This window comes from Triticum aestivum, chromosome 1B, assembly GCF_018294505.1.
Source record: "Triticum aestivum cultivar Chinese Spring chromosome 1B, IWGSC CS RefSeq v2.1, whole genome shotgun sequence".
NCBI classification, from domain to species: domain Eukaryota; kingdom Viridiplantae; phylum Streptophyta; class Magnoliopsida; order Poales; family Poaceae; genus Triticum; species Triticum aestivum.
This window is the reverse complement of record NC_057795.1, coordinates 165,685,764-165,757,852: the sequence shown is the minus strand read 5'-3', so window position 1 is coordinate 165,757,852 and position 72,089 is coordinate 165,685,764. Positions and strand designations below refer to the sequence as shown.

Here is a 72,089-nt window from a genome sequence, read left to right as displayed (position 1 = left end):
CCCAGCTCCGGCCCCCTCCCCTCCCCGCTCGACCGACCTACTCCCACCTCCCTCGCCTCCCCCCGCCTCCCCCTCCCCCGTCGCGGCTCCCCATGCCGCGCGACTGGGAAGATGGGGCGACCCGCTCCAAGCGCAAGGCCGATAACCTCCACCGCGGCAGTTCCCGCCCATCTCCGGACGCCCTCCGGCGCGAGGAGGAGCTCCGGCGGGAGCTTCGCGAGATCAGGGAAGGCCGCCGCTCGCCCGAGCGCGGGGAGGGTAGGGGTCGGTCTCGGTCACCTCGGCCGGCCGCCTCGGGGGACTGGCGGTCGCGCCGGAGGTCCCCTTCCCCGCCCCCTCGTCGTGGGCGCTCTCCCTCTCCCCCCGGTCGTCGTGACCCATCTCGCCCTGGGCCCGGGACAAGATCCTCCGGACCCCGGCTCCCCGACGCTATGTGCCTCCACATGACGCCGCCCCATGGCCTCGACTTCGGCTCCTGCCTCTGGTGGTGGCACCGCTCGTGTCCGTGCTGGGCCGGCCAAGAAGAAGAAGCGTCGGGGTGCTCACGGCGCTCCGCCCGTGCCCCCTCGACAGCCCCGGGATCTTCCATCACACCCGGGCCCGTCTCTGGTCTCCCTCGCCCCCCCTGTTTCAACTGCGGGGTGGGGGACATTCGCAAGTCAACTGTGTCAATCCCCAGTATTGCTACCTCTGCAAGGATCTGGGCTACCCCGCTCTCCTATGCCCGGATAGACCGGTGGTGTCGGAGCTCATGATGTACGGGCACGATATCGAGGGGTTGGGCTTCTTCCACCTTGAGGTCCCCGACGTCCCACCGCCTTCTCCCTCCCTCCAGGCGGTCATCGCGGTCGTCAACGGGGTGGCATCCCCGGAGATGATTGAGGCCGAGCTCAACCACCTCTACCGCCGCCAGTGGGACTGGGTGGTCACCCCCACCGCCGGCCACATCTTCACCGTCGTCTTCCCCGACTCCGTCAGCTACGGCTACACGACACATAGTGGCCGGATCACGCTCGCTCTGAACCAGCTGGTTGTCGACATCTCCGAGTCAATCCTCGACGCTCAGGCCGTGGCCGTCCTTGACACCGCTTGGATCCTTGTCTCCGGCCTCCCCGACATTGCGTGGTCTGAGATCGTCATCCGCCAGATGTCCCGACTCTTGGGCAAGGTGGTGATGGTCGATGAGCTCTCTCTGCCCAAGGAGGAGGAGGTCCGGGTCAAGGTCAAGTGCCTCGACTCCTCCAAGCTTCACACCTCTGTCCGCGCTTTCTTCAACGACCAGGGCTTCGACCTCAGGATCGCCCCCGCTCCTTCGACGCTTGCCTCCCCGACGGCAACCCGGGGACCAATGGGGACTTCCACGGACGTCACCATGCGCGCTCCCACCACTCGGATGAGGATGGGGGCTCAGAGGACTCCCGCTCCCTGTCCCATTCGCCCCCTCCTCCTGCCGCGGGGGGCAAGGGCCGCCAGGCCGCGCCCAGCCTGCTCCTTGGCAGTCCCTCGGACTCTGTGGCGACATCCTCCGAGGCGAGCGACATCTCCAGTGTTGGCCTGGTCGTCTGCCCGGCATCGTCCCCGCGCTCTCCCTCCTCGTCTGCTACCGTCGCGCGGGACTCGGCGGCTCCGAGTCCCGAGCTGCTCCCGGCTGCTTCGGTGGCGCCTTCTGTGGGGGATGCGCCCCCTGTGGCGGACCCTCCCCTCCGACTTTGCCTCCCGCCGTCGCCTCCCCCATCCCGCCCGAGGCGCCGCCCCTACCGCCGCTCCCGCGGGCGGTGTCTGCCGCAGGCGGTGCGGTCCCCCTCTTCCGATGCTGCTCCCACCCGCGTCTCCGTCACCAGCTCAACTCCTCCTTGGCTGCTTCGAGCCCGCGCCTCTGGCTTCTCCCGCGGCGACCATGACCATGGATGGGGAGGCTAGGGTTTCCACCCCATGGCTGCCCAGCCCCCCTCCTCGGTCCACCACCTACTCTCATCGTGGTCGGTTGACCTCCTCCCCAGTGATTGCATCGCATCGGAGTGCTCGGCTGGATGCTGTTCACCCCGAGGGCAGTCCGGCTCTGCCCATCCCTGAGCGGGCGGAGCTCCGCGCTGCTGCTCAAAACCTGGAGCCAGGTACGCCTACCATCCCCCTTCGACTTTGTCGTGTTCCTTCTTTGCGCTTGAGTCCATTCCTCTAGGCAACCTCGCTAAGGTTGCCTCTGACTCCGCAATCATTTTTAGGGGGGAAGCTAGTCCCCCTTTAGTCTAGATCGCAGCTATTAGAGCTCGCGAGATTCTTGACGGGAGGCTAGCGGAGGCCCGCGCGGCCTTCCTTCTGCCACTCGTCCCCCCTTCCGCTGGCGAGACCCCTCCCCCGACCGCGCTGCGGCTGACGGCTCCTCCCCCCCCCCATCGGTGGGTGAGGAGATCCATGGTCGCACCCGCTCCCGCACGGCGGCTCTTCATGCGCAAAGCGCCTCTCGTGTCCTGGGGTCAAGCAGCCCCCCAATGGCGCCTTAATGCGTGCTCTATTCTGGAACATCCGCGGTTTCGTCCATGATGGTCGACATCGCCAACTAGTGGAGTACATGCGGGAGGAACACATTGACATAGTTGCCATTCAAGAAACCATGCGTCTTGATTTCTCGCTCCCTGAGCTTGACCGTCTGAGCTCTCACCTATTTGCGTGGCATTGGCTCCCTTCTAGTGGGAGCGCAGGCCACTCAGGTGGCATCCTTTTAGGTGTGAAGGATGCCACCTTTGAGGTGGGTAGCATGGATCGAGGAGAATTCTTCGTGAGCATGGAGCTGTTTGAGAGGTCTCTCAACTTCAAGTGGGAGGTCATCATCGTCTACGGGCCCGCCGACCATAGTAGGTCGGCTACCTTCCTCGAGGAGCTCCATCGAAAGATCTCAGCAGCCTCCCTTCCGCGGGTAGTGGGAGGCGATTTTAACCTCCTGCATGTGGCGGAAGACAAGAGCAATGATAATGTCTGCTTTGCGCGGATGCAAATGTTCAATGACTGCATTGATGACCTCGGTCTCCGCGAGATCGATAGGATTGGTGTCAGGTTCACCTGGACCAATAGGCAAGCCTCTCCGACCCAGTCTATCCTGGACCGGGTCCTAGTGTCCCCAGATTGGGACCTCCGCTGCCCCTTAGCCTCCCTTCGTGCCATCACGAGGATTGGCTCGGATCATGTCCCCCTGCTTCTCTCCTCTGCTGACAAGCGTTCGCCGGTTACCCCTCGATTCTAGTTTGAGACCTTCTGGCTCTCCCGAGCCGGGATTAACGACGCCGTAGACGCTCGATGGATCGAGGCTCGCGCCCATACCCACCCCCGCCCCCTTCGGCCATTGACGTGTGGCACTTCTATGCGAAACGCGGTCGGTAGTTCATGAAGGGATGGGGTGCGAATCTGGGTTGTGACTTACGGGAACGCAAGAAGGCATTGTTATCGGCGATTCAGACCCTTGACTTGTGTGCTGACGCGGTGGGTCTTTCTCCGGATGAGTGGCTCTCCCGCTATGACCTGGAAGACCAGCTCTCCGTGATCTACACCGATGAGGAGGCTTATTGGCACCTCTATGGTGCCCAGAAATGGGTCTTGAAAGGCGATGCGAATACGGCATACTTCCAGGCCATCGCCAACGGCCGCCGTAGACGCAACACCATCCCTCTTTTGTGGGATGGTGAGACTCTCCTTCAAGACCCCCACGACATCCGGTCCCACATCGACGGTTTGTATAGATCCTTATTCTCTGCCGCCCCTAGAAGCGGCATCTCTCTCGCCCTGATTGCTGGTCTGGGTCCCAGTTGGTGTCTGTCTCGGAGAACGCAGCCCTTACGTCCCCCTTCTCCGAGCAGGAGGTCTGGGAGGCCATCAAGGGCATGAACCCCTCCTCTGCGCCGGGACCGGATGGCCTCGCGGTTAAATTCTTCCAGACCTTCTGGAATGTGATTAAACCTGAGGTCATGGCCATCTTCGACGAGTTCTACGTTGGCTCTACCGATCTCGGGTGTCTCAATTATGGGATCATCTCTCTCATCCCCAAGGTCCCTGGGGCGTCCGACATTTGCCAGTTTTGCCCGATCACAGTTATTAATGTGATCTTCTGGATCCTGGCCAAAGGGTACGCCAATAGGGTGACCCTGTTGGCTGACCGTGTGACTCACCCCAACCAGTCGGCCTTCATTAAGGGCCGTTACATCCTGGATGGGGTCCTTGTCCTTCATGAAGTCCTTCATGAGGTGCACGTCAAACGCCTCAAGGCGGTTTTCCTGAAGATTGACTTCCACAAGGCCTACGATACGGTTAGCTGGCCCTTCCTCCGGGAGGTCCTTCTTCGGAAGGGCTTTGACGACCGGTGGATCACTAGAGTCATGCAGATGGTCTCTTGCAGTCGCATGGCCGTGAACATCAACGGTGAGATTGGCCCCTTCTTCCCCACCCTTTGTCGGTTTCGGCAAGGCGACCCCTTCTCCCTGTTCTTGTTCAATATGGTCGTGGATGCGCTTGCCTCCATTCTGGATAAGGCGAAAGCCGCTGGCCATATTCGTGGGATTACTCCCCACCTTGTCGGTGGCTCCGGGATCTCCATCCTCCAGTATGCTGACGACACTATCATCATGGTCGAAGGCTCAGAAACGGACATCTCCAACCTCAAGTTCCTCCTTCTCTGCTTCCAACAGATGTCGGGCCTCAAGATCAACTTCGACAAGAGTGATGCTATGGTGATGGGTTACTCCCCCTCTGAGTCTCTGGCCATCGCCAACAGACTTAATTGTCGCATGGGATCCTTCCCCACTACCTACCTAGGAACACCCATTAGTGACTCCCGACTCACCGTCGCGGACCTGCGCCCCTCCGTGGCCAAGATCCAAACTCGCGTCGAGCCCTGGCAGGGGAGGTGGCTGTCCAAGGTGGCCCAGACTATTCTCATCAACTCCTCCCTCTCGAGCCTCCTCTTGTTCCTCATGAGCTTCTACAGTCTCCACGAGACCCTTCACCAGGAAATCGCCAAGGTCTAGTCCCGCTTTTACTGGGCGGGCGACAATGGCAAGCAGAAGTACCATATGGTCAGCTGGTCTGACATCTGCAAGCCCAGGGAGCAAGGTGGCTTGGGCATCATGTGCTCTAAGCGGATGAACATCGCCCTTCTCTCTCGCTGGCTTTGGCGCATCTCGCAAGGTCTCGGTGGCCTCTGGCTTGACATCATCCAGAACAAATACTTGCGCGGCTAACCCCTCGCCTTCTGCCAGAAGTCTGGCGGATCTCAGTTCTGGTAGTCTATAGTTTAGCTTCTCCCGGTCCTCTGTATCGGGACCTCCATCTCGGTGGGATCCTGAGCATCGACACTGTTCTGGTTCGATCGTTGGGCCGGGGACACTCCCTTTGCGGCTCGCTTTCCCGGCCTCTTCTCTATCTCCGTCGATCCCGTGATTTCTGTTGATAGGGCCCTTCTTGACTTAGGGCGCCTTGCTTTCCGGTGGCCTTTTGGGCCCTTGGAATCCGCCGCCTGGCGTGAGTTGCTTGCGGTGTTGCTCTCCACGAGCCTATGGTGGATGGTGGCCCTGACCTGGTGCGCTGGCGCCTTGAGCCTTCGGGTCAATTCTCCACCAAGTCGCTTTACCTGGCCATCGCCCCTTCCTCTGCTCCCCTCCCTCTTTCGATGGTGTGGTCCATCCGCCTGCCCCTGAAAATCCGCATCTTCATGTGGCAATGGATTCGTGGCCGGGTCCCGTCCGGGTGGAGGTGCGCAAGTGAAATGGCCCGGGTACGGGCGTCTGCCCGCTCTGTGGGGTTCCCGAAGACTCGAACCACATTTCTTCTCCTACATTTTCGCCCAGTTCCTCTGAAGCTGTTTTCGCGACGTGGTCGATGGAGATTGGTGTCACACCAACTTCCCAGACTTATTTGCCGAACTCCAGATGTCCCATGCGACTTCTCGCCACATTAGGTGGCTTGAGATTGGGGTCCTCTCCTGGACCCTCTGGACTGTCCGCAATAAGCTAGTGATTCAGCGCACTCCTCTTCGCCGGGCTACTGACGCTCTTTTCAAACTCTCGGGTTTCTTGCAGCTTTGGCGGCCTCTTAGCCGCCCCCAGGACCGCGACGCCATCTCAGCCTTCATTGTCGACCTCCGATCGATGGCCGTCCGCCTATCGCCGTCGCCCCCGCCGCCTCCGCCGGAGCCAGACTAGGCGATATCTTCGTCCGGCGTGTTCTGTTCTTTTTCTTTTCTGGGCTTGCTGAGCTGTGCCCTCAGCAGAACCTTTGTACCTTATTGTGAGACTTGGGTGTGTGTGTGTGGACTTGATTCTGTATGTGTGCTCTCTGGCGGTTTGCTTTATTTATAAAGCGGGGCGAAAGCCTTTTTCGGTAAGGTGGGGGGTTTTTGTGATTTGACGTCTCACTGGGCATTAATGCAACGCTACGACCGGGGTGAGTCTACCATGCAGTTGTGCACTCTAATTTGGTGCATGGCACGTGGAGCCCATTGTCGGATGCCCCACATATCAGCGAAAGGAAGTAGAAAGGCTAGAGTAACTAGTTACACATAAATATATTTTTGATAGAGAGATACTCCCTTTGTAAAGAAATATAAAAATCTTTTATATCAAAACTTTATACATAAGAAAAATCAAAGGGGATATATATAACATAATATGGGGTTTTAGCTGAGAATATAATACTCAGACAGGCTCACGGTTCTGGACTTTGGGCCGCAGGCCGGTGGGCCTGCATGTTTGGGGGCCCATGCGTTCTACCTCAGCGCATTTCATATTGCAAGCAATCGGTACAACCTTGGTTTTAGATGTTGTCGCAAGGCGAATACAGAAAATTGAATAAAACACGTCAGCTATTAGAATGAAATCGAACGACAGTTCCTAACCAGTAATCAGAGTTGCAATTCTATCAACGATATCCTACGTGATAAATAATACTATCATACTACTTATACACACATGACACTTGTTTCACCATGCCATATTATTACATCAAAATCTCTCGGAGGATAGATTAGTTTGGCAGTTGTGTGCTGCTACTGAAGAATTTCAAAGTTGATTTGGACCAGCTCTCCTTGCCGAGAAAGTTCGATTTTGACATCATCCCCTACTGCAAGATTTGATTTAGATTTGAACCTTGACCATCCTTTAGCATCAATCATCATGTGATTATCCTTTGTACTTACGGTATATTGAGCATGTTCATTCACACCAAGGCTACGCATAGTAAGAGAAACTTGGCCACGATCGCCTGGATTGTTGAACGACTCCCTCGTTGGTACAAGAATTATATGTTTGCAAACAAGAAGACATACACAAACAGTTAGATGCTTACCAAGAAGGTGGAGATGTTAGTTTTTTTAAGGACTTTGGTATATGTTGTGCAAACTGCAGCCCAGTCTGTTGCCTATAAATGCATATAAAACATCCAAGATGGATAATATAATAGCATGAATACTTCATAAACTATAGATATGTTGGAGACGTATCAGCATCCCCAAGCTTAATTCCTGCTCGTCCTCGAGTAGGTAAATGATAGAAGAAATAATTTATGAAGTGTGAATGCTAGCAAGTGCACAAGTTTGATCAATGATAATTTCAATCACTTTTTCTAGCATCATTATATATCATAACAGTAGCTCATATCATAAAGATTCTCATGATCAAGTAATGAGCTATTCACCTATTAAAGCATAGACCATAAACTTTCTTGAAAACTAACAAACTATGTTCTTAGTTATCAAACAATTGCAATTCATCTTATTTTCAGGAAGGGTCTATGTAAGAGCTTTGATTTAGCAAATCCCACATACTCAACTATCATATAGTCTTCCATGATTGCTACCACTCAAAGCATATTTTTAGAACAAATAGCATCCATCGAACACAAAGAAAGATAGGGGCTTGATGTTTCGCCTAGCAACTTACTTATGATATAGATAATTGTCAACAATAATAATTCATGATCAAATATATTTGAATAGCCATATATGCTTAGATCTTTCCCCATCACATGATTCTTGCCAACTAAAGAGTAGGTTGGAATGAGAAGGAATACTATTGACTATTGCATAAAAGTAAAAGATAGGCCCTTCATAGAGGGAAGCAGGGATTTGTAGAGGTGCCAGAGCTCGAAGCTTTTAAAACAGAGATGAAAATAATTTTGTGAGGTATGCTTTCATTGTCAACATAACAACCAAGAGTTCCCAATATCTTCCATACTAGATACATTATAGGAGGTTCCCAAATAGAAAGGTAAAGTTTTTACTCCCCCTCCACCAACAATCACACTCCACGGCTGGTCTGAAACAACGAGTACCGTCCAAATATCAACAATCCATGGGGAGTTTTATTTAATTATTTGCGATTTCGTTTTTGATCTTTTGATCACAGGACTGGGCATCCCAATTACTAGCCATTTTCTCGTGAATGATGAGCGGAGTCCACTCATCGTGAGAATAACCCACCTAGCATGGAAGATACTGACAGCCCCTAGTCGCTACATGAGCGATTCAGGCATACAAAACAGATTATTATTTGAAGGTTTAGAGTTTAGCACATGCAAATTTACTTAGAACGGTAGGTAAATACCGCATATAGGTAGATATGGTGGACACTAATGGAAGAAACTTGGTTCAAGGATTTTGGATGCACAAGCAGTATTCCCGCTTAGTACAGAAATTTAGGCTAGCAAAAAGATTCTAAATAGCAAGCACCACATGTCAGAGGATCTATAACAATATAACTTCTATACAAATATACCCAAACATAACTCATTAAGTTGTCTTCCTCCAACTTCAACTAATTTGCTCAAGTTTGAAAATAATTAATGGGCCTCATAATCATAGAAGATGTCCAAGATAGTATATGTATATGTGAAATCTCTCTTCCTTCAATATTCTTTCATGAATTGTTCAGGTGACCAATACTATGTTTGCTAACTTTCAATAAATTTACCACCTCTACTTCTGATATGTGAAGTCATTACTCCCCATGGGAAAAGCATATGAAACATACAGATTTATGATATTCAATTCATTCAACCATTTAATCATAGGATATATAAGTGAAGCACATGAGTAAATGACAAACTACTCCAAAAAGATATAAGTGAAGATCAATGAGTAGTCGAATAATTATGTAACTATGTGGAGACTCTCTCTCATTTAAAAATTTCAGATCTTAAGTACTTTATTCAAACAACAAGCAAAACAAAATAAAATGACATTGCAAGGATAGCACATATCATGCGAAGAAGCAAAAACTTAGGCTCAACTAAAACTGACCAATAGTTGTTGAAGAAGAAAGGTGGGATGCCAACCGGGGCATCCCCAAGCTTAGATGCTTGAGACTTCTTGAAATATTAATTAGGGATGCCTTGTGAAGGAGATATGCCCTAGAGGCAATAATAAAGTTATTCTTTATTTCCTTAATTCATGATAAATGTTTATTATTCATGCTATAATTGTATTAACCAGAAACTTAGTACATGTGTGAATACATACACAAAATCTATAGTCCCTAGTATGCCTCTACTTGACTAGCTCGTTAATCAAAGATGGTTATGTTTCCAAACCATAGACATGTGTTGTCATTTGATGAACGTGATCACATCATTAGGAGAATGATGTGATGGACATGACCCATCCGTTAGCTTAGCATTATAATCGTGTTAGTTTCATTGCTACTGCTTTCTTCGTGACTTATACAAAGTTCCTCGGACCATGAGATTATGCAACTCCCAAATACCGGAGGAACACTTTGTGTGCTACCAAACGTCACAACATAAAAGGGTGATTATAAAGGTGCTCTACAGGTGTCTCCGAAGGTGTTTGTTGGGTTGTCATAGATCGAGATTAGGATTTGTCACTCCGTGTTTCAAAGAGGTATCTCTAGGCCCTCTCGATAATACTCATCACTATAAGCCTTGCAAGCATCGTGACTAATGAGTTAGTTGCAGGATGAAGTATTACAGAACAAGTAAAGAGACTTGCCGGTAACGAGATTGAACTAGGTATTGAGATACCGACGATCGAATCTCGGGCAAGTAACATACCGATGACAAAGGGAACAATGTATGTTGTTATGTGGTTTGAACGATAAAGATCTTCATAGAATATGTAGGAACCAATATGAGCATCCAGGTTCCGCTATTGGTTATTGACCGGAGACGTGTCTCGGTCATGTCTACATAGTTCTTGAACCCGTAGGGTCCGCACGCTTAACGTTTGATGATGATTGGTATTATGAGTTTATGTGTTTTGATGTACCGAAGGTAGTTCGGAGTTCCGGATATGATCACGGACATGACGAGGAGTCTCGAAATGGTCAAGACATAAAGATTGATATATTGGACGACTATGTTTGGACATCGGAATGGTTCCGGATGAGTTCGGACATTTACCGGGGTACCGGGGGGGAGGGTTACCGGAACCCTCGAGGAGTATGGGCCTTATTGGGCCTTAGTGGGAGAGAGGAGGAGGCGACCAGGTGGAGGGCACCCCCCCCCCAAGCCCAATCCGAATTGGGTGCCCCCCCCCCATTTCCTTCCCTCTCTCTCCCCCTTCCTTCCTCTCCTACTCCAACTTGGGAAGGGGGATCCTACTCCCGCTGGGAGTAGGACTCCCCCCTTGGGTGCACCATAGAGGGTCGGCCCTCCCCTCCTCCACTCCTTTATATACAGGGGAGGGGGCACCCCTTAGACACAAGTTGACAATTTTTTAGCCGTGTGCGGTGCCCCCCTTCACAGTTACATACCTCGGTCATATCGTCGTAGTGCTTAGGCGAAGCCCTGTGCCAGTAATTGCATCATCACCGTCACCATGCCATGGTGCTGAGGAAACTCTCCCTCGGCCTCAAATGGATCAAGAGTACGAGGGACGTCCCCGAGCAGAACGTGTGATGCACGCGGAGGTGCTATACGTTTGGTGCTTGGATCGGTTGGATCGCGAAGACGTTCGACTACATCAACCATGTTAACTAAACGCTTCCGCTTTCGGTCTACAAGGGTATGTAGACACACTCTCCCCTCTCATTGCTATGCATCACATAGATAGATCTTGCGTGATCGTAGGTTTTTTTTTTGAAATTACTGTGTTCCCCAACACCTTGGGCATCTCCAAGCTTGAGCTTTTGTGTCTCCTTAATTCCTTTTATATCACGGTTTCCCTAAATCTCAAACACTTCATACACACAAAACTCAACAAAAACTCGTGAGGTAAGTTAGTATAAATCAACGCAATAACCTTATCATTCTCTACTGTAGCAAATCACTAAAATTATTATTTGATATTGCCTACTAAATGCCTCTGCATATTTTACACTCCTATCCTCAAAAAGAATCATTAAACAAGCAAACATATGTAAACAATACAAACATAACAGCAATCTATCTAAACAGAACAGTCTGTAAAGAATGCAAGAGGAATCATACTTTCCTAACTCCAAAAACAGAACAGTCTGTAGTAATCTGTATCTCTCGAATACTTCTGTAACTCCAAAAATTCTGAGAAATTAGGAAAACCTGAGCAATTTGTGTATTAATCTTTTGCAAAAAGAATAAACTCAAAAGCACTTTTATTTTAAAAATGAGAATTATTTTCGTGAGTGCAAAAGTTTCTATTTTTCAGCAAGATCAAATCAACTATTACCGTAAGCCATCCCAAAGGTCCTACTTGGCACTTATTGAAACAAAAGTTATAAAACATGATTACTACAGCATCCTAATCATGTGAACACACAAAAACAGTAGGGGTAAATATTGGCTTGTCTCCCAACAAGCGCTTTTCTTTATTGCCTTTTAGCTAGGCATGATGATTTCAATGATGCTCACATAAAAGATAAGAATTAAAACACAAAGAGAGCATCATGAAGAATATGACTAGCACATTTAAGTCTAACCCACTTCCTATGCATAGGGATTTTGTGAGCAAACAATTTATGGGAGCAAGAATCAGCTAGCATAGGAAGGCAAAACAAGCATAGCTTCAAGATTCCCATCTCCGCCCTCAGTCGTATCCACATTTTTATCGCAGCCTTTTCATCGACATAAGGATGATCCTCTGTCTCCACCACAAGATAATATGTCATGCCCTCATAAGTCCATGACACAAAATCTGGCACATAGTCCACCTCTAGCACACTGATAAATAGTCTTGCAATACCATGCAAGCATGTCAATGGCATGTCCATCTTCTCTGTTTTTCCTATTAGTGAACCCAGACTCCAAACAATGAGAAAATCATTTCGTGGTGTCTCCGGTGCACCCGAGAGTCTGATACAAACTTTTTTGAGCGGTATTCCCTTCGGCTTAGGTTTTTTGCACTCAACAAACTCAAGAAGGCATTTGCTGCCTGTAACCTTACTGAACCCAAACTTCAGGAGCCGATCAAGATCCTCACTCCTACGAAATTCCATGCGGTATACCTGATCCTCCACTCTGACCGGTACCCAGTGCAAAGAGTCTGAGACAAGCCTCCCGAGTTGCTGAATCACCTGCTCCTCTATCAGTGATCCCTGTGTGACCTTCACCAAACCAATCCTAGAGCACTCCAAACGGGATACCTCTGTATCTGCATGCGGAGTCTCCAAAAACATAAGTTTATTATTGTTGTCTCCGCAAATCGTCACAACAGGTTTAGAAGCCGAGAGAAGCGGACATTCGTCCGAAGGGTGCCATAGTTTTAGATAGTTATCACACAGCTCAGTAGTGCAGTCAATCACAAGGTACCCTGGCAAACCACATATGTAGCAGGACATCCTTTCTTCCTTGCGAGCTGCCTTGTTAGCCCTCACATTATCTCCTTTGTCGCTCCCCTTATCGCTAGCCGTGTCTCTGTCACCCGCCGGTCGAGCAGCGGGTATATGCACCGCCGCCGGGGCTTTAACTTCCGCCGCCGCCACCTCCGACAATGTGGTAGTGCCGAGGCCGGTGCGCTTGTTATCTTAGTCCCCTTGGCGGATGTCCCCACCATTTCAGTGACGGTCGTTGTCGTCGGCACGACTGCCAACAGCCTAGGATCGGACTAATATGCTCAACCCGAGGGGTCAACCTTCAGCAGCCTAGTATTGGTAAGACATTTGGTGAAACTTCTTTATGCCAAACTGACAATTCAAGACATAGTTCATTATTTAGTTGTGAAAGAGTGTAGTTATTTGCTCTAGGTGGATGTTTAACCTTGATATGTCTCCACTGAAAATTGTTGTATATCAAAACAATGTTTGGAATAGAGGTAAACACAATGGGAATTCGAGATCTGGCAGGGGATTGTTGAAATATAGTATGGGCTATAGGCCCATTTAACAATTTTGAAATCGCTAAAGGCCCATGTGGGTTATAGGACAATTGGTGTGGTGGAAAGTTCAGTCTCATACCGCTAATAGAAGAGGATTTGGACCTTCTTATAAGGGATTCCCTTCCACATGCTATTGGAGCTTGAGAAGAGAAGTGGTTCGCCCATGCTCCTCCTCCGCTACCCGCCATGCCATGCCTCGCCTCGCCATGATGCATCGCGGCTTGCGGGAATAAGCCGAACCAAGCTCACACATATGCACTTATAGTCAGGAATGGGGAGTCATTAACCGACGAGCCACGATCTTAGACGTCGGGTCGTGGGTTGTTACCGACTCGGACATGGGTCCAGCCCACGACTCTCCACCCGGTTGTACCTATATATGTGAGGCGTCGGCCAACCCTAATCGCCACGAAGATTAGATCTCATCTGCTCTGTGCCCACTGTTATTCCTTTTGCTGTTGTTGCCGCCGATGATCCCATCCCGTCCGTCTTGCACACGTTGATGGGAGAGCAGGCCCTCGAAACCCCGCCTCTTCAGATCCTGCATGGGAGGGGCACGATTAGGTTTTTGGGAGCGCCTACGCGACTGCTCGCCGTTGTTTGTCTGCTTCCTCTACATGGTCTATATCCACTTCGCTTTCGTCATCACCATGTCTACTGAAGCCGAGAAGGAGGACACGTCGAGTGCCCCTGCTTCGTCATGGCCTACTGGAGGGTATAACTCGTTTATCCCGCTCATGTATATTTATATCTTAGACATACTAGCGTTATATGTAGATGTATCTACTATTAATGTAGTATGTGCTTGCGTGATCAAATATCAGCATGTGTTTAATCTTGGTAACGTCATGTTCATGATTATTTTCTGGATTAAATTAATCGAAAGATTGCTATTATACTCAACACATTTTGGTATGAGTGCAGCGATACGTCAATGACTCACTCTAGCGGCGATAGTGGTGGTTCGATGGTCCAACCTCAATGCAGTTTTTATTTTTTGCGATGCTTTGTATTTTAGGAAAACTTTTATAATAGACCTGAGTCCTTTAAAAAGTATGTGCACACGTCTTTCATAGGTATTAAGATTCAGAAGAGATTCATGGTGGGAAGTGCTTGGTTTCCTGAAGGAAAGTTTGTCGTCCCAAAAAGCTTGGCAGTCTTGGAGTGATAGATCTTTTCAAGCAAGGGATTGCTCTTCGGCTAAGATGGGAGTGGTTGAAAAGAACGGATGTTCTTAGGCCTTGGCAAGATTTGAACTTGACGTCGGACAAGCTAGTGGAGGCGACTTTTGGAAGACTGGTTAAATGGAAAGTAGGGAACGGGTTGAAGACCCTGTTCTGGAAGGATCGATGGGTCAATGGAGCTAATGTGGGGGAAATTGCGCCGATCATAAGAGCTTCAATCAGGACTCGAACGACTAACCGCAGAACAGTCAAAGATGGTATGTGGATGCACTCATGGACTGAGGACATTGTTGGGGAACTGAATACAGAGGGGTTGGTGCAGTTCATCAAACTTTGGCAAATTCTAATGGTCTTTCATCTCATACCAAATGAAGAGGACGCGCCAATCCGGGCGTGGTATGCGGCAGGGATATATACAGCCTCCTCGACCTATAACATGCTCTGTGCGGGAGCCATTGAGATGCAGGCGGCTGGCCCAATTTGGAAAGGCACGGCACCTTTGGCGTGCAAGCTGTTCATATGGCTAGTGGTGCAGTACCGCTGATGGACAGCGGATAGGAGATTGAGGCATGGATTATATGATGATAGGTCACCTTGTTATCTATGCGAGCAAGAGGAAGATACAGTAGATCACATCCTGATGCAATCTGTGTACGCGAGGCAGGTCTGGTTTCTTTGCTTTTCCAGACTGCGGATAAGTCTGACACTCCCACCTTCCAACCAGGACAACTTGGAGGACTAGTGGTGTATGGCGAGGAAGAATTTGGACAAGGCCTCTAGATCTGGCTTTGACTCCATCGTGAAGCTCATCGCTTGGTGCCTTTGGAAACAACGCAACACTAGAGTGTTTGGTAGTGGGTTAGTGAGGAACGAGTTGGGCATGGTTGATTTCATTTTTCAAGAGCTTAGTGTGTGGGGAAAGCCGGAGTTAGCGAAGTTCAACATCTTTGTGAGTAGTCCGTAGTATGAGCGGAGTGAAGGTTGTGTTGGATGTCGTTTGTGGCATCTAACTAACACTTAATCTCTTGTACATATCCTTTCTGCCTTCTATAAAGCTATGGTACACTCTTGACGTCCTCTCGAAAAAATTCAGAAGAAAAGATCACTTTTTGATCGCGATCTTGATCCTGCTGTGCACGTGCACCGACGCACAATCCAAAACTAGCAATTCTTCTTCCCGTCTTTTGTTTCGAAAAAGAAAAATGCTCGATCGCGTGTGCTTTTTGACTCGTGACTCGTGTGGACAGGAGAGGCGCATATGTACATTCCGCTGCGAAGCTTTCAGTGACGAAGAAGTGATCAACGACTCATGCTGTCAGTCATCCACGCTTGCTTTGGATCGGGAGATTTTGCTGCAGATCTCCATAGATGCTTGGTTTTGTAAGTTCTACGCTGCCCTGGGTGAACAGAATCTGCGTCCTTGCTTCGGCCGGCGCTTTCGATCGACATTATACTATCGATGCAGATCCGAAGCAAAATCACCCGATCCAAAAGCAAGCATAGATATTGGATGCCCGACAGCATGAGTCGGTAATCACTTCTTCATCACTCGAAGCTTCACATCGGAACGTAAATATGCGCCTCTCCTGTCCTCATCACGAGTCAAAAAGCACAGGCGGCCGAGCATTTTCTTTTTCGAATGAAAGACGAGAAGAAGAATTTCTAGTTTTTGGATTGTTCGTCGGTGCACGTGCACAGCAGGATCAGGACCGCGATTGGAAGTTGATTTTCTCTGAACATCATCTGAGGTGGGGTCGAAACCTACAGGAACACGACTGTTCGCCCACATCGGCAGTAGAAAAAAGAAACAGGCAGGAGTGAAGAGCCTCATGCGCACAATCAACGGGAAGGGGGCCTGTGTGAAGGCCGCAAAGTGCGTGCGGGTGTGAAAGCAGACGGCGGCTACAGCTCGCTACACGCCAATCCTTCCCCTGTGAGCCACTGTTGGATAGAACCTACTGTTCTTCAATCCATGTGTCGGCTAGCCATACACTCCTCACTTTCCACCATCCTCAACTTTTCTTTTTTGCGAGGGCACCGTCCTCGAGTTGAATGAACAGCACAGGATTAGCTACTCCCGCTGTATCAAAATATAAGATGTTTCTTGACATTATCATAGTGTCAAAAAGCATCTTATATTTTGATACGGAGGGAGTACCACCATAGTAGTATAGTTTTACAAATTAAGACGTTGCGTCTACATCTATACATTTCCTCGGTTTATAGGGCCGGAAGGCAAGCCTACCTGCCTGTAGATTCCTGTCAGCTCCTAGGGGTCGCGAGGTTAGGCTCCTTGTCATGCGTATGCGACAGCGATTGGTGTCAGGTTCTTCATACCAATTTAATGGTTCAACGATGACTATGGCTCCGGCGTGCTAGTCCTTAAGACGCGTGCACAAAAATTCTCCGGTTTCTATTGACAAGGCCAGGCTGACTCTGGCATGAGAGCGACGTCATTGATGCGTAGGTGGCTCATTCTAGCTGCAACAGTGGTCGTTCGGTAGTCCAAGGACCTTATTTTTATTATGTTTGAAGTGCTTTGTACTTTTAGTATATCTTCATAACCAATTTGGATCCTTGGCATACAAATACACAACCAAATCATTTCACCAATAGCTGGCCGTACAAACAACCTAGGCAATCAATCATGTTCTATGTGGGATTTCTCATACCGATCACAGTGTGGCATCCGTAGGCAACTGGCTTCGATCTCTTAGAACAAGTATAATAGGATGATGTAGACGAGCTATAAGAGATATCACATCAAATATTTGCCTAGTTGAAATAGGAAACAGAGGAAAGAGAAGGAAAAAAATCTGGTTGTGAATTTACAGCTGGCTGTAGCACAAGGTTCAACAACCTTTGTGGTAGAAAATGGTAAGCCACATATTGATTTTTTGATGACAATATTAACATATAGTCTAACTATTGTAAGTGAGCTATTACATTGGCTATACCTGAGATGATAACTTCATATAATCTGTTGTTGCGTGCACTATTAACCATGCTCTTAGGCATCGTTTGGATAAACTTTTGGTTGTATACACCAAATCAGGTAGATGGTTGTTGTCGGAAGTTTTCTCGCAAAAAAGGAAGAAAAGATGTCGAAACCAGTTTGTAGGAAGAAGTTGCACGTGTGAATCGGACAGTAAAAATTCAGTGATGACAAGCCGATCTCTGCACTCATGACAGGTCCCAAGATACAAGATGACTGACATAACATGCATGCTGGTCCAAAGAAGCAACCCCTGGTGGGGAACCAGTGTTGAAAAACAACGTCCTTGGGTGGGGGTGGTGATTGTCCTTGTTCAATAATATAAGAAACACATGCACATTATATCATGAGGTGATCCCCTCACTATCGCAGCCATATCCATCCATCCTAGCTAGAAATGAGACAAGCTCTTTTCCTCCTTGCACAGCTGCACTAGTTAGTACACTACCTTTAGGCTTTAGCCACCCCCTCGCTTTGTTCACCACACTCGTTGCTCTTCTCAGTTTCAGGCAGCAGTCCATTGTTCGTTCCATCCATCATTTGTATGTTCCACTGCGATTGAGTGAGTAGAGACTTTGCTTCTCGCATTGGTGAGGAGAAAATGGTGGCCTAGACCAATGGCAACATGCCAGGCTCCCACTAGCGCGCCGGAGTTGTCGTCGTCGTCGGGTAGGAGCGCGACGGAGGTGAGGTCGCTGAAGGTCCATAGCGAGTCGGAGAGGCGGCGCCGGGAGAGGATCAATACCCACCTGGCCACGCTGAGGAGAATGATCCCTGATGCTAACCAGGTCAGACCACTTCTTGTTTTGTTCATACTGAAAAGTCAGCCAGAGATCCGTTTCGAAAAAACAGTTAGGCAGATGACGAAACCAATCCCTCAAACCAAGTTGACAGGGTAGCTGAATTTGCTGCTGAAACAACTTCATTCTTAAAAGAAACACCATTTTCCTGAAAAACTAGAAAATTTGGTAACAACATTGCTAAATAATACTGATATTTATCTTGTATGACCAGATGGACAAGGCCACCTTGTTAGCATGTGTGGTGAACCAAGTGAAGGAACTCAAGAGGAAAGCAACTGAAACCACACGATTGCAAGCAACAGTGCCCATCCCTCCGGAGGCCAACGAGATCACCGTCCAATGCTACACCGCCGCCAGCGACAACCGGACCACGTGCATTCATGCCACCGTCAGCTGCGACGACCGGCCGGGCCTCTTCGTGGGTCTGACCGGAGCATTCCGTGGCCTCGGGTTGAGGGTGCTGAGAACAGAGACGGCCTCTCTGGGAGGCAGGGCGAGCCATTTGTTTGTGTTGTGCAAGGAGGGCCGCGATGTCGGTGCCGGCATGAGGGCCCTGGAGGGGGCGGTCCGGCAGGCGATGGCCGAGGTAGCCTTCCCGGAGATGGTGTGCGGTGGCAGCTCGTGGAGCAAGAGGGAGAGGATTTTAGAGGGGCGCTGCCCGGTCATGTACTCCGTATAGGTCGTTTCCTTCGGGAAGAATATTTTCAGATGGAATGCAATTGCAAATCCACACACGTCGATCGCACCAAAGCGAGCAAGCAGTCGAGCCAGGGTATTGTGATACCTTTTTTTCGAGGGAAGGTATTGCCATACCTTGGGATGTGTTTGGTTTGAGAACCAAAAGGCATGGTATGTCATGGTCTCGTTTCGGAAGAAATGGTTGGTGTCATTCTTGTGTTCGGTTGGAGGTAAAAAATGTCACGGGTTCTTCATTCCTATGTATGGTTTAAGATATAAAATGATAAAAATCTGATTCGACTCACCTTGTGGTAAGATTACCTCGCATATCCATGTCATGTAGTATTAACTAAAATAAATATAACAATTTGCATTAAACAATAACTTCCAGCAACATTTTCATTGTATTTTTGGTTTTAACAATTAGCAATGTACAATGTCAAGCAAAATTCGGCTGAAAGAACGAGCGCGACGAGGTGTGGTCCGGTGGGGTGGGGGGTGAGCGAGCAGTGAGACGGGGTGTTTTCCTTTTTTTTATCCATAGGAGAGGAATAACCAGGTGATTCCTTTGATTTGGTGGAATAGCTTGATGAAGCATATGGAGGGAATATTCCTTCCCCGAGGATTACCTGGTTCCTGTACCATCCTTAACTAAACACTGGAATGGTGGGCTAGAGACAAAGTCAACTCGTCTAGTTCCACTGTATTCTCAAAGCAAACACACCCTTAGAGTGGAGAACAAATATATTTTCTGTGTAAGGAGAAAGGCAGGAGCTCTGCCAAGTTCATTCAAAGATGAATACGAAAATACAGATTGCTCTGCTTACAAGGGAAACAAGGTCGAAAACCACAACATTAGGAAAGGACAATTGTGCAAAGCCCCTCCAAAAGAAGAGAAACAGAAAAAGAAACAACAATGGCCACACCGGCCAACTCGAAACTCCACCACCAACTTGCCCACAATCCGGTGCTTGGCGCGTAGTTGATAATGTTGTCATGCGCCTATCCAACCATTTCAATTGCTTCACGAAGATCAATAAAGAAACAAAAATCTGAAGATGAGCTACACTACCATATGTTTCTTGAGTAATGTTTCCATGTGATTTAGAGTGATGTTGCCATAAATTTGTAGATAGAGACACATAGTTGTTGTTTTTACTAACTAATTCTGGCACGTAGTGTTGGTGAAGAAGTTGGCATGTGTTATAATGTGTTGCAAGGGCGGCGTCGTGTGACTGAACAAAAAATGGCATCCAATGTGTGATGGAGTTGCCAAAAGGTTGACATATGAAGTTGCCATGAGGACATTTGGTGGATAGCCACTTCTTCCCTCTTTAACCCTTCGGTTGATTCAAAATAAAATATAGGAAAAAAATAAGGGATGAGCTAGAGTGCCATATATTTTTAGTTACGTTTGTTGGGGAACGTTGCAGAAAATTAAAAATTTTCCTACGGTTTCACCAAGATCCATCTATGAGTTCATCTAAGCAACGAGTCAAGGGAGAGAGTTTGCATCTACATACCACTTGTAGATCGCGTGCGGAAGCTTGCAAGGTGATGATGTAGTCGTACTCGACGTGATTCGAATCACCGATGACCAAGTGCTGAACGGACAGCACCTCCGCGTTCAACACACGTACGGGACGGGAGACGTCTCCTCCTTCTTGATCCAGCAAGGGGGAAGGAGAGGTTGAGGAAGACAGCTCCACCGGCAGCACGACGGCGTGGTGATGGTGGAGAGGCAGTACTCCGACAGGGCTTCGCCAAGCACACAACGGAGGAGGAGAGGTGTTGGGGAGGGGAGGGCTGCGCCTTGGAGGATGGTCCGGCTGCCCTCCCCTCACCCCTCTATTTATAGGGGGAAGGGAGAAGGGGGCCGGCCCCCTAGAACCCATCTAGGGGGGGTGCGGCGGCCTAGGGGAGAGGGGAGAGGGTGGCTTGCCCCCCAAGCCAAGGGGGCGCCCCCTCTAGGGTTCCCCCCTCAGCCCTAGGGGCATGGGACCAAGGGAGGGGGTGCGGCCAGCCCACCAGGGGCTGGCTCCCTGCCCCACGCAGCCCATGTGGCCCCCCGGGAGGGGTGGCCCCTCCCGGTGGACCCCCGGAACCCTTCCGGTGGCCCCGGTACAATACCGGTATGACCCTGAAGCTTCCCGGTGTCCGTTTGACAACTTCCCATATATAAATCTTTACCTCCGGACCCTTCCGGATCTCCTCGTGACGTCCAAGATCCCATCCGGGACTCCGAACAACATTCGGTAGTCACATACTAGTCTTCCTAATAACCCTAGCGTCACTGAACCTTAAGTGTGTAGACCCTACGGGTTCGGGAGACATGCAGACATGACCGAGGCGCTCTCAGTCAATAACCAACAGCGGGATCTGGATACCCATGATGGCTCCCACATGCTCCTCGATGTTGTCATCGGATGAACCACGATGTCGAGGATTCGATCAAACCCTGTATGCAATTCCCTTTGTCAATCGGTACGTTACTTGCCCGAGACTCGATCGTCGGTATCCCAATACCTTGTTCAGTCTCGTTACCGGCAAGTCACTTTACTCGTACCGTAATGCATGATCTCGTGTCCAACACCTTGGTCACATTGAGCTCATTATGATGATGCATTACCGAGTGGGCCCAGAGATACCTCTCCGTCATACGGAGTGACAAATCCCAGTCTTGATCCGTGTCAACCCAACAGATACTTTCGGAGATACCTGTAATGCACATTTATAGTCACCCAGTTACGTTGTGACGTTTGATACACCCAAGGCACTCTTACGGTATCCGGGAGTTACACGATCTCATGGTCGAAGGAAGAGATACTTGACACTGGCAAAGCTCTAGCAAAACGAACTACACGATCTTTTATGCTATGCTTAGGATTGGGTCTTGTCCATCACATCATTCTCCTAATGATGTGATCCCATTATCAACGACAACCAATGTCCATAGTCAGGAAACCATGACTATCTGTTGATCACAACGAGCTAGTCAACTAGAGGCTCACCAGGGACATATTGTGTCTAAGTATTCACACGTGTATTACGATTTCCGGATAATACAGTTATAGCATGAATAAAAGACATTTATCATGAACATTGAAATATAATAATACTTTTATTATTGCCTCTAGGGCATATTTCCAACAGTCTCCCACTTGCACTAGAGTCACCAATCTAGTTACATTGTGATGAATCGAACACCCATAGAGTTCTGGTGTTGATCATGTTTTGCACGCGAGAGAGGTTTAGTCAGCGGATCTGCGACATTCAGATCCGTGTGCACTTTGCAAATCTCTATGTCTCCATCTTGAACATTTTCACGGATGGAGTTGAAACGACGCTTGATGTGCCTGGTCTTCTTGTGAAACCTGGGCTCCTTTGCGAGGGCAATAGCTCCGGTGTTGTCACAGAAGAGTTTGATCGGCCCCGACGCATTGGGTATGACTCCTAGGTCGGTGATGAACTCCTTCACCCAAATCGCTTCATGCGCTGCCTCCGAGGCTGCCATGTACTCCGCTTCACACGTAGATCCCGCCACGACGCTCTGCTTGCAGCTGCACCAGCTTACTGCTCCACCATTCAACATATACACGTATCCGGTTTGTGACTTAGAGTCATCCAGATCTGAGTCGAAGCTAGCGTCGACGTAACCCTTTACGACGAGCTCTTCGTCTCTTCCATAAACGAGAAACATGTCCTTCGTCCTTTTCAGGTACTTCAGGATATTCTTGACCGCTGTCCAGTGTTCCTTGCCGGGATTACTTTGGTATCTTGCTACCAAACTTACGGCAAGGTTTACATCGGGTCTGGTACACAGCATGGCATACATAATAGATCCTATGGCTGAAGCATAGGGGATGACACTCATCTCTTCTTTATCTTTTGCCGTGGTCGGTGACTGAGCCGAGCTCAATCTCACACCTTGTAACATAGGCAAGAACCCCTTCTTGGACTGATCCATTTTGAACCTCTTCAAAATCTTATCAAGGTATGTGCTTTGTGAAAGACCTATGAGGTGTCTCGATCTATCTCTATAGATCTTGATGCCTAATATATAAGCAGCTTCTCCAAGGTCCTTCATTGAAAAACACTTATTCAAGTAGGCCTTAATGCTGTCCAAAAATTCTATATTATTTCCCATCAAGAGTATGTCATCTACATATAATATGAGAAATGCTACAGAGCTCCCACTCACTTTCTTGTAAACGCAGGCTTCTCCATAAGTCTGCATAAACCCAAACGCTTTGATCATCTCATCAAAGCGAATGTTCCAACTCCGAGATGCTTGCACCAGTCCATAAATGGATCGCTGGAGCTTGCATACTTTGTTAGCGTTCCGAGGATCGACAAAACCTTCCGGCTGCATCATATACAGTTCTTCCTTAAGATGCCCGTTAAGGAATGATGTTTTGACGTCCATCTGCCATATCTCATAATCATAGTATGCGGCAATTGCTAACATGATTCGGACGGACTTTAGCTTCGCTACGGGAGAGAATGTCTCGTCGTAGTCAATCCCTTGAACTTGTCGATAACCCTTAGCGACAAGTCGAGCCTTATAGATTGTAACATTACCATCCGCGTCCGTCTTCTTCTTAAAGATCCATTTGTTTTCTATCGCTCGCCGATCATCGGGCAAGTCTGTCAAAGTCCATACTTTGTTTTCATACATGGATTCTATCTCGGATTTCATGGCTTCAAGCCATTTGTTGGAATCCGGGCCCGCCATCGCTTTTTCATAGTTCGAAGGTTCATTGTTGTCTAACAACATGATTTCCAGGACAGGGTTGCCGTACCACTCTGGTGCGGAACGTGTCCTAGTGGACCTACGAAGTTCAGCGGTAACTTGATCCGAAGTACCTTGATCATCATCATTGTTTTCCTCTTCAGTTGGTGTGGGCATCACAGGAACGGTTTCCTGCGCTGCGCCACTTTCCCGCTCAAGAGGTAGTACTTCATCGAGTTCTACTTTCCTCCCACTTACTTCTTTCGAGAGAAACTCTTTTTCCAGAAAGCATCCGTTCTTGGCAACAAAGATCTTGCCTTCGGATCTTAAGTAGAAGGTATACCCGACAGTTTCCTTAGGGTATCCTATGAATACGCATTTTTCTGACTTGGGTTCGAGCTTTTCAGGTTGAAGTTTCTTGACATAAGCATCGCATCCCCAAACTTTTAGAAACGACAGCTTAGGTTTCTTTCCAAACCATAATTCATACGGTGTCGTCTCAACGGATTTAGACGGTGCCCTATTTAAAGTGAATGTAGCTGTCTCTAGAGCGTATCCCCAAAATGATAGCGGTAAATCGGTAAGAGACATCATAGACCGCACCATATCCAATAGGGTGCGATTACGACGTTCGGACACACCGTTTCGCTGAGGTGTTCCAGGCGGCGTGAGCTGTGAAACGATTCCACATTTCCTTAAGTGTGTACCAAATTCGTGACTTAAGTATTCTCCTCCACGATCTGATCGTAAGAATTTTATCTTTCGGTCACGTTGATTCTCTACCTCATTCTGAAATTCCTTGAACTTTTCAAAGGTCTCAGACTTGTGTTTCATTAAGTAGACATACCCATATCCACTCAAGTCATCAGTGAGAGTGAGAACATAACGATATCCTCCGCGAGCCTCAACGCTCATTGGACCACACACATCGGTATGTATGATTTCCAACAAGTTGGTTGCTCGCTCCATTGTTCCGGAGAACGGAGTCTTGGTCATTTTGCCCAAAAGGCATGGTTCGCACGTGTCAAGCGATTCATAATCAAGAGAGTCTAAAAGTCCATCGGCATGGAGCTTCTTCATGCGCTTGACACCAATGTGACCAAGGCGGCAGTGCCACAAGTATGTGGGACTATCGTTATCAACTTTAAATCTTTTGGCATCTACACTATGAACATGTGTAATATTACGCTCGAGATTCATTAAGAATAAACCATTGACCATCGGAGCATGACCATAAAACATATCTCTCATATAAATCGAACAACCATTATTCTCAGACTTAAATGAGTAGCCATCTCGTATTAAACGAGATCCAGATACAATGTTCATGCTCAAACTTGGCACTAAATAACAATTATTAAGGTTCAAAACTAATCTCGTAGGTAAATGTAGAGGCAGCGTGCCGACGGCGATCACATCGACTCTGGAACCATTCGCGACGCGCATCGTCACCTCGTCCTTCGCCAGTCTCCGTTTATTCCGCAGCTCCTGCTGTGAGTTACAAATATGAGCAACGGCACCGGTATCAAATACCCAGGAGTTACTACGAGTACTGGTAAGGTACACATCAATCACATGTATATCAAATATACCTTTGGTGTTGCCGGCCTTCTTATCCGCTAAGTATTTGGGGCAGTTCCGCTTCCAGTGACCCTTCCCCTTGCAATAAAAGCACTCAGTCTCAGGCTTGGGTCCATTCTTTGACTTCTTCCCGGTAACTGGCTTACCAGGCGCGGCAACATCTTTGCCGTCCTTCTTGAAGCTCTTCTTACCCTTGCCCTTCTTGAACTTAGTGGTCTTATTGACCATCAACACTTGATGTTCTTTCTTGATTTCAGCCTCTGCTGACTTCAGCATCGAGAACACTTCAGGAATGGTCTTTTCCATCCCCTGCATGTTGTAGTTCATCACAAAGCTCTTGTAGCTTGGTGGGAGCGACTGGAGGATTCTGTCAATGACCGCCTCATCTGGGAGGTTAATGTTCAGCTGGGTCATACGGTTGTGCAACCCAGACATCTTCAGGATGTGTTCACTGACAGAACTGTTTTCCTCCATCTTACAACTGTAGAACTTGTCGGAGACATCATATCTCTCGACCCGGACATGAGCTTGAAAAACTAGTTTCAGCTCTTCGAACATCTCATATGCTCCGTGGTGCTCAAAACGCTTTTGGAGCCCCGGTTCTAAGCTGTAAAGCATGCCGCACTGAACGAGGGAGTAATCATCAGCACGAGACTGCCAAGCATTCATAATGTCTTGGTTCTCTGGGACGGGAGCGTCACCTAGCGGTCCTTCTAGGACATATTGTTTCCTGGCAGCTATGAGGATGATCCTCAGGTTCCGGACCCAGTCCGTATAGTTGCTGCCATCATCTTTCAGCTTGGTTTTCTCTAGGAACGCGTTGAAGTTCATGTTGACATTAGCGTTGGCCATTGATCTACAAGACATATTTGCAAAGGTTTTAGACTAAGTTCATGATAATAAAGTTCTAATCAAATTATGAACTCCCACTTAGATTAGACATCCCTCTAGTCATCTAAGTGTTACACGATCCGAGTCGACTAGCCCGTGTCCGATCATCACGTGAGACGGACTAGTCATCGTCGGTGAACATTATCATGTTGATCGTATCTTCCATACGACTCGTGTTCGACCTTTCGGTCTCCGTGTTCCGAGGCCATGTCTGCACATGCTAGGCTCGTCAAGTTAACCCTAAGTGTTTTCGCTGTGTAAAACTGTCTTACACCCATTGTATGTGAACGTAAGAATCCATCACACCCGATCATCACGTGGTGCTTAGAAGCGACGAACTGTAGCAACGGTGCACAGTTAGGGGAGAACACTTCTTGAAATTTTTGTAAGGGATCATCTTATTTACTACCGTCGTCCTAAGTAAACAAGATGCATAAACATAATAAACATCACATGCAATTATATAGTTGTGACATGATATGGCCAATATCATATAGCTCCATTGATCTTCATCTTCGGGGCTCCATGATCATCTTGTCACCGGCTTGACACCATGATCTCCATCATCATGATCTCCATCATCGTGTCTTCATGAAGTTGTCACGCCAACGACTACTTCTACTTCTATGACTAACGTTTAGCAAAAAAGTAAAGTAGTTTACATGGCGTTATTCAATGACACGCAGGTCATACAAAAAATAAGGACAACTCCTATGGCTCCTGCCGGTTGTCATACTCATTGACATGCAAGTTGTGAATCCTATTACAAAGAACATGATCTCATACATCACAATTCATCATTCATCACAACTTCTAGCCATATCACATCACATGATCAATCGCTGCAAAAACAAGTTAGACGTTCTCTAATTGTTGTTGCATCTTTTACGTGGCTGCAATTGGGTTCTAGCAAGAACGTTTTCTTACCTACGAATCACCACAACGTGATTTTGTCAACTTCTATTTACCCTTCATAAGGGCCCTGTTCATCGATTCCGCTCCAACTAAAGTGGGAGAGACAGACACCCGCCAGCCACCTTATGCAACTAGTGCATGTCAGTCGGTGGAACCGGTCTCACGTAAGCGTACGTGTAAGGTTGGTCCGGGCCGCTTCATCCCACAATACCGTTGAGCAAGAAAAGACTAGTAGAGGCAAGTAAGATGACAAAATCCACGCCCACAATAAAATTGTGTTCTACTCGTGCAAAGAGAACTACGCATAGACCTAGCTCATGATGCCACTGTTGGGGAACGTTGCAGAAAATTAAAATTTTTCCTACGGTTTCACCAAGATCCATCTATGAGTTCATCTAAGCAACGAGTCAAGGGAGAGAGTTTGCATCTACATACCACTTGTAGATCGCGTGCGGAAGCTTGCAAGGTGATGATGTAGTCGTACTCGACGTGATTCGAATCACCGATGACCAAGTGCTGAACGGACAGCACCTCCGCGTTCAACACACGTACGGGACGGGAGACGTCTCCTCCTTCTTGATCCAGCAAGGGGGAAGGAGAGGTTGAGGAAGACAGCTCCACCGGCAGCACGACGGCGTGGTGATGGTGGAGAGGCAGTACTCCGACAGGGCTTCGCCAAGCACACAACGGAGGAGGAGAGGTGTTGGGGAGGGGAGGGCTGCGCCTTGGAGGATGGTCCGGCTGCCCTCCCCTCACCCCTCTATTTATAGGGGGAAGGGAGAAGGGGGCCGGCCCCCTAGAACCCATCTAGGGGGGGTGCGGCGGCCTAGGGGAGAGGGGAGAGGGTGGCTTGCCCCCCAAGCCAAGGGGGCGCCCCCTCTAGGGTTCCCCCCTCAACCCTAGGGGCATGGGCCCAAGGGAGGGGGTGCGGCCAGCCCACCAGGGGCTGGCTCCCTGCCCCACGCAGCCCATGTGCCCCCCCGGGAGGGGTGGCCCCTCCCGGTGGACCCCCGGAACCCTTCCGGTGGCCCCGGTACAATACCGGTATGACCCTAAAGCTTCCCGGTGTCCGTTTGACAACTTCCCATATATAAATCTTTACCTTCGGACCCTTCCGGATCTCCTCGTGACGTCCAGGATCCCATCCGGGACTCCGAACAACATTCGGTAGTCACATACTAGTCTTCCTAATAACCCTAGCGTCACCGAACCTTAAGTGTGTAGACCCTACGGGTTCGGGAGACATGCAGACATGACCGAGGCGCTCTCAGTCAATAACCAACAGCGGGATCTGGATACCCATGATGGCTCCCACATGCTCCTCGATGTTGTCATCGGATGAACCACGATGTCGAGGATTCGATCAAACCCTGTATGCAATTCCCTTTGTCAATCGGTACGTTACTTGCCCGAGACTCGATCGTCGGTATCCCAATACCTTGTTCAGTATCATTACCGGCAAGTCACTTTACTCGTACCGTAATGCATGATCTCGTGTCCAACACCTTGGTCACATTGAGCTCATTATGATGATGCATTACCGAGTGGGCCCAGAGATACCTCTCCGTCATACGGAGTGACAAATCCCAGTCTTGATCCGTGTCAACCCAACAGATACTTTCGGAGATACCTGTAATGCACATTTATAGTCACCCAGTTACGTTGTGACGTTTGATACACCCAAGGCACTCTTACGGTATCCGGGAGTTACACGATCTCATGGTCGAAGGAAGAGATACTTGACACTGGCAAAGCTCTAGCAAAACGAACTACACGATCTTTTATACTATGCTTAGGATTGGGTCTTGTCCATCACATCATTCTCCTAATGATGTGATCCCGTTATCAACGACATCCAATGTCCATAGTCAGGAAACCATGACTATCTGTTGATCGCAACGAGCTAGTCAATTAGAGGCTCACCAGGGACATATTGTGTCTAAGTATTCACACGTGTATTACGATTTCCGGATAATACAGTTATAGCATGAATAAAAGACATTTATCATGAACATTGAAATATAATAATTCTTTTATTATTGCCTCTAGGGCATATTTCCAACAATGTTGCCATGTGGTTGTGAGTGATGTTGACCTCAAATTGGAGATAGATTTGTCGTGTTTACTAGCTAATCTTTACACAGAGTGTGGATGAGAAAGTTGTCATGTGTTAGAATATGTTCCAGTGATGGGATAGTGTAATGTGAGTGTACAAAAAATGGCTACTAATGTGTGATGAAGTTGCAAAAAATTGACATGTGAAATTACCCTGACAACAAAGAAGCTATGCAAAAAAACACATAAAAAGAGTAGATAGGAAGAAAACAATACAAAGAACTATGTTTTTTTAGCATCACAAAGAAGTAGGTATATATGTGCATGGTGGGTGCGGATGGAAGCCCTGTTTATGCAAACATAGAATGATCACACATACATATGTTTAGTTGTGTTGAATAAAAAGTGCGAGCGAAACAAGAAAAAGTGCTAGACACTGCAAAAGTTGCCACAGTTGCATGTGGTGCCTTATAGCCCCAAAAAAACATATTTGTTAAATTTTGATATATTTACAACAAAAAGGATGAAATTCTACCAAACCAAACAAAATGTTACTAAACCTAAACTAAACTAAGCGAGGTACCGAAGGCGACGTCATAAGCAAGGCCTATGAGGCCGCCAACACCTCCATCGATGTCCCCTCCATCTTTGTCGCATTGTCATTGTCATCCTTCCAGCGGTGGAAGGTCTGCCATGGGTCATCGCAACCCAGATGTTGCCACTGTGCACTCCCGGTGCAGCTGCCTAGCTACGACGGTTGGCTGGCAGACGCACTCTTGCCCTTGCCATTGTTGGCAAGGGCACGTGTGGTGTGGTCGGACTCCTCCAACCCCACTTTGAGGAGCTGGCTGCTAATCCAGCTCTGGAGCTTGGTAGACGTATGTGCGGTGGTCCTCGATCAATCCTCGGCCCATGCCAACGCGAGTTTTGGGTCGGCGCGAACCAATCTAGTGCCACGTCGGATGTAGCAAATGCTGCCCAACATGCTTGTTAGGCTGCTACTTTATCGGTCACCATCATGGTGCGCAAGGAGGACCGTCACCACAATCGAGGTAGTGGAGGAGGTGGAGCGCGCGATGGCCAGCACCGGGTCAGGTGCCTCCTCCTTCATTGGGCGCCACTGGCTCCCGTACTGTCGATGGGGTAGTGGTGGTGCCACCTCCTTGCCGCACCAGAAATGATGCAGTGGGAACTCTAGCTGGACAAAGCGGTGGGTCTGGATGCACGGCGGCGACGCTAGATCCTCCTTGTCTTCCTCCTTGATGCGACATCCGATTTATATGCCGCAATTTGCATGGCGGCTCCTCCTTGACGCGGCGTACAATTTGGAAGCCACGTTTGCGCAGTAGCGGCGGGCCGCGGTCACGGAGTGACCGCTCGAGGAGTAACTCTATGTGCTCCTCAAAATTGTCGTCTTCACACACTGCCTTGCGCGAGGAGGGCGGATGCTGCTACTTCTTGTTGATGTCAGAGAGCACCACCTCCTCCTTGACCGTCAGGGTGGTGAATGTCGACGTATTCGGAGACTGTGGGCGGTGGTGCCACGATCAAGAGCTCCCCTTGTTTCCACCCCTGATGTCGAGAACCAACTGCCGGACTTGCTCATCGTTCTGGCATGCACATGAGAGGACGATAGGCCGTGACGATGTGCAGAGAAGAAGAGATAGGGTTTGCCGGCGAGCTCTACCTGCCTTAAATAGCTAGGGCAGCCGGACCAACTCCTTTTCAATGCAGGTGCAGCGGCCGGAGTACACTTCTTGGTCGTTGCGTCCACATTGAAGCGATGTTGGTCATCCGCCCGTTCACGTCGTTCTGACTGGCATGAATGCAGTAGGTTGCCACCCCGCCACATCGGCTTGGAGCGGCATGAATTCATGGCAAGGATTGTAGAGAAAAACATGTGGGAAGGGCTTTCACTGGGACCGTACATTTGGACACCAACGTAGATCACGCTTGGACGCCCGCAAACTCACCCGGTTTGCTTTCAGTTTGTGGAAATCTTGATGTTCGGACCGGTTCGCGGATGTTTGATCGATGCATGGCATTGGATGGCAAAAACTGTCCAAACCGCGTTGTTCGAATGTTTAGGGGTGTTTTAATGCACGGCGCTGGAATTGCCCTGTGGAGAATTGCTAGTTGTGCACTTATCTCTACTCCTAATGGACGACTTGGTGAGTAGTCTGCGCAGTTTATTTTTGCTGGGTTTTTTCGTCATCCTCCCACCTTTGATTTTTTTTCGTCACCTCTCCCACCCCTCCCGCCGCTAAGGAAAAACCCGTACGACACCCCCTCCTCTCGATCCAGAGAAAAACCGGTACGACGCCCCCCCTCTCGATCCAGATGCGACCTCTCTCCCGCTCCGCCGCCGCCCCTACTGCTCCGCCGCCGCCCCCTCGATCTGTTTCCTGTGGCCAGATCCGGCCGGGGGAGCCACCGTAGAGCCTCCACGTCGTCGGAGCAGAGCAGCCCGAGGTGTGTGTCGATCTCGTCCCGCAGATCGCCGGCGGGGCCACGACCACCTCATTCACTGTCGCGGTGGTGCTTCTCCCTGCGTCGCCATCGTTGGTTCGCCTCACCCTCCTCACCCCGTCGGCTGCAACCGCTCCTACCCTCCATGGTGCTCCTCTTCGGCATCCACCGCAGGCCAGTGAGCGGCCACGATCAGGGAGGCCTCTACCTCGACTGCAACCGGTCATGGTCGTCTCTGCGCCGCCGCCCCCTCGCATCGCACCGTTGCCTCGTGTAGGACTACGAGCATGGGACGCTCGGTCGAGGTTTTCTTGTCTCGTCAGGATTCTCGTGCTGCAAATTTAGTAACGGGGCAAACTTTTGGGTGTCCTAATTTGTTTGCGGATTGATGAGAATTTGGCGAGGGAGATCATAAACCACCGCTCGCTGCGGCACATCAATTGTTGAATTCGCTTGAAGGAGGTGTCTTTCCTCTCTGTTCCCTTGAGTCAATCACCATGATTTAACATCGAGATGATGTTTCTTCTTCAACAGGGATGACGAACAACATGGAACAAGGAGGAACTTTACATCGAGACAATGTTTCCTCTCTACCATTCTCTTTCCTTTCCGAGCCGTTCACAATCGTTAGAGAGGTGGACATTGATTGGGAGGGAGGGTAAGAGGCCTCAGATCGTGGATCCTCTTTGATCCAGACCTCCTCGACGCCTTGCGCGCCGTCATCTACGCATACACCCACGCGCTCGGGTGCGAAGTGTCCACACATGCGCCCGACTGGGATGAGCTCGGCATGCTTCTGCCGGGCCAAACGGCGCCATGCCCCTGTTGTTGTGGACCTGTGGTGGTACATCAGCGAAGATGATGATGAGGTGGCGCCACCCGATGCTCCATCACGCCTTGCGCAGGGGTGCAAGCAAGGTGGCCTAGTTCATCATGTGTGGCGCATGGGGTGATCGGCTGGTTGCCATTGGCTCTATGAACATGGCCCGACCGCTGCCATCACTGTGAACCGCATGTTGTTCCTCAGATGCAACAAAAATGACTTCTTGGGTTCACTGTACTTTCTAAACGGTTGTAACTTTTTTTGCTTCTGAAGTGTCATAGGATACCAAAAATCTGGATGATATATTAGTCACCTACAGTCTTTGACAAGAATTGATCCAAAGGACGAAAACTTATAAATTCCTCAAGCACATAAACTACAGGTTTGTTATTACGATCTCATTATAATTTTCTTGTTGATTTTTTACACTTGCAGCACTCTGAAGTTACAGTAGTCAGGACTTGCTTTTCTACTTTGATTTTCAGCTTTGTTTGTGTTAGTAGTTGTACCAAATTCACTGTAAGTTTTGCCTCTTGATGTGTTGTAATCTCTACTCTAAGTTTAATGTAACTCTGATTCTAAGCTTTATTAGTCACTTTTCCCATGTCTTACAGTACATCTGAATATGAGTTACACTAACCAAAAGTGGATTTCCCCATGTTTGTTGTGCAAAGTTCAATATAACTGTTATATTCTTGAGTTTTTATATTGGATTACATTTTTGGTTTGCTGCAGGAAGTTGGAAGCAGAGAAAATGGATTGGGACAAGGAGCCAGACAGAGGATGGTCAGTGAGTTTGCTCCTTTTGATCATCAATTATCAAAACTTGACATTTTCATGATGAATATTCTGAAGATAAACAATCTGCATGTATTAAAGAGGAGGGGCTCAGCGGAACAAATGGCCAAGGAGAAAAAAGTAGCTATCGCCACAAGCATCAAGATATGTGGGCTTCATGTAACTCATGCTTCCTACCAATATGTTTTTCATAATTTCCATTGAACACCTCAAATGATCTGAGCTTGTCTGTTATTTTTTGCTGAACAGTCCACTCCGCACCACATGAGAAATCTACATATTTTTTTTGTTATAATCAGATTTATTCTCTAGCCAAGAATTATGACTAATTTCTCAGGCCTGAAGAACCAGTATATAATCATAGTTTCTTAATTAGTTAGGGATGTTTCGGCAATTGTTTTTACCACCACTATTAATCACAATGTTCTGTTTGTTGTAGGCATCATTTACTATCCTACATAATACATCGGTAAGTTGAGGTGTGTCTGAGTAGCCTTCGCTATCCAAATAGTTTATAATCCTTTTATGCATCTTGTTGTGAGACTGTTATTTTCTTAATTTATTAATGCTTGATGGTTCTTGCGGGCATGGCTATTACGGAAGATATGATCAGACATATGAGTCAAGATAGTGAGGGAGTAATAGTTCTTGCATATGAAAGTGGAACCTTGTAGCATGTGGGTTTGTAAAAATAGTCATTATGAGAATGCCTGCAAATGTTCATGATTAACATATTTGCATATTTTGATGAAATGTGATCCTTGAAACTATTGTGCACGGCCTTTGTTTGTAGGAATATCTAGGGTGGACAAATGACTGGCTTCAAAGCACCATAACAACTTTCCTTGCATAAAGAAACCACACCTCCTAAAATAATGGACATCTGCAGCAGCAAAATAACTGTTGATCATTATTATTTCCTCCAAAATAGTTGCTCATTATTTAACTTCCTAACTTGAAAAATACGACAGGACTTGATGAAACTGATCTTGCTTACAAATTTGACTCAAAAGTTTTGTTCTGCATTTTGTAGGACAAATAAGACAGTGTTTAATTAGGTGGACATAATATACTTGGTGCTTTTTTTTGCGGGATAATATACTTGGTGCTGATCTTTCTAGAACGTTTAGCAATTTAGTGTTATTTTCACAGATAAAAAGAGAACCAACTGGCTAGCCTATACAATTTTGGTGACACGACAAATTAAAGTACTAAGGCGACAAGGTATATGCCCGATATACTGCAATTTCTGCAAGTTTACCAGAATATGTGAATTGGACAATCAATTAGATCCAAGACAAGATGTCTACTTTCGAAACTACTGTTTGGAATTCAAATATTTAAAGCAATTAGGAATTAAAATTTCTGTTCATTCATCCAGATGTCTACGGATCAATTTATCAAACCACTAATGAAAACGAGGGGGTGATAAGGGACATCGAACACAAATATTAAAGAATCCCATTGAGCTATGGGAACTGCGGCAATGAACGACGGGGAAGCCATAGATGCACATCGACCTATGGTTGTCCCTTCTTCCGCAATGGCCAGCTACCTCGGCTCGGTGGTAACGCGGGCCCGCTCTGCGGGAGCAGGGAGGACTAGGCAGCAGTGACAGAGGGCCCTGCGCTCCTGACCCGTGAAGTTTATCTCCAGTGTTGGTTGATCTTTAGTTTATTCCCAGCTGCAAATTTTACTGAAATGAACCACAATACAGATGGTTTAGGCCCTGTTTGGATGACAGCCAGTGGCTGCCCTTCCAAAATATTGGTCGGCAGGCTGGCGTGTGTTTGGTTCACGGCCAAAATTTCGGATCTCAACCAATTATTTGGTTACCCGTGTTATTCTGCAGCAGCGTGCGGGCGAGTTCCCGGCGGCACATTCCCTTGTTTTGGCGAGGCTGGCTTGGGCACCATCCAAACAGCCCCTTACTCCCTTATTATTTCCTTGGAGTGGCGTACATTTACCTTTGCAATTGGGAAGCAAGATCTGAAAGTTCAGTTTCAGTTTTGTGGTACAAGCTTGAAACATTGGCATATAGTATTGTCTTATAAAAGATTAGATGCTCCCGCTTTCAGAGAGCTGATCATACATATCTTGCTTGATTTGATGTTGCTCTGTGTTATTATGTACGTCTCGGCCGAAATTAATAGGAAGGAGAGGCACTCCAAGAGATCGTATGTAAGTACAAATCCTATAGCTATTTTGTTTACCTTAGGAGCAGTACCAATCTGGAAACATGTTTCTAATCGAGTAAAACTTGAAACATGTATGGATGGATAAATTTTAGTATTTGATCCTTTTATTGAAAAATCATATAACTTACGATCTTATGGAGTTTAGAGATGCTTATCCTGTTCTTTATGGCTTAAATTCCATCAATAGTTCTGTAATATAGTTTTGCCCAGATAGGATGCATTATATGAAAATAAGATGTATGCAAAAACTTTGCAGTAAGTGCTTCTATATTGGAGGAAGCCAAAATGATAGAGAACTCAAACGCTTGGGGTATAGAGATCAGATAAGATTTACTTCTTTGTTGTTGTTTTGCTTTGTTTACACTGGTCTCACCAAATATTATGAGCTTTTTTTAGCTCGTATTGGGTCCGTGTGTGAAGAGTGAAAGACTTTAGCTTGCTAATTTATTTTTACATCTGTTCATTAGGACCTCATCAAAGGTGATTATGATGCATGATTAACATGATTTATAGAGATCTGTTTGGAGCTTAGTAGGCCTGAACACGCTCACGTTCATTAAGATGATTTTGGAACGTGCTTTCCTCTCGATGACACCATTTTTCCGCTAGCAATGCACGCAGAGCCCTGAGCCCTGCATGGTTGGTCGTGGCATCCTTGGTGACAGCTCATTAGGACCTCACCAAAGGTGACGACGATGTGGCTTGCCATGGCATCGCCGGCGAAGGAGCGCACCGGTGCGGGACGTCGCAGTCACTAGAGATGACGGCAGGGTTTAGAGGGTTTGCCGGCGACAGAGGTGCCGACTCGGGTAGGGGCCGATGAGGTAGTGTGTGACAACACTTGCTGGTCGTGGATGGTGGTGGGAAGTGGTTGGGCAGGTATAGGTGGGTGGGTTGTTAGAGTGGACGAAGAAAAAGGTAGGCGGCAGGAGGAAGAGAATAGTAGCTACAACAGGTTGTCGCCGGTGTAGGAGAGGCGCGGGGGGTTAACAGACTTGAGTGTGGGGTGCATGATGTCGCGGGCACTATAAATGATTATGGGAGAGGTGAGCGGGTTGTGGACGAAAAAAAGCAGCGATGAGAGGAAGAAGAAGAACCGGTAGCAGAGGTGGGTCGTCATTGGCGGATAAGAGGTAGGGGATTAATGGATTCGAGTGCAGGGTATATGAGGTCTCAGGTGACTCCGTGACGGAGATGACGGCTGCATTTAAAGGGATGGCCGGTGCATCATGTTGTAGTATTTTGTTTGCACAATCCATCCCGAGAAAACATATAAATAAAAGAAATTGGTTAAATTATGTTAGAAATACCTATTTGGGTGGAGATATAAGGAAGACTGCATCTCATGACAGTTGCTTTCCTTTGTCGATATTGTAGCATAAGAATACAAATTATTTACACTTGCCTGCAGCTCATGAATGGTTGGTTGTTATTCCTTTGACCATGATATTGTTATTACTTAAATGTTCTAATATATTGTACAAAGCTTCCATTTATGTCTTCAGAAAAATCACCGATAAAAAAAAGAGCTCTCAAATATATATTTTAGCTCATTAGATCAGTTGTAGAAATCATGTGCCATTTTTATGTTCATGTCATCATTTGATTATATTTGCCATAACTCGACTTGGCGCTCTTCAACATACACTACAAGGTCTCTAATTTCTCTGAATACTCTTTACAATTCTTAATGCAATCCTTTCAGCGGGATAAAAATATATTTACTCAAATGATGCCTATCGTCGCTACACAAAATATCATTACTTTTCACTCTTAAGGAGATACTTTAACCAACTATTCCTAGAATTTTAATATGGGATATGCATTCTTCTTTTGTTGATATCTTTTATTATGTTGATACGTCTGATTCGGTGGACTAGCATAGCAAATGTAAATGTGAATGTGAAGGTGGATTCCATCAAATTGTCTATGCAGGTTAGTGTTGTCCCTGATGCTTTATACAGACGTGTTCAAATATCTTTCATTGGACAGACCTCTGACGTGATCATATTGCTATTTTCATCTTTTGGATTTGCATATAATGTTGACACCACATGTGAATCTGAAGCCACTTGTGCTAAGCATTCCCTGGTTTGCCAGCTTGTGTGTTTCACTAATGGAGAAGGTATGAATCTGTTTCTTTAATGTGCAGGTGTGCACACACCTTCCATCACTAATGGAGTTGAATGTGACCGGGGTCGCGCTGCTAAAGCACTGCATCTTCTGCGGTGCACGTGGGGACTAGATGTATCAATAGTGATGAAGCAAGGTGAGTGGGAGCTCTAGAATTTCATGTTAATTTGAGCTGTTGACTGGGCCGTTTCTGTTGTTGAATTACTAGATTAGGTTCTGGTGTCTTGGTCTGCAGGCGTGCGTGAGCTCTGGCATGGAGAGCTTCATAAGTGTCTTTGAGTGCACTGGATGGGAGAGTTATGTTACTCGCTCACCCATGGAGTTCTCCAAAATTGTCTGTTGCTTCCTACTCTCCGGGATCATCTTTAACTGATTTAATTTGTCCCAAGTTGTGGTAATTCAGGAGAGAGACAACGTCGTCATGTTGGTCGCTGAGCAAGCAGATCAGAGCACAAACACGGGAGTTATCCGACAACAACGACGACCACGACATCGTTCCACTTAGACTTAGAGGCAAGAGCAATGATTCCACCGGCAGCAGAGATCAACAAGTTCTTCTCCATCGGAGAGTAAATGCTTCACCGCCAACTAAGTGACAACTTAACTAAAAGAAGTAAGTGGAGACTTATCATTGAGCTATAGTTACTTGATCGTTGTCACAAACATTGTTGCGCTAAGAATTGTGCTGCTGCTCTACTTCAGGTACAAATTGGACATCATGTGAGGCGTGACGCTCAAATCCGGCAAGGAAGATTGCGGCCGTGCACGTAGAATGGAAAAGGTGCCCACACAATGAAAACAAGTCTGGAAAAGGAGGTTAGCTGATTAATCACAGACATAACGCAAGAGTTATGGTACAGAGAAAGAACTTCTTCATTCAGGATTACACGTGTCATGTGTCATAGACCAGCATTGGAGGCAAGGGATCACTTGTACTTCGTATGCCCTTTTGCAAAACTCTGTTGGCAATATGTTTGTCCTTCATGGAACCCTCCCTACTGGGACAGATATTCAAGACGAAGTTGCCCATCGCAAACAGTTGCTAAATCTGCCTTTTGCCATGGACATTATTATACTGATCTCATGGGCAATTTGGACCACAAGGAACGACTTCATCTTCAAGCACATTCCTCCAAATCTCTATAATTGCAGGCGTCGATTTAAGGAGGAAGTAAAATGGTTTACCTACACGGCTAAGAGAAAGGAGCTCACTGGCCTCATGGATTGGGTTCAGGTTTTCAGATACAACACTCGATAGCTTTGTTGTATGTGTTGTATTTTCTGCCTTTGTTTGTTTTGCTTTTTGTACTTTCCTTTTGGTTGTATGGATTATTTTTGTTTTGAACCTCACCATCTACTCCCTTTGTCCGAAAAAGCTTGTCCCAAGCTTGTCCATCAAATGAATGTATCTAGCAGTAATTTGGTGCTAGATACATCCATTCGAGGGACACACTTTTTCGGATGGAGGGAGTACATCTTATTTGAAAATCAATAAAAAAAACACTGTTTCCCTAAAAACAAGGAGGTTAGCTTAGCGTTAGCGAGCTAGAGCCTCCTATTGAGCCCGACTTATACCAAGTTGCCAAAAGCCTGGGTCAGAGTAGCAAATCGGGTGAACATCAAAGTTTAGGGACCAATAATAATGGCGAGCCTAAGTTATTGTTCACTTGCCTAAAATCTGTCCGCTACGGATATTCTCTCGCCCAAGAGACTCTTCCCCGAGAATACCTATTCTTTCAACTCGTCTAAACGAAAAGAAAACCTTGTGTGCTATTTGTAAGAATAGAAAGGAGGATTGCATTTGTATTGTGGTTGAATATTGTGTGCTGGCGCAATGTGCTCATTGTTGGGAAAGAGTGAGCATTGTTTATAAATTCATTTGTTGGCCCGTGGCAACGCACAGGCAGTCTACTAGTAAGTAGTAGAGATAGAGATGAAGAAGACCGCTGTGTATGCGAATAGCAATGCCAAATTCATTTTTTTTTAGCTTTGACACTAGTTCCCTACGATTGTGAAGGCATTGCCAAATTAAAAAGAGAACCAGCTGCGTGTGTTGATGCCAAATGCAAATAAATCTCTATTATTGAAGGAAAGTTGGGATTATACGTTCATGCATCCAACACCCTCTCTCTTTTAATTGCTCGACCGCCCTTAGTCTTTTAATTGGTGATTTACATTTGCCAAAAACACGTATGGCCATACATGCAAAATCTATCAAATCAATTGCTAAAATAACACGCACAACCATAGATAGCATATTTGTACCTATCAAATCAGCAGCAAAATATTTGGTAATCAATTCATAAAATGTCTTTATGCGCACATTGTTAATACCAAATCTACTACCATACAACGCATGGGTTACTACCAAATCAATTCACGGAAATCTAGTGAATCTACCCTACACCGCATAGTAACCAAATCTACAAAATCTACCATACACAATACACGTGTTACTATACTCATGGTTGGCAATATATATTTATAAATATTTGGTAATCAATTCATGAAAAGGAATCAATTGAAAGACGACAATAAACTATACAGACATAATTACACAGATCATGCATAATGATAAAAAATATTCCACCCGGGACTAGCTTCCTAACACTGCAGGCACCAGACTTTCCAAGAACACTAATCCCTCGCACTCAAACGAAATCTTCTTCCAAACCATAAATTGGCGGCCCATTCCTTCCTTTTTTTTCTCCTGAAAACAGTGCAATCACATATGCTCACAAATATGCGCATACACCCATCACGAATGGGCCGCCAATCCATCATCTTTTGCCCCATCAACCCAGAGTGCCAACATGTTCGCTAGTGGCGCATGCCAGCGGAGAACAATTTTGGTCTTCCTCTATTTTTCTACAACCCATGTCTCTTGCATTTGTATCTTCCCTTTAATTATTTCTTCAGTAGAATATCTCCTGCAAGCACATATGGAGTTAAAGTAACTCAGAAGAAAGACAATGGAGGCCTCAACATGCGCACCTTCCCTCCCATGAGACATATCTATGCGCACTTGCCAAATCCTATACACCAACGTCGTTACTATATGCTGGCAATTTTCGACCACCGAGCAAGAACCTAAAGCAACCAGTCCATACCAGTATCTTGTAAAACATCTCGTGCAGAAGTGGCCAAACAGAACTCATCTTCTCCCATAACTTCCAAGCATGATTGCATGTAACTGAGGCATGGAAAGAACCCTCATCTTCCATTCCACAAATTGGACGTATCGCCCACGATGATAGGTGGCGCACCACCTTCCCTTACGTCATTGTTAGGGCACCAGTTGCCGCCTTTCAAACAATTATTTTTATTTCTTGTGGGACTTCAGTCAGCCAAATCAACTTCCACATTGGACGTTCACCTTCAGGATTAGTACTAGTTGTGATGGACGCAAAAGTTTCTTCCTGATCATTCATACCAAGCCCAAAGGCGCCCTGAACAGAGAACATCCCATTCCGTTTCGGTTGCCAAGCAGTGAAATACCAACGATGTCGCGGGAAGGTACGAATCTTCAAGATTTGCACCATGTCCATCAGCCAAAAACATTATGTAGAAGGTGCGGAGTTCCATGCACCATTACTGTCCAAGAAATAAGAAATTCGGTTCAACCGGCAATTTCCCTTAGGGGTAATGGGGCGGAAAGATGGCCCTCGAGGGATCCAAGGATCTCTCCAGGTCTTGATTGCTGCACCGCCCCCAACCCTCCAGATAACCCATTCTTCAAAAGCTCTAAACCATATATCACACATTTCCAAACTTTGAAATAATTGACAGTGAAATAAGTGTCGAACAAACTACCATTGGGGTAGTATTTCACATTCAATAAATGAGCACATAAACTGTTAGGGGTATCAATAAGATGCCATACTTTTTTTTACAGGATGGCTTGGTTAAAAGACCACATGTCTCACAACCCCAAGCTTGCTTTTTATTTTGGTAAAATCATCTTATCCCAACTTAATCATGACATCTTTATATTCCCCTTCTCTACATCTCACCAATATTGTCGCATCAGGCGAGTTATATCATCACAAACCGAGTAGGGCAACTGAAACACACTCATGACATAGATGGAATTGCTTGGGCTATCGATTTAATTAAAATTTCCTTATTTCTAACGGATGTATATTGCTCACTCCAGTCAACTAACCTTCTGCTAATGCTTTTTTGTATCGTTTCAAATCTACGTCTCAATTAGTTTAAGAGAGAAAGCACGAAAATGTTTTAGTAAATTTTACTCTCAAGTCTCAAGTAGTCAAGTGGGTCCAATCTGAAAACTAAATTTGGTACCCATGTCAAATATTGGTTGTGTATTAGACTGATCTTTGGTCACACTGTGGTTGCGCTCATATAGTTATGATGTTAGAGGATCTCTAGCAGACCCCTTAAAAGTAACCAAACCCGTAAAATCCGACGTTTTCAGTTCCGCGGTGGCAAAAAACACCCTGACTAGAGCTTGTAAAAGTGGCAAAATCCGTAAAGTTTTTGCAGGCCTCTAGAATCCACCCCCACGACCCCTTTATTTAAAGATTTGGAGGCAAAACTGAGGGTGCCATGAAAACCGGCCAATGTTACGCGACAAGGGAATTCCGGACATGCGCACACGGACTTCGGTGACCTTCCGCCACGGAAGTCGCCGGAAATACGACGCTTACAGCAGCTACGCCGCCTGCCTGCGGAGGAACTCGACGAGGGAGCTAGCTAGCTAGCTCCTGGATCGATTCGATCAATCCATTCAAGCAGCTATGACGACGGACGTTGGGGGCGCTTCGTGCGAGCCATCCTGCACGCCGGCGTCTCCGTATTTGGCCACTTAGTGCGTTGTATGCCGGCTTCGAGGAAGAAGAAGACGCGGGGAAAAATATAAACGAATATTCGGTTTTATAGTTTAATTTTGAGGGGTTCATTCGGCACAGCTCAAACCGATGCTAAAACGCGTTTTCCGCGAACTGAAAACCATATTTTCAATTCTATGGTTTAAGGAGTCTGCTACAGATGCTCTTATTAGGTTGAGGTAAACACAAAAAACAGGTGAAAAGTTCGAACGCGTGGAACATCTTTGCTTGGAACATCTTAGTTGTATACCAATTCTGGTCCTGATGCTCGCATTTATTCCTGGATTTATTTCAGAATTTCCGACAATGTGCATTCAGTGGAAGGAGACGTTCCCGTCGACGACAAGGTGCCTACAGTGACTCGTAAATTTCATGATGATATGTCGGCTCAGTCTTTCGGAGGTGCTCATAGGGGTAGGATGTGCGTGTGTGCGTTCATAGGGGTGAGTCTATGCGCATGTATATGAACGCTTGCATCCGTACTTTGTTAAAAAATAACATAAACCGTTTATTTCTTTAAATTTGATTGTATAAATAAAGGCCAACGCTACAAATCAACCGGCTGAAAACTGGGAAAAGAAGCCTCCTCCCCAGCCGTACGATAGTGATGCACATGTCCATTGGATCAGCCCACTGAGGTCCCGTTAAAGCTCCTCATTAACATCCCGTGCTGTCTAGTAAAACCTAACATGCATCCACAAGTGACTGGTACCAATGCCAACTCGCTCAAGTAAACAACATCAAGGCCCCACGCAACTTGTACATATGCCATGCGTTTACTTGAGGGTGCAGCCATGTGTCCCTTAGTGCTATAACGCTCGACTGCGGTCTCTGTGATGGCAAGCCGACTGCTTCAACGGCCATGGCGATACTACGAGGCGTGCTACGATGGCGTCCTGACTGCTTCGATGATCACGGTGCTGCTATGAGGCGTGCTACGATGGCGGCCGACTGCTTCAACGACCGTGGTGATGCTACCAGGAGGCCTGGCTACTTCAACAATGTTGTGATGACATGCTTCGACGGCCGCACTGATGTCGTGATGGCATTCTTTGCGATGGCCACGATGTGCTTCGACGACATACGTCAACGATCGCGGCGATGCTACAATGGCAACCTTGGTGCTCCGATGATGTTGTGACGACGTGCTTCGACGACCGTGGCGATGTCCCGACGGCGTTCTTCGAACGATGCGATGTGCTTAGCATGCGTCATCGACCGTGGCAATGCCACAATGGTCCTTGATGCTTTGATGATGTTGCAACACCAATGACACTTTTGCAGCATGGCAGCGCCACATGTAGCATCAACTTGCAGCATGACGTTGACCCTCACAATAGCGGCTTGCATCGCAGACAACACCCCTTCAGCACGACAGTGCCCTAGGTAGCAATGGCTTACACCATTAGCAATGGTCCCATAGCACCGGCAACACTCCCGCAACATGGCATGCAATACCGACTTGTAGCATGCCACGGAGCAGGGCGGCACTCGCCGTAGGAGAAGACGACCTTCGCAACATCGACTCATTGTATGATGACACTTATGCATCACGACGGTGATGCATGTTGAAGCAACACAAAGGTTGTGGAGGAGCAACTCCACCTTGCTGCTACAATGTGTACAACACAAGTATTGAAGGAACAACTTCAACGTGCTGAGCTAGATATCGCTCTAGAGGCGAATGTAGGCTGATAGGGCAGCAAGAGTTCAATCCAGAACTCCTAGAGCACAAGATCTACTCCAAGATCTTAGATAAGAACAACAAGTTCTACTATAGGTAGGGGTACATACTCTGGGTCCAAAATAAGGTGAGGACCTCTATTTATAGGGCTTTGGGAAGCATTCAAATACTTCTATTTATAGCTGGAATACTCTAGAAAACATTATGTAAGTTTCACCATTCTACTCATAGCTACTCACAACTAGAAGACTCTAGAAAACAGTAGGTAGGATAGAAAAGAAAAGGAAAGAAATACTACACTAGAGTGGAAGCATCTAGAAGTAGCCAAACAGATCTGACATGTGTTTTCTTTCTTCTCATCTAGTGTCCCTCACCATTCTCCCCTGGTTGTTTGGAACTCGCCCTCGAGTTATCTTCATAGAGCGCTTCTTCTGGATGGTAGAGAGTCAAGTCCGCAACATTGAAAGTGTTGGAGATACCCATGTCACTTGGAAGATCTATCACATAAGCATTATCATTTATCTTCCTCACGATAGAGAAGGGCCCATACCTTTGCTGCCTAAGTTTCCCTTTAACACCTAAAGGCAGCCTCTCTTTTCGGAGGTAGACCATCACCTTATCACCGGCTTGGAATGATTTTGGCCTCCTTTTGCAATCAACAAGTTGTTTATATTTCTGATTTTGTGCTTCCAAAGCGCCGTGAATCTCTTCAAATAACTCTGTGTAATTATCAGCAAAGGACAATGCTGATTTTGAGTATCCCCTTGATGGCAGCTTCACCAGGTCCACCACATGTGTTGGAACTTTAGTGTAGATAATGGAAAAAGGGCTCCTTCCTGTGGATCTATGCTTGGAGTTATTGTAGGAGAACTCTGCAAGAGATAAAGCCAAATCCCATTGCCCCTTTCTTTCTCCACAAATGCAACGGATCAGATTACCCAAAAACTTGTTCACCACTTCCGTTTGTCCATCTGTTTGTGGATGAGTAGTGCTAGAAAATTTCAATTCAATGTTGAATTGCTTCCACAAAGTGAGCCAAAATGCAGCAAGAAACTTGCTCTCACGGTCTGAGACAATGGACCTTGGAACTCCATGAAGTCTGACCACTTCTCAAAAGAATAGGTTTTCCACATGATGAGCATCCGTCGTCTTGCGGCATGGGATGAAATGAGCCATCTTAGAGAATCTATCCATGACCACAAATACAACATCACTTCCTCGTCTTGTTCTTGGCAAGCCCAAGACGAAGTCCATAGAAATGTCCTCCCATGGAGCAACAGGAACAGGCAAAGGCATGTATAACCCTGTGTTCTGGACTTGGCCTTTGCAGGTCTGACATACAGGGCACCATTGAACAAACTTTCCAGCATCTCTCTTTAGTTGTGGCCAAAAGTAGCGAGCTTCCAGGTTAGCGATAGTCTTGTCCCGTCCAACATGGCCACTAAGATCACCTAAATGGAGCTCTCTAACTAGCTTGTCACATAGAGAACTTCTTGGAATGCACAAACGATCATTTTTGAAGAGATATCCATCTTGCATCAAATAGTCATCACCTAATGGTTGGCCCCTTGCGTGCTTTACCCAAACATGGCCAAAGTCTTCGTCACCCTCATACGACTCCTTTATTTGATCCATGCCCGGAAGTTCATCTTCAAAAGAAGTCAAGAGGCATGCACGACGACTCAAAGCATCGACCACTCTGTTAGCTATTCTAGATTTATGCACGATGAGATAGTTAAACCTCTCCAGATATGATGCCCATCTTGCTAGCATGTGGTCAACATGCTTTTGATTTCTAAAATGCTTCAAGGATTGATGGTTGCTATAAACAATGAACTCTTTAGGCAGCAAATAGACTTCCCAAATTTTCAACGCTCTGAAAACGGCATATAATTCTTGCTGATAGGTACTCCACTTCTGTCTAGCTTCACTTAACTTCTCACTAAAGAAAGCAATGGGCTTCCTTTCTTGAGATAGGACAACTCCAATGCCTACTCCACTTGCATCACACTCCAACTCAAAAGTCTTGTTGAAATCAGGTAGCACCAAGACAGGAGCTTGTGATAGTTTTTGTTTAATCTCATTGAAATTAGCTTCAACTGCTTTTGTCCATTGGAACTTTCCCTTTTTCAAACACTTGGTAATAGGTGCCATGATAGTGCTGAAATTCTTCACAAATATTCTATAGAAAGTTGCAAGACCATGAAAACTTCTTACCTCATAAATGGTCTTCGGAGTTCGCCATTCTCGGATTGCTTCAACCTTAGAATCATCAACACGAATACCATCACATGTTATGACAAATCCTAGGAAAAGAAGTTGTGTTTGCAGGAAAACACATTTCTTCAAGTTGACTAGTGCTCATTTTTCCTTAGTACTTCTAGCACCTTCCGAATGTGATCAAAGTTTTTGTCCTCATCCTTGCTATATATCAAGATGTCAACGAAATAGACCACAACAAAGTGGGACAAGAAGGGTCGAAGGACTTGATTCATTAGGCACATAAGGGTACTTGGTGCATTTGAGAGTCCAAATGGCATGACTAGCCATTCAAACAACCCTTCCTTTGTCTTGAAGGCGGTCTTCCATTCATCCCTGGTTCTTATACGGATTTGATGATATCCACTTCTTAAATCTAGCATTGTGAACACTCTTGCTCCACTAAGCTGATCCAACATATCATCCAGACGGGGAATAGGGAATCTATACCTTACGGTGATCTTGTTAACGGCTCTACTGTCCGTACACATGAACCAAGATCCATCTTTCTTTGGCGCGAGTAGAGTTGGTACAGCACATGGGCTAATACTTTCTCGAATGTGCCCCTTTTGCAACAATTCCTCCACTTTCTCCTTCAATATATCATGCTCCTTTGGGCTCATTCGATAGTGTGGAAGATTAGGAAGACTTCCTCCCGGAATTAATTCAATTCTATGTTGAATTCCTCTCATCCGTGGCAAGCCATGTGGCTCCCCAAGTATGTTCTGAAATTCTGCCAATAAACCACGTACCTTTGCTGGAATTTCAACAGTCAGGTGCTCTTCTCCCTTTACAACAAGTGCAGCACACAAATATGCCTCCTTCAAGTCTTCCATAAACTCATGAGAGGTATGGGAGATAGTTAACATAGTTTTCCCCTCCTCCTTAGAGGTATTACCTTCGGTTTTGTTTGGTAAGATAATGATCTTTCTCTTCTTCCAAATGAAAGAGTAAGAATTTTCCTTGCCCTTGTGTGTAGTATCCACATCAAATTGCCAAGGCCTCCCAAGAAGAACATGGCTGGCATCCATGTCAACCACATCACACAACACATTTGAGCGATAATGCTTACCCAAAGAAAGTGGCGGGTTGCATTGTTTGGTGATCCTCATATTCACTCCTTTCTTGATCCATCCAATAGTGTAGGGATTTGGATGATCATGGGTTTCAAGCATTAAATATAATGGTCCAACAACTTCTGGGAGATAAGATTCTCGCAGCTGCAACTATCAATCACTAGTTTTCATACCTTGCCATTCACCGTGCATTTGCTCTCAAATATTTTCTTCTGTTGTGTGTCATCGAGTTGTGGTGTGGAACATAGGACACGCTGGGTCACACATACCACCTCTTCACCTTCTTCTTGACAAACCACTTGTCCGTCTACATCTTTAGATTCATATTCTTCCTCATCGCTTTCACCATCATGGATAGTCGTGTTAACAAATTTCCTTAGTGCGCAACCGCTGGATATGTGTCCCTCTTTACCACATTTATAGCACTTTGGGCCTTCATTTGCCTTACCCTTGCCTCTAGTTGCTTCGGGATGGGCTGTTTTGTCTTTGGTGGAGTGGTCTTTTCTTCCACTCTATTAGGTTGGCTCCTAGATGAGCCTTCGGTATGAGGATATGGAGCCTTAGTTGTCTTTCTCAGCCTCACAAACCTCTCGGCCTTTAAGGCTAGAGCTTGTGCTTGATCAACGGACCAGATTTGTTGCATCATCAATCGATCTTGAATAGCATCATTGAGACCATTGATGTACCTTGCAACTTGTTGCTCTTCAATTTCAGCAAGGTTGCACCTCACTTGTAGCCTTAGAAACTCCTCCGTGTAATCTGAAACAGTCCTATTTCCTTGAGCACAATTTTGAAATTGGATAAATAGGATCTGGTCATAATCAGCGGGCAAAAATCTCCCTTTCAAGAGGCCTTTCATTTGTTGCCAAGTTCTAACATGAGGTTCTCCTCTCAGCATGCGCTCATCTTGAACGTGATGCCACCATGCACCAGCTCCCCCTTTTCGCTTGTATGCGACCAAAGGAACTCTACGATCTTCCGGAACCTCCATGACCTCAAAAAAAGTCTCCACTTCATATAACCAATCCAGGCACCCTTCAATGTCAACATTTCCATTAAAACTTGGGATCTCAGCTTTCACCTTGTATGTATCTCTTGCATATGTAGGGTTGGGTGCTCTCCGATATGCGTAGAGATTTGGTTCTTCAAGGGCATCATCATATTCTTCACCTTCAGAAGTCTCAACATAAATTGGCCTTCTTAAAGCACGTTGAACAACATGTTGTCGTGGCGGTCTTGCTCCAAGATTACCTCTCCTTCTTCCTTGACGAACATCTTCCTCTTCTTTAGATGAATCTCCTTCATTGGTAGCAGGGGGGACACCCTTTGTTATCATATCAACCAGCTGGTCAAATCTCCTATTAAGATCTTCACGCAGCTCTTTGATTTGTTGTTCAGTAGCATCCATCTGAAGGAAATATGCCCTAGAGGCAATAATAAAGTTATTATTTATTTCCTTATTTCATGATAAATATTTATTATTCATGCTAGAATTGTATTAATCGGAAATATAATACATGTGTTAATACATAGACAAACATAGTGTCACTAGTATGCCTCTACTTAACTAGCTCATTAATCAAAGATGGTTAAGTTTCCTAACCATAGACATGACTTGACTAGCTCACTAGTATGCCTCTACTTGACGAGCAGCTGACTTATTGGAAATAATACATACTGATGTATGCGATCCGATGAGTGTTGTGGCTCGCGGTGGGTATCGTTATTTTCTGACCTTCACAGATGATTTGAGCAGATATGGGTATATCTACTTGATGAAACATAAGTCTGAAACATTTGAAAAGTTCAAAGAATTTCAGAGTGAAGTGGAAAATCATCATAACAAGAAAATAAAGTTTTCTGCGATTTGATCGTGGAGACGAATATTTGAGTTACGAGTTTGGTCTTCAATTGAAACAATGTGGAATAGTTTCACAAACCCATGCCACCTGGAACACCACAGCTTAGTGGTGTGTCCGAACATCATAACCGTATTTTATTGGATATAGTACAATCTATGATGTCTCTTACCAATTTACCACTATCGTTTTGGGGTTATGCATTAGAGACAGCTGCATTCACTTTAAATAGGGCACCATCAAAATCCGTTGAGACGATGCCTTATGAACTGTGGTTTGGCAAGAAACCAAATTTGTCGTTTTTTAAAGTTTGGGGCTGCGATGCTTATGTGAAAAAAGTTTCAACCTGATAAGCTCGAACCTAAATCGGAGAAGTGCATCTTCATAGAATTCCCAAAGGAAACTGTTGGGTACACCTTCTATCACAGATCCGAAGGCAAGATATTCGTTGCTAAGATGGATCCTTTCTAGAGAAGGAGTTTCTCTCGAAAGAAGTGAGTGGGAGGAGCTTGATAACGTAATTGTACCTTATCCCGAATTGGAAAGTAGTTCATCACATAAATTAGTTCCAGTGATTCCTACACCAAATAGTGAGGAAGCTAATGATGATGATCATGAAACTTCAGATCAAGTTACTACAGAACCACGTAGGTCTTCCAGAGTATGGTCCGCACCAGAGTAGTATGGTAATCCTGTTCTAGAAGTCATGTTACTAGACCATGATAAACCTACGAACTATGAGGAAGCGATGATGAGCCCAGATTCCGCGAAATGGCTGGAGGCCATGAAAACTGAGATAGGATCCATGTATGAGAACAAAGTGTGGACTTTGGTGGACTTGCCCGATGATCGGCATGCCATAGAAAATAAATGGATCTTCAAGAGGAAGACGAACGTTGATAGTAGTGTTACTATCTACGAAGTTCGACTTGTCGCAAAAAAGGTTTTCGACAAGTTCAAGGTGCTGACTACAATGAGATTTTCTCAACTGTAGCGATGCTTAAGTCTGTCCGAATCATGTTAGCAATTGCCACATTTTATGAAATCTGGCAAATGGATGTCAAAACTGCATTCCTTAATGGTTTTCTTAAAGAAGAGTTGTATATGATGCAACCAGAAGGTTTTGTCAATCCTAAAGGTACTAACAAAATGTGCAAGCTCCAGCGATCCATCTATGGACTGGTGCAAGCATCTCGGAGTTGGAATATCAGCTTTGATAAATTGATCAAAGCATATAGTTTTATACGGACTTGCGGTAAAGCCTGTATTTACAATAAAATGAGTGGGAGCACTACAACCCTTCTGATAAGTGTATGTGAGTGACATATTGTTGATAAGAAATGATGTAGAATTTTTCTAGAAAGCATAAAAAAATGTTTGAAAGGAGTTCTTTAAAAGAAAGACCTCAATAAAGCTGCTTACATATTCAGCATCAAGATCTATTGAGATAGATCAAGACGCTTGATAAGATTTTCAATGAGTACATACCTTGACAAGATTTTGAAGTAGTTCAAAATGGAACAGTCAAAGAAATAATTCTTGTCTGTGTTGCAAATGTGTGAAATTGAGTAAAGACTCAAATCCCGACCACGATAGAAAAGAGAAAGAGAATGAAAGTCATTCCCTATGCCTCAGTCATAGGTTCTATAAAAGTATGCCATGCTATGGACCAGACCTATTGTATACTCCGCCCTGGTTTGGCAAGGGAGTACAATAGTGATCTAGGAGTAGATCACTGGACATTGGTCCAAATTATCCTTAGTGGAATAAGGATATGTTTCTCGATTATGGAGGTGACAAGAGTTTTGTCGTAAAGGGTTACGTCGATGCAAGATTTGACACTGATCCAGATGACTCTAAGTCTCAATCTGGATACATATTGAAAGTGGGAGCAATTAGCTAGAGTAGCTCCGTACAGAGCATTGTAGACATAGAATATTTTTTTGCAAAATACATACGGCTCCGAATGTAACAGACCCATTAACTAAACTTCTCTCACGGGCAAAACATGATCACACCTTAGTACTCTTTTGGTGTTAATCACATAGCGATGTGAACTAGATTATTAACTCTAGTAAACCCTTTGGGTGTTGGTCACATGACGATGTGAACTATGGGTGCTAGTCGTATACAAATATGAATATTAGTGTAAAATCACATGACGATGTGAGCTAGATTATTGACTCTAGTGCAAGTGGGAGACTGAAGGAAATATGCCCTAGAGGCAATAATAAAGTTATTATTTATTTCCTTATTTCATGATAAATGTTTATTATTCATGCTAGAATTCTATTAACCGGAAACATAATACATGTGTGAATACATAGACAAATATAGTGTCACTAGTATGCCTCTACTTGACTAGCTCATTAATCAAAGATGGTTAAGTTTCCTAACCATAGACATGAGTTGTCATTTGATTAATGGGATCACATCATTAGGAGAATGATGTGATTGACTTCACCCATTCCGTTAGCTTAGCACTTGATCGTTTAGTATGTTGCTATTGCTTTCTTCATGACTTATACATGTTCCTATGACTATGAGATTATGCAACCCCCGTTTACCGAAGGAACACTTTGTGTGCTACCAAATGTCATAACGTAACTGGGTGATTATAAAGGTGTTCTATAGGTGTCTCCGAAGGTACTTGTTGGGTTGACGTATTTCGAGATTAGGATTTGTCACTCCGATTGTCGGAGAGGTATCTCTGGGCCCACTCGGTAATGCACATCACTTAAGGCTTGCAAGAATTGCAACTAATGAATTAGTTGCGGGATGATGTATTACAGAACGAGTAAAGAGACTTGCCAGTTACGATATTGAACTAGGTATTGAGATACCGACAATCGAATCTCGGGCAAGTAACATACCGATGACAAAGGGAACAACGTATGTTGTTATGCGGTTTGACCGATAAAGATCTTCGTAGAATATGTGGGAGCCAATATGAGCATCCAGGTTCCGCTATTGGTTATTGACCGGAGACGTGTCTCGGTCATGTCTACATAGTTCTAAAACCCATAGGGTCCGCACGCTTAAAGTTCGATGACAGTTATATTATGAGTTATGTGTTTTGATGTACCGAAGGTAGTTCGGAGTACCGGATGAGATCGGAGACATGACGAGGAGTCTCGAAATGGTCAAGACGTAAAGATCGATATATTGAATGACTATATTCGGACTTCGGAAAGGTTCCGAGTGATTCGGGTATTTTTCGGAGTACCGGAGAGTTACGGGAATTCGTCGCGGAGTATATGGGCCTTATTGGGCCATACGGGAAAGAGAGAGGGGCTGCCTAGGGCAGGCCGCGCCCCCCAAGGCCTAGTCCGAATTGGACTAGGGGGAGGGGCTGCGCCCCCTCCTTCCTTCCCTTCTCTCTTCCCCTTCCTTCTTTCCTACTCGTACTAGGAAAGGAGGAGTCCTAGGAGTAGGACTCCCCCCTTGGCGCGCCCTCCTCCTTGGCCGGCCGCCTCCCCCTAGCTCCTTTATATACGGGGGCAGGAGGGCACCCCATAGACATAACAATTGATCATTAATCTCTTAGCCGTGTGCGGTGCCCCCCTCCATCATAGTCCTCCTCGATAATATCGTAGCAGTGCTTAGGCGAAGCCCTGCGTCGGTAGAACATCATCATCGTTACCACACCGTCGTGCTGACGGAACTCTCCCTCGACACTCGGCTGGATCGGAGTTCGAGGGACGTCATTGAGCTGAACGTGTGCAAGAACTCAGAGGTACCATGCTTTCGGTGCTTGATCGGTCGGGCCATGAAGACGTACGACTACATCAACTGCGTTGTGCTAATGCTTCCGCTTTCGGTCTACGAGGGTACATGGACAACACTCTCCCCTCTCGTTGCTAAGCATCACCATGATCTTGTGTGTGCATAGGATTTTTTTTTGAAATTACTACGTTCCCCAACACCATCCTGTTCTCCAATTGCTCCATTGCTTCCTGCAACTTGCTCTCGAAGAGGACAACAAGAACGATTATGGCTCAACGAGACTCTGATGCCACCTGAAGCATCACAAAGGTTGTGGAGGAGCAACTCCACCTTGCTGCTACAATATGTACAACACAAGTGTTGAAGGAACAACTTCAACGTGTTGCGCTAGATATCGCTCTAGAGGCGAATGTAGGCTGATAGGGCAGCAAGAGTTCAATCAAGAACTCCTAGGGCACAAGATCTACTCCAAGATCTTAGATAAGAACAACAAATTCTATTATAGGTAGGGGTACATAGTCTGGGTCCAAAATAGAGGTGAGGACCTCTATTTATAGGGCTTTGGGAAGCCTTCACATAGTTCTACTTATAGCTGGAATATTCTAGAAAACATTATGTAAGTTTCACCATTCTACTCATAGCTACTCACAATTAGAAGACTCTAGAAAACAGTAGGTAGGATAAGAAAAGAAAAGGAAAGAAATACTACACTAGAGTGGAAGCATCTAGAAGTAGCCAAACAGATCTGGCATGTGTTTTCTTTCTTCTCATCTAGTGTCTCTCATCACATGTAGCATTAGCTTGCAGCACACCGACGACCCTCGCAACATTGTCTTGCATCACAAGCAACACCCCTTAAGCACGACGGTGCCCCAAGTAACAACGGCTTGCAGCACTGTGACGACACACACAAACATTGACTTGCAGCACTGACGACACTCCTTCAATACGGAGGCGCCCCATATAGCATCAACTTGCAACATGACCATCGTAGCATCGGCGACGATCCTAGCAATGTCCCACGTCGAACCGGCTTGTAGCACAACGATGCTCCCATAGCACCGATGCCTTGCAACACGCCTTACATCACGACGACCCCCTGTAACATGGTAGTGGCTGCACCAGCTAGCAGTACGGCGGCGTCCTTGCAACACTGGTTCGTAGTGGCGTGTCGATGGGTTGGAAGTGCTTTTGAAAAATATAAACGATTTGACTATTAATTACCAATGTCTATGCATGATTTGGTTGCTAATGACAATAACAATGATGCAGTTCTTTTGGCAACAATGGCAAGATGACTTCTTGAAAATAAAAAAAAACTAGCTACATGATTGCGGTGAACTGGTGAAGTACCATGTGGAGAGCTGAAGAGTCAAAGCAATGATGTACGGGTGAGTGCACTCAGCGAAGGGAACACACAACTAAGGAAAGACAGTCATCCCGCTGTGGACGCAGCGCGTGCAAGAGAAATCCCGATGGCTCATCGGACGGTACAGCGAGCGAATGACGCCCGACTTAAAATCAGGCGGTTGATTTAAAACGTTTTTCATAAATTAAAGGCGTTGTTATGCGTCAGCTGACAAATATCCTAAAAAGAAATCAGTCAGGTCGCTAGCCATCTGATATGTTCCTTCTTAGGGTGCGTTCGGTCTGGAGGAAAACACAAAGGAACCTGACCCTGTGGTATTTTCTACCTTTGGTGCGTTCGGAGTGAAGGAAAAGTAAACAGTAAAACTAGGGAAATTCTTCGGTTTTCGTGGGATTCCTACATATTTCACGGAAAAAGAAACATCCAGTCGGAGCTCTTGTTTCTCGCGGTTGGCCAAGGCAACGCACTGGTCTGACTATGTAGTGGAAATTCTCCCGTTCCCTGGTCAAAAAAGGGTTGGTTGGATGCGGGATCTACTCCACGAGGAGCGGTACGGACGTAGATGATATCATCACGACCTCTCTTTGCGTACCGCTAGGGATGCTTAACGCCACTTCGCCAACTGGCATTACCTGCGCTTTCGTGTCTCTCAGTGTGGTCAGCACTGGGTGTTTCCGAGCAGCGAGGCTTACACCCATTCGCATTAATTCATCCAAAGTTCCTTACCCTTATGCACGAATTTTGGAATAAGCCATCTTTCTATCAAGGTTAAGGAGTCAACTGAGCATCTCAGCGGCGGGATTGAATACCCGGATCGAATCAGAGTTCACGCCGCCCGCCCTGAACAAATAGAATAGGAGGCGTGGGCCACAGGTCGCACATAAGCTATCGGGTCGCACGACAGAAGAACACCCAACATAAAGATACACACTCCTCCATGTAAAATAGAAAGATTCATCTTCATTTTTTTGTAGTAGTCGTGACCAACAGCCATCAGCAGCCGGCTCGTTGGTAAGGCGAGAGCTTCAACCCCGCTTTTTGGTGGCACACCCCCCAAACAAGCACCACTCGACGAGGGGGGGGGGGGGGGGGGGGGGGGGGGGGGGGGGGGGGAAGCTACAGGCCCAAAACCTTCGACCCTATTCCATCACATGCCCAAGGGAAAGGTCTGCAGCCAAATAAAAAATTCCAAAGCCACAGTTCGCTGCTTCGTTGATGTCCAGCTTCCTTTGATTACCGACGAACGCTTCACTCCCAGCTATTCCTTTCTTTTAAAATCCTCAGTTTTATAGGTGCTTGTTTCCCCTATTCCTTTACATTTTTTTGTTCCTATGTTTTCTGATCCTGCAAACCGACCATAGCCTTAGCCCTTGGATATGTCAAACGCCCGCACGGTGCTCGCATCGCACCAACCAGCCCATGCTTCGATTCTCGTCTAGCCGTAGCAAGGCAACAAACACGCCGCCGCTACAAAGCATCACGGCCGCCGCAGGAAAGCGCCGCATTGCAGCACCGGGAGCCGCCGGAGAGCGCTCAATCGTAGCACCGAGCGCTGTGATGCGGCACCGGGAGTTACAATCCCCCCGCCCCGCAGGCCACCACTGCCACACAACGTCGCTGGTGATGCCGCATTGAAGCAGGTGGTCTGCTGCAGCCCGGCGGCGCGGTGCCGCTACCATGCCTCGACGGAGATGCTGCTGGTCTGCTGCAGATGCGGCTGCCACGAACGGTGGTCCGCTGCAGACGGTTGTGCGGTGCTGCTACCACGCCTCGACGGTGATGCTGCTTTGCAGCGCTTGGTTCGCTGCAGTCCGGCGGTAGCGGGTGTTCCGTTGCAGACGTGGCTGCCGCAAATCGCCGACGGCCCGCAACGGTGGCGCCGCTGCAAATGGCGCGGGACTGGAAACCGGAGCCCCGCTCCTGCGAGCGCGAGCGCTGTTGCTTGCCCGGTGCCGTGAAGCGGAGGTCGAGGTCTGATGCGAGTGTCGGCCGCGGCGGTAGCTGGAATCCGAGAAGGGTTGTCGTGAGCTTCCAGGGCCTCTCGCCGGTTTGGAGGAGAAGAAAATTCCCGGCGAAATCCATCATGAGTCGAGAGGGGAGAGGGGAGTCAACGCGCTGGAAATGTGTGGCTCGCTTCGCTCGCGTGAGGATAAGGAAGAAAGGACAGAGGTGCCTGGGCCCATTGTGACGCGTGGCATGTGCCAGACGCGGCTTCTTCACGAATCAGCTGGTGGAAACAAAGTGTTTTCCATAACTTAATCCGTACTGCTGTTTTTTTCGGGAGATTGGATGATTTGCCCCATTTTACTTGGGCATTAGATGATTTGCCCCACTTTACATAGGATTAGATCATTTGCCTCACTTTTTATTTTTCTTTTGATGATTTGCCCTTTTCAATTACTGTAATCATTTTTAAATATTTATTGCTTTTTTCTCCATGCGAAAAGACATAGTTGCCCCTGTGGCTGATTTACAATTTGATACCGTACAAATCTTTTCTCTTTACAAGGCCGTGTTCAACTGAAGCAACTAATTAACAGGGAATAAATCATATCTACTTTCTTTACATGGTTGTAACCAACGGAACAAGGTACTCACAAATCATGGATTGATTCTGTTGCTTGCGTCGTCATGTTCATGACTAGTGGAGAGGCAGATCCACCGCATATATATAGATCTCTCACCTGTGACTGAAGGAGATTCAGCAAGAGATGAAGCATATATATTTTCAGTGTGATACAATTAAACTCTGAAGCATCTGGGGGAGATAACTGAACGAAGTGTTTTATACAATGTACCCAGCTCCATGATTGAAGCAGTACGAGCTGCTAGGGTAATTAGTACTATCAACGCTGTCGCCCAGCCATGGCTATTACTGGCAACGCAACGAGCTCACACACAAAAAATTATAAATCCATGAATCACTGAAAGAACTTAGTTTTTACCAGCAACGAGCGCACCATCTGCAGCTCCGAGTTGCAGCGGGAGCTCCGGGACCCGCTGATCCGCCGAGTTGCAGCTGGAGGCACCGCGGTGGGCGGCAGAGCTGCAACCGGAGCCGCCTCCCCGGGCCGAGGAGCTGCAGCGGGAGCCGCCGCACCGGACCGACGATCTGCAGCGGGAGCTGCCGCGCCGGCAGCCGAGCTGCAGCGGGAGCCGCCACGCCGGGCCGACGATCTACTAGCGGGAGCTGCCGCGCCGGGCCGCTGCTGCCAACATGGGGGCCAAGGTGCCCTGGTCGGCCTCCTCCAGTAGCTTCCTCTGAGTATTGGGAATGAAGAACAGAGGAAAGGCGTTGAACTGGAGAATGGTGAGCTCGTCGATGGAATTAGGACCAGTCCAAAAGCAGAGGAGATTACAGAAGAATTGTAAATCAGCCACAGGGGCAACTTTGTCTTTTCACATGATGAAAAAAAGGATAGAAATTCGAAAATGATTACAGTAATTAAAAAGGGCAAATCATCAAAAGAAAAATAAAAAGTGGGGCAAATGATCTAATCCTATGTAAAGTGGGGCAAATCATCTAATGTCCAAGTAAAATGGGGCAAATCTTCCAATCTGCCGTTGTACTGCTGTTTCTTGTGAGCAGTATACATCCGAAAAGATTCCACATATCGTAATATGGATATCCGGCCACCGGCGGAGCCCATCTGCCACTACCACGCCAACCCAGCTTTGTTTGGCTTCTTCACGAATCAACGGTGACCTGTCTTGCCTTATCGGAGACATGGCCTCGACGAGCTGCTCGTTCGGATCGAGCATGGCAAGCCATGGTGTATGGCCTGAGGTCGCCCAACACTAACTGAACAGGAAGCCCCAAGTCGCTGATTCCTCCGCAGCTGGCGGCTGTGTAGTTATCCACATGCTGGTGGTTCACTACAGTCAAAGATCGATCAAGCGTTGCACCCTTAATTAGCACCCTATGCCCTTGGCCCATCAAGCGAGTGGATCGTCAAGATGCGCAATGAACACCGTTCTGAAAATTATAGTAATAACTTCAGTACTTCTCATGTCTGCGTTGGAATGGAATGTACTCCCTCCGTTTCTAAATATTTATCTTTCTAGAGTTTTCAACAAGTAACTACATACCCCTCAAAAAAACAAGTAACTACATACGGAGCTTTCCGCAAAAAAAAGACTTTATACGGAGCAAAATGAGTGGATATACACTTTAAAATTTGTCTATATACATCTGTATATGGTAGTCCATTTGAACCTTTAAAAAGACAAATATTTAGGAACGGAGGGAGTATATATTTATACCAAGCAAGATTGCAATTCCAAGTTCAGTTAAGGTCAAACATTCTAGTAGCGTAACAGTTTCATTGGTGCTATTATAGGGAAAGCTTTTTTACCCGAGAGAGAAGATGGTCTGAGCTTGGTGTGTTTTTAGAATCGTTTTCATGAGACCATCTTGATTTATTTGATACCTGCTCCTACTGTTCTTACAATCTCTAGGAGGAACCTATTACCTATGCATATCTTTTCTCAATATTTAACTTGTGATCATACCAATGCTTGCTTGTGTAACCAAACAATCATCCTGTAGGAGCACGAAGAAGAGCAATGCGATAAACAGGTAAAAACACACGTTTACGTGAAGATATTTGTGACATGCGATCAATTAGCAGTCTCCTCGCCAAAATAATAGATCTGGACCGCATGACAAAAAAAGCTCAATTGTATAATTTTTTGATAACCAATACTACATTTGAAAGAAGCTGTGATAAAATTATTGCTCGAGCAAGAACAGAAGCATCATGCTAGGCGCAACAGCACTGATCGTTATTGCAGTAGGCTCCAGTCGAGGGCTTGCCACTGATACTGCATGCGGTCTGGCAACGGTCTTGGCACTTTTCCACACGGGAGCACACTGGAGCTCCATCTTCAACTGCAAGTTCGATCGATGATCCATATAAGTCCCGACATAAATTAAGCAATGAATCGACATACAATGTATGTAGGGAAAAGTATTGATGGATCTTTGTTAATAAATTTACGGACGCAAATACCAGATCCAAACTCTAGAGAACAACAAAATTTAGAAACACATGAACTAAACAACAAGAAATGTTATTACTTGTACGTGCATAGCAGGACGATGATGATAGGGTGGAAGACATGATCATAAGAACCACGAAAACCGCAACCATCCGGGTCGCATTGCTCTTGGGTGCCATGGCAAAGAGACGGAGAATAGCTTATTTCTTTGCTGTGTGCCTAAGGATACGGTTAATCTCTGGGCCTTGTATAGTCGTTTATATAGAGAGGGGGTGAATCAAATCTTTGGCATTAAAATGCCTTCCTGATTTTTTAAGCTGGAAATAAATACTACTATATCAATTGAAATATTGATTTTCTAGCAGGAATTGATTGGTTTCCAAATATGTAGCATCCTCTATTATTTTACAACGGCCTCATGCCTAGTATCTCTACTCCTAATGAAGCAGTTGGTGAATAGTCCGCCGGTTATTTTTCGCTGGTTTTATTTCGCCTCACTACTTTCGTTGGTTTTATTTCGTTGGTTTTATTTCGTCTCCCTCCCACCTGCCTTTTCGCTTCACCACCCACATAAACCCATCGGATTAGTTACCATATCTCTACTCCTAATCTCTACTCCTAATGGAGCAGTTGGTGAATAGTCCGCCGGTTATTTTTTGCTGGTTTTATTTCGCCTCACTACTTTCGTTGGTTTTATTTTGTTGGTTTTATTTCGTCTCCCTCCCACCTGCCTTTTCGCTTCACCACCCACATAAACCCATCGGATTAGTTACCATATAAAAAATAAATCGCAATCAATCAAGTATTGATGGGATATTTCCTTATATTGATGTGATTTCTAATCAAGTATTGATGGGATATTTCCTTATATTGTTGTGATTTTCCCTTTCTTATCATCAATCATCTCTACTGCCTAAAAAAATGCGTAGCTTTCCTTTTCCTGCCAACCGACCGCGTCCCGTCTCCCTACATCTACCCTCGTTGCTCTGCCTCCCGCACAAAAAAAACCCTCTCGTTTGACCTCCACCAAACCCCGCACGATGGAAAAACCCAGCCGCCTGCTTCCCCTCCTCTCGACCGCTCCATACATCCAGATCGCGGCCCCATCCCCATCCTCCTCTCACGTCACGGCGGCCGATGGACTGCCGCCACCACCCTCCTACTCTCTCGCCGCCGCCGTCCTCCCGCTCGCTCGCTGCCGCCGTCGCCACCAATCCCGGCGAAGGAGACGTTGCTGCTATGTCGCCTCCTTACCCCCATCCAAGCCTGACCATGGCAACGGCGTCCTCTCATGTGTCCCGCGGTGAGGTTTGGGGAGGCGTGACCACAATCCAGTAGGGATCTCACCGCGGACCCGTCCGCTGGGATGGGTGTTGCCTCCGTTGCGAATGGGATCGAAGGGAGGGACTACTTCGTCGTCAAGGTCGGCGAGGCAGCGGCCGATTGGGAGCCCGGTTGTGAACATGGGAGTTCGTCCCCATGGAGGCGGCGGCCGTGGAGATTGGATGTGAAGCAACCCCACTTGCCGGTGGTGGAGGCTTGCCGTCCATGTGATCCTTTCTTCTCCCGGTATCCCCATTCCTGCCTCCCATTACAAAAGCGAGCATGAATGAGAGCAGGGGCTGATTTTCATCAATTCATTTCTCATATTTTTAGTTGCTTTTTTGAGATTATACAAGATGCTCCCGATCTGTTTTGTCAAATTACTTGGATCCTTTTATAGAATTGACAGCCATCGTATTTTTCACCTCATGTTATTTCTTAATCCTTGTCCCACTAGGCATTCACTACATGTTTGGTAATGACGTGATGTTGAGGCGGCTAGGAGAAGCTCAGCAGCCAGATCAAGGGCTATCGAGATGGATCTGGGAGCCAAGCAGTAGTTCTTCTGTTAAATTTTGGTTATTATCTTTTCTATTGTTACGATTGTGGGATGGTTGATTTTGACTCGGTGCAACATTTGCATTTGTTTCCCCAGCTTGTTGGCGTAGATGCGTGGCACTGCGGCAACTAATCAAGAGTGAGGGCAGTGCACATCAGAGCTACGCTAAATGTAGCGAGCCAACCATGAATTGGGTATGTTCACACGATGGATGGGAGAGGAGAGGAACATTAACATTTTTCATGATTTGGATGAAAATTTCAGTTCGTAGTTTCTCCGTACGTGGCAACACACTAGCGGTACTCATGGGCTTAGGATGAAAGTAGCGCCAGCAGAATCAGTAGGTTGGATGGGAAGGAGGTTGTTGCCCTTGTCCCTTGGTGCTGGTGGCAAATATAATACACATAATTCATATTGTTATGCACTAGCGTGTGTGTGTGAAATAGATGGATTATGGTCCCGTACCCAATAAGATGGATATGTGTGTGTGTTAGAGAGAGGGAGAGGGGGGAGAGTGAGTAAGAGGGAGGGTGTGTGTGTGTGAGGATTTGATGGTAAAAAAGGTCGCTAATATCGTAATATTGAACTCTTAAAGTTAATGTGGCCCCGTTGCAACGCACGGGCGTTCTTCTAGTTTATTTAGGAGGTGAATGCAAGGAAATCCTCAACGTTTTGATGCATCTTTGGAATTTTTTTGCATGGTAATACGTGTCTCATTCATATCATAAAGATTAAAGTACAAGTCACGTAAGGACCGACATGACAAAACTGAAAAGCTAGGAGAACATCTCTGAGCTTGATACCAACGACCATCACCTGCCTCCGGCACCACGACAGCAGCCACCGAAGAAAAGAATGATGGATCACCTCCTCACCCGAGCTCGATGCGGCTCCATCGCTGATATGCAGCTTTGCGGACCTCCAAGGTGGCTCACCAAAAGTGAAGCCCTTACCGTTGAACGAATCAGACCGGGGCAACACCCAGGACACGCCATCGAACTTCAGATCTGGCACCCCACCGCGACTAAGACGTCGCAGAAGAAAACCATACCTGCTATCCACGAACCACGAACCCAGCACATGTTCCGTCTTCCAGATGTCATCGATGCAGACCACAATCTGCATCCGCTCCTGGACTACCTCCCAAGCTCCGCGTCGACGCTGGAGCAAACGCCGTCACAACGGTTGCCTGGAGAGAAATAAACGTGTAAGTCGATTATTTTTTCTGTTTGGTTTGTGCTGTCTACACTTGCCAAGAAGGAATAAAAATACTGGTTGTGCAAACCTGACACGGGCAAGGCCTCGCATCCATGATGAGCGTGAACTAGCCAAACACCAAGTAAAACACAAGTTTATGTGACCCGCAAAAATAAAAGACACAACTTCAAGTTCATGTGATTCAATGGCAGTGCCCTCATGTGGCGCCCTGGCTTAGAGAGACTGGAACATCCCGTATTCCAGCCCAGAGATCAAGTCTTCCGGAAGACGACACTGGTTAGCAAAGAACAAATCAACTTTTATTACAAACTAGTAAGACTAGTAGAAAGCCCGTGCGTTGCCATGGGCCTTTGTTTTCTGATTACACATATATAAATATAATGCATATAGTTCAGCCAGGAGTAGTAAGTTTGTCATAGTTCCCCTTCAAACTAATAAATATATAATGCATATCAAAATTTACATGTATAGGAAAGATAATCTACAGCAATTGAAAAATAATTGAAATCAATTTCACTTGCAATGTAATTTGATGATGTACATACAAAACGGGGAATGATCCAAATAATTATCTATTACAAACTAAGTTATACTTCATATGCTTGAGATATTCCCGTACAACGCAGGGAATGTTGTCTTTAGCTTTGTTTGCTCAGTATTTCAACAAGTACAATAAAATTTTCATTTTCTGCTCATAACCAACCTGCACGAGCTTTCACGTGAAATATTTAAGAATGTGCAACAAAGAATACTCACCGTGCATTGTATGCACAACATGGTTCTATATTCTGACCATATATATACAATGTAGTGTCTCACTTTATCCGGATGCCCCTCGATGACTCTCCCATGATGCGGGTTCCTCAATTCCTTTCTCTGTTGGCTCCCTTAACAAATTGTTGGGTTGCCTCCACCATGTGTGAATAGAGCAGGAACTTTGTAATCTCCCAACATTTCAACACCTGACTAAGGAAGTGAATGAAAGTAAAAATAATACTTTCCAATGATGTATCCTTAATAGATGGATTTAACTATACAAATTGACGAGTAAACAACCGTTTTATGAAAACAAAATAGTGAATTAATCTTTATGCCTCCACATAAAAAACATTTTACAATCCATTTTCTAGACAAGTTCACAAATGTAAACCTCTAGAAGTTTTTAGTTATTATTCCTTAATATCAGCTAATCGTAGAGATAGTTTTTTGTATCAAATTAAACCAAACAATACATATGATCCTTGCTATCAACCTATGAACCTTCTTAAGTATGTAAGTTTGTAAATTGTTCCATTGGTCATGTGTCTCCAAAGCGTCATGTGATATATTTATTTTTATTTGGAGGGATTAGGCATGCTCTTCTCCTTTTTTTCAGCTCCCAGACTTAAGAAGTTGCAGTCCTATCCAAAGATTGAGATTGAAAAACCCGAGAACCCAAAATAGCATGCAAATGCAGACATTCAAAATTGCATGAATCCTAAAATATTGAAGAATGGGGAGTGGAGGAGAGGTTATCGGGTGGTTGCGCGGCCACCCACACCCTTTGTGTGCTAATTGCAATCAACCTATTCTAGCAAACTTTACCAAGATATTGTCCGTTTCATGCATCAAAAACAATTGAATGGTCAATGAGAAATTGGAGAAACCTTCTAAAAAACATTGCCACCTAGATATATCGGAATTTCAGTCGAGTTGGTTTATTTCAGGTGCGTCATTGAATTCCGTCGCACATATTTGCAATTTTAGTAAATGCCTCAGACAGGGTCCAGAATATATACCCGGTATGCGGCCAATGAATGCATATGAAAGATAAATCTACAAGTGGTAGCCATTAGAAACAATAAACCATGACATCAAAGGACAAAATACCTTACCATATTGTAAGATGAGATGTCTATCCCATGGCAGCTCTTGTGTTGAATCTAATATCATGGACTGAGTAAGAAAAATAATTTAGAAACATGTTGGTTAATGATACTGAACGTGCATTGCTACGCTAAATGAATCAATCAGGTCATCTAAGGGAATATCTAACGTATGCCCCCTTAGCCCTTTATCAATTTGTAGTATCCTCTTTTATTTTACAACGGCCTCCTGCCTAGTATTTTATTTAGGAGGTGAATGCAAGGAAATCCTCAACGTTTTGATGCATATTCGGAATTATTATTTTCCGCCCAGACTATTTATTGGTTGCCTGGAGAGAAATAAACGTGCAAGTCGATTATTTTTTCTGTTCGGTTTGTGTTGTCTATGCTTGCCAAGTGAAGGAACAAAAATACTGGTTGTGCAAACCCGACACGGCAAGGCCTCGCATCCATGATGAGCCTAAACTAGCCAAACACCAAGTAAAACACAAGTTTATGTAGCCCACAAAAATAAAAAACACAACTTCAAGTTCATGTGATTCAATAGAAGTGTCCTCATGTGGCACCCCGGCTCAGAGAGACTAGAACACCCTGTTTCTAACCCAGAGATCAAGTCTTCCGGAAGACAACCCTGCTTAGCAAAGAACAAATCTGCTTTTATTACAAACTAGTAAGATGCCCGTGCTACGCTACGGAATCACAAAAGACCGGGTGAGAATTGTTTACTTAAGTGTCAAGAGCCTATTGAACAGTAAAAGACAAGACATCAATCAAAGTGATGCCATATTGTTAAGTACACATTCAGCAAAATCAAACCTATGGTTTCCAACCAATCAACCCCCTCGTCCAAGCCAAACATATTCTTCTTAAATTTCACCTTGTAGAAGACTTGTTGTTCTCCCTACCCAGCTTTCTCATTGTTGTTCCACAATCCATATTGAGGGGACGAGCATGCGGCAAATAGAAAATCCTCACACGCACATTTGGCAACTGCGGCAACCCCAACCAGCTTCTGGTTAGCACCTGATCCACCTCCAGTCTGCACCCCATTAACCGCTACAAAAATCTACATACAACGCCACCATAAAGAGAAGCAATATTGTATACCCTTATTTTAGTCCTTTGCCCAAAACATATGTGCCAACAATATAGCCATCGAGCTCTCCCTTCATCTTCTACCTAAAAATGGCATGTAGTATATATAACCGTAGGGTAGCACCAAGCAGTCTCTTGGCTCTGGTGGCGTCTCGGACTAACTCAGAATAAGAAGATACTCGGCTTTCATGTAACTAGAAATGGCAAAGATAGCCGCATCATCCCGAGAACTTATAGAGGGAAACGTGATCCGCTTAGGATTCTCGATGATGGCAGGGTAGTATTGATAGGCACGGTTCTCGTGCATCATACTCTCTTGATGACGAAGACCCATGACTCCTGCCATTGCGGCTAGCTGGACTGCACATTTAGGAGTGGCAATGTAACCACCATGGAAACTGTAGGTGCGCCTTCCAATAGGAATCACGGCTGACAGATGAACATGAGCAACATATTCCAGGATTCTTCCTCTAATTGGAAACTGGAAGACTTGATAATTGGGTGGATGTCCGTTGGGATAGAGACTACGCCACATGTCGCAAAGAAGGGAGGCAAAGCTGAGAGGTGCAGGGGAAGCGCTGAACGCAATAGGAACATCATTGGATTCACTGGGATGGCATTGAACTCACTGGGACAACAACCATCTATACGCACAGAATAAATGGTTAGGAATGATGAAATAAAACTACATGCATGCTATGTGACAGGCAAATGCAACAACCAAATGCAGCAGTCAAGACAACAAACAACTAGCCCCTATACTACCATGTTCTAACGTTCGCGCAGAGTAGGACGTTCTACAACCAAACCTGCTCTAATACCAAGACCAGTGGCACCCCGGCTGAGAGAGACTGGAACACCCCATATTCCATCCTAGAGATCAAGTCTTCTGGAATACGACACTGCTTAGCATAGCAAATCAGATTTTATTACAAATACTCGGGGATACAAGAGTGCCGATATTACAACCGATTACATCGGCATGGCACTGGTACAACGAGGTGGTATACGAATGGTTTTTAACCCCTTTCTGTGACGGTGTTCTGAATCGTCACCTAGTGAGTGACTGTGATAGGGGGGGGGGGTCCTTCCCACATGATCCAGAAACCGTCGGGGATATGCCCTCTTGGCACACACGCTCGGCAAAATGAGGTCGTGTGCGACCGATGAGCGATCAAATACGGTTATACATACAATAGTGCTAAAAATACAATTATACAGGTGAAATCATTTTCGATCATAAGTACATCCCACACAGTCAGTCCCCGCTAAACGTTTCCGTTCGTATATACATCTCACACAGTCGCTCCAAGGAAAACGTTTCTGTTCGCAAGTACATCTCACACAATTTTTCTCGTTAAATCGTTTGTGATAGCGTTGCCATTGCACACGATATTAACAATTTTATCGTTTGCGTTACTGAATGCATCACACACGGTGCGTAGAAGAAACTGTGTGGCAAAGGTTGTCCATTACACATAGTTTTATGTGGTAAACGTTTGTGCAAGGTGGCCTAACACAAAGAGTTTTGAAGAGAATGTCGTGTGTGATTGTTCACTGATCCAATACGGTTTATTCCTAGAAACTGTGTGCGTTGCCTGAGGTCATCGCCCACTGTGTTTTCTCAATAACCGTTTGCAATAGAAAAACCAAATTAGCGGGCTAATTTCCCTATTATTAATAATCCATTTATTAATCTAATTAACATTCATATTAAGCACATAATGTATTTCATTTCCATAGTAAGGAAGCAGGATTTCATAATTGAAATACATCAGAGTACAACATAATATAGCTTCAGCACTCAGCTACCCCATTACACAACTACACTAGCACCAAGTTTCATATTCAACATCTAGAACCTTTCGAAATTAGCATCATAGACGGTACATAGACATATGCATCTCATCTGGAAAATTGCTGAAGCGGAAGGCAAATATTGAGCCTTCATTCATGTTGAAGGTCTTTGCAAGTTTAGGACAGTGCCTATGGATGATTACCCGTCCATCCTTCGTCCTCTTCAGGAACACTTCAATATTGAACTGTGAGTGTTGTATGAAAACCTTCCTCGCCTCCTGACCATAGAGGTGGTTTGAGAGGTAATCATCAGTGGATTGCTTTGGAAAGGCCTGAAAACAAGGATGTGCATAAATATCTTCTCTATATTGGAAATGGGGCAAAGTAATAAAAAAGGCAAGGTATAATAGTTAGTACCATCTTATAGTGAACTGTTGTCTTCTTCATTGCGCAGACAAAGATCTTGTTGTTTTTTGTCACTAATTTCTTTATCCTAACAATCTTTCTGAGGTTCTTGACTTGATTGATATTCATGGACAACTCATTTCCCCATATGCAAAAAGGGTCGAACAATGGGTCAAAACCTCTGACAGCAGGACCTACATGTGCAAGACTAAATTGTTAAAAACCTAAATATTAGAATGGTTCCTGCAATTGCACAATAATGTGCTATTAGACAACGGACCATGCATGTGCTAACCTCGATTGTAAACCTTAGTGCTTCCCATTGTTTCCCTGCAACACATATAAGGTAGTTAGTCATCAGGTTAAGTCAGGGTTAGCATGCTATCAGTAAAATATGTTGATGAAAAATAAGCACATTGCAGATTCATCAGATTAATTCAAGCCACATGGAAAACCCATTTATACAAACCAAACATGATTAAGAACTAGGAAATATAACACTTGTATATGTTTCTCATGTATTTAGTGCAGCCAAATTTGATTTATTCCTCACATGCATAACAATACAAAATTCTACCCACAATAATTGGACATCACATTGCAGAATTGAACCAAGTAGTCAACTAAAGACCACAACAAATGAAGCAAACATTAACTGAGCACCATATTGCATAATATAACATACTCCTAATAGAAGATCAGACAGTTAACCAAACAAAGCATGCTTAACAACTTGGAAAAATAGCAATTGTATTTGTTTCTCATGTATTTAGTTTAGCCAAATTCAATTTATTCCTCACATGGTATACAATAACAGAATGAACCCATAACAATTGAACATCGCATTGCAGAATTGAACCAAACAGTTAACTAAGCACCACAACAAATGAACCAAACCTTAACTGAGCACTAGATTGCACAATACAACATACTCTTAATAGAAGATCAAACAGTTAACCAAACCAAGCATGCTTAACAACTTGGAAATATAACAATAGTATTTGTTTCTCATGTATTTAGTACATCCAAATTCGATTTACTTCTCACATGGTATACAATAACAGAATGCACCCACAAATATTGAACATTGCATTGCAGAATTAACCAAACAGTCTTTACGTAATTTTTGCGCGGTATGTAGGATATCCTTTGAGGGAAAATTAGATGAACCACATCGTAAAGATGTGGATGGCTTTGTTAACACTATCACTGTAGGGGATCCAAAGAAGGATTCTGATGCGAGAATCTCTAGCATACACTTGCCTGTTTTACGCTACTTTGCCATATTTACTAGTAGATGCTTAATTGGTCGTGGAAATAGTGGAAACTTCAGTGTGCCTGATATTATTATTCTATTCCATGCCATGTTTGGTGATAATAGTTTTAGTATGGGTGCCTTCACTGCTAAACGGCTAAGCCTGAACCGTACAAAAGGCCCCATCTTTGGAGGTATCTATGCTGCACGTCTTGCTAAAATTTTTGAGATACCTATTAGGCAACATGAAAAAGAGGAGACAATATTGCCTCCTTACATTTTAGATTACAGGAGCATGGTAGCGCATGAGTTCATTGTTGACAATGAACATAAGCTGCTTCTGTATAACCTGAGATTTAATGAGAAACACAATGAGACTATTATTCTGCCAGCGCCTCTGTTGTTTGATTTGATTGCAATTAATTATCTTGTCACGCCGGAGGTGGTGTACACTCATCGAGGCCAAGCATCCACTCCAGAGCTTGAGCATGAGCCGAAACCTTCACTGGACCCTTATCGTCCATCATCATACCAGTGGGACCCAGAGGAGATGGCCAGCCAGTGGTATCCTGATTACACTTCTTAGTACACCAGGGAAAGTAGCCGCGGTCCTTGGCAATAGACCAACTTAGGCCAAAAGCCTAAGCTTGGGGGAGTACGTATTTCTCACCAACTTTACATTCATGTTCACACACTATTCTAGTTGTCGGTGCTCATACTCTTTCATTGTATTATCCATGTTAGTTTAATTTTATTTTTTCTAGCTTTCTTCTTGTGTGTTTGATAAACCTTAAGAAAAACCAAAAAAATAGTTAGTTTAATTTCCATGCCTGTAGTAGAAATTAAAATGAAAACCCCAAAACATTTCTCGTTCTTCTTCTTACCTGTTGGGAGCTTTCCAGTGTAAATAGTTTTCTTTTCTTTTCTTTTCTTTGGGGGTCAAGAGTAGAAGACCATATTAAAAATGTTTACTGGCTCTCATATGCATGATTGTCTATTTAACTTAGAGCCCATATTACTTTGTCTTCTCTCTTGAGTTGAATGCTTGCAGATTCCAGCTTAGTCCAATGCATGTTCACTATTATTATTATACACACCGTTCGGTCGTGCAAGTGAAAGGCAATAATGACGATATATGATGGACTGATTGAGATGAGAAAAGCTGGTATGAACTCGACCTCTCTTGTTTTTGTAAATATGATGAGTTCATCATTCCTGATTCAGCTTATTATGAAGTAAACATATTTGCAATGACATTTAGAGATTATAGTTGCTTGTGCCATGCTTAATTAGCTATGAGTTATAATGGTTTACCTTGTGTGCCAACATGCTATTAAAATGATTGTGATGTGATATGATGGGATGGTATCCTCCTTTGAATGAATTGAGTGACTCAACTTGGCACATATTCACGCATGTAGTTGAAACAAATCAACATAGCCTTCATGATATTTATGTTCATGGTAGATTATATCCTACTCCTGCTTTTACTCGGTGTGAATTAATTTTAATGCATGTTCATGACTGTTGTCGCTCTCTTAGTTGGTCGCTTCCCAGTCTTTTGCTAGCCTTCACCTATACTAAGCGGGAATACTTCTTGTGCATCCAAACTCCATAACCCCAAAGTTGTTCCATATGAGTCCACCATACCTTCCTATATGCGGTATCTACCTTCCGTTCCAAGTAAATTTGTATGTGTCAAACTCCAAACCTTCAAATGAAATTCTGTTTTGTATGCTCGAGCAGCTCATGTTTCAACTAGGGCTGTCCGTATCTTCCATGCTAGGTGGGTTATTCTCAAGAGGAGCGGACTCCGCTCCTCATTCACAAGAAAGGGCCGGTAACCGGGATGCCCAGTCCCATGATCCAAAAAGATCAAAGCAAATCAAATTAATTAAACAAAACTCCCCCAGGGCTGTTGTTAGTTGGAGGCACTCATTGATTTGAGCCAGCCATGGATTGATGCTTGTTGGTGGTGGGGGAGTATAAAGTTTTACCATTCTGTTTGGGAACCGCCTATAATGCATGTAGTATGGAAGATAACACCATCTCATAGTTGTTGCATTGACAGTGAAAGTATGCCGCTCAAAATGCTATTCATCTCTATTTTAAAATCAAGCTCTAGCACCTCTACAAATCCCTGCTTCCCTCTACGAAGGGCCTATCTATTTATTTTTATGTCGAGTCATCATCCCTCTTATTAAAAAGCACCCGCTGGAGAGCACACTGTCATTTGCATCCATTACTATTGGTTTATATTGGGTATGACTTGACTGTTTCTCTTTTACCATGAATTACAATGTTTAGTCAGTCCTTGATCTTTAAAGGTGCTCTGCATTTATGTTTTGCAGTCTCGGAAAGGGCTAGCGAGATACCATTTTGTTATATCATATTATGATTGTTTTGAGAAAGTGTTGTCATCCGAGTTTTATTAATATTGCTTGCTAGATGATTATGCCATTGATATGAGTAATTGTGAGACCTAGGTGTTATTGTGAGTATGGTTAGTTCATAATACTTGCTGAAAACTTGAATCCTGGCTTTACATATTTACAACTACAAGAGCAAACAGAGTTTGTAAAAGTTTTTCATTATCACTTTCAGTTTATCAACTGAATTGCTTGAGGACAAGCAAAGGTTTAAGCTTGGGGGAGTTGATACGTCTCCAATGTATCTACTTTTCCAAACACTTTTGCCCTTGTTTTGGACTCTAACTTGCATGATTTGAATGAAACTAACCCGTACTGACGCTGTTTTCAATAAAACTGCCATGATGTTGTTTATTGTGCAGAAAACAAAAGTTCTCAGAATGACCTGAAAATCCACAGAGATAAGTTTTGGAAAATATAATAAATACCGGCGAAAGAATCAAGGCCAGGGGGCCCACACCCTGTCCACGAGGGTGGGGGCGCGCCCTCCCCCCTGGGCGTGCCCCCCTGTCTCGTGGGCCCCCTGACGCTCCACTGACCTCAACTGCAACCCCATATATTTTGTCTCACGGAGAAAAAACAGAGAGAAAGTTTCATCGCGTTTTACGATATGGAGCCGCCGCCAAGCCCTAATCTCTCTCGGGAGGGCTGATCTGGAGTCCGTTCGGGGCTCCGGAGAGGGGGATTCGTCGCCGTCGTCATCATCAACCATCCTCCATCACCAATTTCATGATGCTCACCGCCGTGCGTGAGTAACTCCATCATAGGCTTGCTGGACG

General features: G+C 45.7%; 1 protein-coding gene and 1 long non-coding RNA gene across 6 annotated transcripts; both read left to right on the top strand.

Annotated features, from left to right (window-relative positions):
• The first annotated feature begins 17,823 nt into the window (after window positions 1-17,823).
• Window positions 17,824-19,001, top strand: LOC123088833 (transcription factor AIG1). The gene is made up of 2 exons (XM_044510925.1): window positions 17,824-18,252; window positions 18,479-19,001. Exons 1-2 carry the CDS (start codon window positions 18,082-18,084, stop codon window positions 18,944-18,946), a joined length of 639 nt encoding a protein of 212 aa, XP_044366860.1. The 5' UTR covers window positions 17,824-18,081; the 3' UTR covers window positions 18,947-19,001.
• Window positions 19,002-31,407: 12,406 nt separating this feature from the next.
• LOC123113795 (uncharacterized) lies at window positions 31,408-38,897 on the top strand. Of its 5 annotated transcripts, none has more exons than XR_006456210.1 (6): window positions 31,408-32,050; window positions 32,123-32,793; window positions 33,147-33,197; window positions 33,291-37,676; window positions 37,776-38,153; window positions 38,243-38,897. It is a non-coding gene; the product is annotated as an uncharacterized lncRNA (long non-coding RNA). The 5 variants fall into 5 exon arrangements; XR_006456226.1 differs by having other exon boundaries at window positions 31,408-32,793; window positions 33,291-33,368; window positions 33,649-37,676; XR_006456206.1 differs by having other exon boundaries at window positions 31,408-32,793; window positions 37,754-38,153.
• The last annotated feature ends 33,192 nt before the right edge of the window (window positions 38,898-72,089 follow it).

What these genes read in the sequence shown, in the direction of transcription:
- LOC123088833 (XM_044510925.1), top strand. Translation starts at nt 18,082, where the DNA reads ATGGCAACATGCCAGGCTCCCACTAGCGCGCCGGAGTTGTCGTCGTCG. An exon ending in TGATCCCTGATGCTAACCAG is followed by an intron (nt 18,253 to 18,478) that starts GTCAGACCACTT and finishes TTGTATGACCAG; the next exon opens with ATGGACAAGGCCACCTTGTT.